At 32.8% G+C, this 72,089-nt stretch overlaps 3 protein-coding genes across 12 annotated transcripts in view; 2 read left to right on the top strand and 1 right to left on the bottom strand.

Moving 5' to 3' along the window:
• Nucleotides 1-3,336: 3,336 nt before the first annotated feature.
• On the top strand, nt 3,337-15,510 carry AFH14 (Formin Homology 14). 6 transcript variants are annotated; one of them, XM_090313784.1, is made up of 20 exons: nt 3,337-3,481; nt 3,877-3,996; nt 4,106-4,809; nt 4,907-5,128; nt 5,275-6,968; nt 7,336-7,462; nt 7,646-7,717; nt 7,834-7,932; nt 8,835-8,876; nt 8,959-9,039; nt 9,118-9,168; nt 9,253-9,334; nt 9,651-9,745; nt 10,762-10,833; nt 10,920-11,036; nt 11,993-12,061; nt 12,143-12,209; nt 14,411-14,664; nt 14,757-14,934; nt 15,227-15,510. In XM_090313784.1, the coding sequence occupies exons 2-18, from the start codon at nt 3,924-3,926 to the stop codon at nt 14,542-14,544; spliced, it is 3,801 nt and encodes a 1,266-aa protein (XP_090169910.1). In that variant the 5' UTR covers nt 3,337-3,481; nt 3,877-3,923; the 3' UTR covers nt 14,545-14,664; nt 14,757-14,934; nt 15,227-15,510. The 6 variants fall into 6 exon arrangements, with proteins under 6 accessions (XP_090169910.1, XP_090169911.1, XP_090169908.1 ...); XM_090313785.1 differs by having other exon boundaries at nt 15,230-15,510; XM_090313782.1 differs by lacking the exon at nt 15,227-15,510 and having other exon boundaries at nt 14,757-15,148.
• Nucleotides 15,511-18,449: 2,939 nt separating this feature from the next.
• Nucleotides 18,450-29,323, bottom strand: LOC120077768 (putative polyamine transporter At1g31830). Of its 2 annotated transcripts, XM_039031779.2 has the most exons (3): nt 28,647-29,171; nt 20,644-20,767; nt 18,450-20,157 (listed from the first exon to the last, which is right to left on the bottom strand). In XM_039031779.2, exons 2-3 carry the CDS (start codon nt 20,644-20,646, stop codon nt 18,700-18,702), a joined length of 1,461 nt encoding a protein of 486 aa, XP_038887707.1. In that variant the 5' UTR covers nt 20,647-20,767; nt 28,647-29,171; the 3' UTR covers nt 18,450-18,699. The 2 variants fall into 2 exon arrangements, with proteins under 2 accessions (XP_038887707.1, XP_038887706.1); XM_039031778.2 differs by lacking the exon at nt 20,644-20,767 and having other exon boundaries at nt 28,647-29,323.
• A 40,575-nt stretch (nt 29,324-69,898) lies between these two features.
• RECQL2 (RECQ helicase L2) overlaps nt 69,899-72,089 on the top strand; it is a 13,697-nt gene continuing 11,506 nt past the window's right edge. For 3 of the 4 annotated variants that reach the window (XM_039031892.2, XM_090313790.1, XM_090313789.1), the window contains exons 1-3: nt 69,899-70,262; nt 70,792-71,018; nt 71,550-71,696. In XM_039031892.2, the coding sequence (XP_038887820.2) occupies nt 70,199-70,262; nt 70,792-71,018; nt 71,550-71,696 (438 nt within the window). In that variant the 5' untranslated portion in view covers nt 69,899-70,198. The remainder of the gene's footprint in view (nt 70,263-70,791; nt 71,019-71,549; nt 71,697-72,089) is intronic. The other variant, XM_090313791.1, reaches the window with a different exon arrangement.

Consider the following 72,089-nt stretch of genomic DNA (forward strand, 5'->3'; position numbering starts at 1 on the left):
TTTTCTTATCTGGACAAGTGTACACATACGATTAATTATGTGCTTCTTCAGGTCCACACTATAACTGTATATGTGCACATTTATGATTGATTTGTGTACCTTCAGATTACACACTATAACTAATGCGTGTTCCTTGGAGATCACGTTTAGGATTGATTACTGATGTGTGCTCCTTCGGGATCACGTTTAGGACTGATGAATGATGTGTGTTCTCTTGAGATCACATTTATGACTGATATGTGACTCATTCGAGATCACCACATTTGGCATGATGTGGGTATACACCGATGCCTAGATAAATTAGGTAATACGTTACCTAGAGGGTCTGATAGCGGGTCACTTATTGGGTATTGTTATACTCATTCTTTCTTTCTTTACGTTTTTTCAGGCAATGACAAGAGTCAATCAGCGAGTGACAGATGAGACTCATGACAGAGCCATATGGGAACAAGAGAAATCGTTTCCACTCAATTTATATTTTTTTAGTCATTTAAACATTTGAAACTAGAATTTAATGTCAAACAAAAAATTTAATGTTTTGAATGGTCTATGTCAATTGTAAATCAGAAAAAAGGTATTCCAAAGTCTTCTTTTTGAAGATCCACGAAATTTTAGGTAGAAGAAAGCCAAGTGACTCAGAGGCAAGTTCGCAAGTAGAAACCTGTAAGAAACCTCTGAAAGGAGCCAATCCAGTTCCAGGGACGACCATGATAATAGGCACTTTACTATCTGCAGGAAGCTTGAAGTTGGATTACCTCACGAAAATGGGAGCCCAACTGTAGTCATGGCTTTTCTCCATGGGCACAGAATTTTGAAGAATGAAGAAAAATTATTAGATTCTCAAAGTCAGGAGATGATCTATAATATGAGCCGCAATCACTGAATATTATCTGAAACAAGTGAGAAAATTGATGAACTAGCTCTTAAGGAAATAAATCATCAGGAAACAGAAAAAATATAAACCAAAATAAGGTTCGAAATCACCCATTATTTGTTTCCCAAAACTAAAAAAATTCGCCCTACACAAATTTCCAAGTGGAAAGCTTCAGTTATTAGCATATTAACTCTATTTTTTTAAGGACAACTGCTATTCATCTAATATTGGAAAACTCTTTGAAAAATTATAGCTTATCGGAATTGTATCAGGTTCGTATTTGCACAAAAAGATGGAAGCAAGAAATAAATGACGCATACCTTCATCCAGGTTGAGCAAATTCCTTTATGAATACGTCCGGTTGGCATTTTGTCATAGACTAGAGCACAAGTAACATGAATTCTAGATGAAGCCATCCTGTTAAAGGCACAAAATATAGTGATATCGATGATTCAGCATAAAGAGAACGTTTAAGAGGAGAGAGAGGGAGAGGGAGATGAAAAGAGCAATATGTAGGTGATGGGAAGATGTAATGTGCAGTAATATGCATTGTCAATGACAATGTACGAGAAGTGATATTCTTTCCAACATCCTTTCACTGTACGTCTATCAGATCTTTATTCTAATTAACTCCCCCTAAAATCCTAAAAACGCATAGTCTCTCCCCCAAAAATGATAAGGGATGTATGAATACTCGAGAAGAGAGGAGCCGAGGTACTGCCTAAACAAGAATTCTTGAACAGCGAACAACCAGAGTTATTACCCATTGACATTTCAAAGATTTCAATCATAAATTCGATACATGACATCCAAAAGTTCAAGAAGCTTTCAACCAAGTTTAAAATGAAAAACTCGATACATTAAAAATTTTGTTTATTTTCTATTGCAACCTAAAAAGCTAAACTTCAATTCACCGTCATCCATTCTAAAATAATGTAACAACGAGGCTTTATAATTGTATTTATAAGTGTTTATACTACAAAGAGATGAAGATAATTATGCGTTTGTTTTGAAAACTTAAGGTGTTTAAGAAACTTTGGAGGCATTTCTTACTGCCTAACATTTCGAGTTTGTCATGTGACAGGAATACTTGGATTTTTTTGAATCATTATGGTTGGGTCAGAGATAGTGGGGTTATAATGGACGTCAAGTTCCATGTTGTTATGGAGCCCTTGAGAGTATCCCAATAAAAAAAACTTCAACGACGTTGAAACTCCAATTTCTTCTAGGAGCATTTTTCTTAGTTCTCGACTTAAGTTCGACCTCCCTCTCCTATTTCCCCTTCTACTTGACTGTCAAATCCTCCCTGGGTGACTCCTCACAATTAAGCAGTTTGTTTATCTTGTGATGCAGCATGGGTAAAGACTAAGAAAAAAAGGCAAGCTTAGACGGGCCTTGCAGGATCATGTAGATAAATATTGTTTGTGTTGACTTTAAATCTTTTTCTGGTCTTATAATTTTCTATTATTGAAGTTGTGGGTGATATAAGAGGGGATTCGGTTAACCTCCCAAGTTCTCACTTCTCCCATAGTCATTAAAAATCAGATATCCTAAATTGTATCAAATTTCTACGATGGATAGAGAAGCATTTTACTTCATTTAAGACAGTTATTGAAGAAACTCTCCAATTAACTTCATTGAAGAAGATTCAATCTTTCAGAGATATCAATCATTCCCATAACAAGGTGACTTATGGCCTAGCTTGTGGTTGATGAACGAGATTGGCATCCATTTCTGAATGAGGAACTTTCCTTTGTGGCTTATCTCTCTTGTTATTCAAGACAACGATGTTGTTATATCTTCCCAAGTGTTATTTTATGTTGTTATCATAAGAAAAGGTTTTATAAGTGTCATATTTACCAAGTTATGCCTAATTATTATTGTCCCATTGATTTTTCAATATATCAACGTAAATAACTCACCTGTCATAAAGTATGCGTTTTAACCAAAAATAAAAATAAAAAATAATTATAGGGTTGACTCAAAATTTGGTCGCAAATGAAATCTATCACGCTAGTTAAAACTTAAGTTTTTTCGCTTACATCACATTAACGTGAAATTACGAAAATAGACCAATGCACACATGGTTTAGGATCTCACTCTTACTACTTGTTCTCGCTCTCATGATGATTAAATGTCAACATTCTTTCCTCTAACTATATATACTCTCAAGAAGCGAGAGTAAAGAATAAAGAGTGAGAATGAGAGGAATGAACGCTGATTTTTAGTTATCACGAAGAGGAAACAAAAAAAAAGAAAAAGGAATGAGAGTGAGAAACAAGAGCAACCTACGTGTACAATAATCTATTTTGATCATAATTTCACATTGATATGACATAAATATAGGAGAAAAAACATATATAAGATTTTATTCGATCCTTCTAAGATAGGTATCTTTAAAAAAAAAAAAAAAAAAAAAAAAAAAAAAATCGATTTTGCGACAAAGAAATTGCTCGGATAATGAAGAGAGAGAAATTGAAGTCTACAAGAAGCTGGAGTTCGGGGCTGTGGCGGCGTGGGGTCCTCTCTACTTTCAAATTCTCAAAATTCCCCTATTCTCCCTCTTCAATCTCCGTTTTCCACCGCTCGCTCTCTCTTTACGCCCAGGTTTCACTCTCATTTCTCTCTAATTTCCTCTATTTTCTACTTCCGTTCTTCGATTTTCATTCCATTTTTGCGTTTCTTTCCACATAGCTATGTTCTCTGCTGCTTAATTTCCCTTCCCATTCATACCTATGTCCCTTCATAAACTGAAAATGATGTTATAGTTCGCCTCTTCTTGCAATGCTGTGTGGTTTCTTTCTTGTTTTGAAATTGAGAATCGAAGAGCATGTCATCTAGCTCCATCGAGTATGCAATCTGTATGTAGGATTAGATTCATACACTTTTTGAAGAAGAATCAAGAATTCGACTGAGGAATTGAAGAAAATTGTCTAATGGTTGATGATTTCGTGTGAAATTGGGAAAAAGTTTGATTCCGATTTCAGTTTCTCCTCTTGCAGCCTTTAGCTCTGTGGTGTGTGCTCACATGTAAATTCATTTCATCAAAATGTCCCTCCTTAGTAGATTCTTTTACCGAAGACCCCCAGATGGGTTGCTGGAATTTGTCGAACGAGTATATAGTAAGTGAAATTGCTGCTTTATTTATTTATTTACTTGTGCGATATAGCTCATTATGAACTTGGCTTAATAGTTCCTCATTCGGGTGTTGATTTTCATGAAATCGTGCAGTTTTTGATTCGTGTTTTTCAACTGAAGTATTGCCTGATGGTATGTACCAAATATATCTGCATGAAATCATAAACGAATTACATGAAGAATTCCCGGATTCTTCCTTTCTTGCATTTAATTTTCGTGAAGGGGAGAAAAGGAGCCAATTTGCAGAAATGTTGTGCGAGTATGATGTCACTGTGATGGATTATCCTCGACAATATGAAGGTTGCCCTCTTCTTCCACTGTCGTTGATACAGCATTTTCTCCGCATTTGTGAAAGTTGGCTTCTGCTTGGTAACCAACAAAATGTCATTCTTCTCCACTGTGAGAGGGGAGGTTGGCCTCTCTTAGCATTCCTTTTGGCTAGCTTTTTGATATTTAGAAAAATGCACAGTGGTGAGAGGAAAACTCTTGAAATTGTACATCGAGAAGCTCCAAAAGGGTTTTTGCAGCTCTTGTCACCATTAAATCCATTTCCATCTCAGCTCCGCTACTTGCAATATGTTGCAAGGAGAAATATAGTCTCGGAGTGGCCACCACCTGAGCGAGCACTCTCTTTAGATTGTGTAATTCTTCGTGGCATTCCAGCTTTTGATTCTCAGAATGGCTGCAGACCAGTCATTCGTATTTTTGGGAGGAATCTTTCTAGTAAGGGCGGGCTTTCCACGCAGATGCTTTTCTCCATGCCCAAGAAGAACAAGGCCCTCCGTCACTACCATCAGGTTAAAGTTTGACATGTTGATTTTCTACTTTGATTTTGTAGAGACCTCAAAGACTTTAGATATGCTAACTATGAAAAAATGGACGTTTTGACTGCAGGCAGACTGTGATGTGATTAAAATAGACGTGCAGTGTTTGGTTCAAGGAGATGTAGTGTTGGAGTGTTCACATTTGGAGTCGGAACCAGAAAGAGAAGTTATGATGTTTCGTATTATGTTCAATACAGCATTTATTCGATCAAACATACTGATGCTAACCTCTGAAAATTTGGACATTCTTTGGGATTCAAAGGAGCGTTATCCAAAAGGCTTTCGAGCTGAGGTGTGTATATTGATAGTCATTTGGAGAATCTCAATTCGAAGTTTATTGATTTTACCATCCATAAGAAATAAACTTTCCAAGAACTCTCATTTAATGATTTATTTTTCATCTTTTGCTGTCCATCTAATTAATTACCTCTAAATTAGGTTTTGTTTGGGGAGATGGAAAGCATTTCCCCTCCAAGGGCTCCAACCTCCATTTTGAATGGTGAAGAGAAAGGTGGATTACCAATTGAAGCTTTTTCCAGGGTTCAAGAACTTTTTAGTGGTGTCGAGTGGATTGATAGCAATGATGATGCTGCCTTGTGGGTACTTAAGAATCTTTCTGCCTTGAGTGACGTGAAAGAATTGTCAAGATTGCAAAATAAAACAAGTTCATACTCCTCACCAGTGGATTCTGAAGAGGAAAATAATACATCTAGCACTGCCGATAGTTCAGATGAAGTGTTTGATATTATTACAAAGCCTTTTGTTGATTCAACTTCTACCAACTTTACAATTCCGGCCATGGTACATTCTTCTGAATTATTGTCTGACAAGATTGGTGCTAAAGAAGTGAATATTTCATTAGAGTCTCCTCAATCTTCTGATGAATTTCAAGACAAGATATTTTCAAACAAAGAACCTCTACCCTCTTCATCACCTCCACTAACTTCTTTTGGCTCCCCACCCCTTCCTATTAGTTCTTCAATGTCATCACCACTGTTGCCTCCGTCTAATCTACCATATACCAATTCTAGTGGAGAACATGTCTCAAATAAAATGACACCCACTGTTAAAGTGATTCCTTCACCGCCGCCACCTCCACCTTTTTCTCTATCGCATAATGAGCCTCATGTAGAAACTTCCTGTAGTTCAGATTCGACCACTGTAACAATGCATGGGAGACCCCCTCCACCCCCTACACCTCCGCCTCAATATCCTACTAGCAACAATCCTGTTACAGCCTCGACTTATTCACTTTCGCATGTTCCTAAATCTTCTGGTGCTCCTCCACCCCCCCCACCACCTCCTCCTTTTGTTCCAAAATCTTCTAGTGCTCCTCCGCCTCCGCCTCCACCTCCACCTCCACCTCCAATTCCAAAACCTTCTGGTGCTCCCCCACCTCCACCTCCGCCTCCACCTGTAGTTGCAAAATCTTCTAGTGTTCCTTCCCCTCCACCTCCGCCTCCACCTCCAGTTTCAAAATCTTTTAGTGCACCTCCACCTCCACTTCTAAAATCATCTAGTGCTCCTCCGCCTCCACCTCCCCCTCCGCCTCTAAAATCTTCTAGTGCTCCTCCACCTCCACCTCCACCTCCACCTCCACCTCCGCTTCTAAAATCATCTTGTGCTCCTCCGCCTCCACCTCCCCCTCCGCCTCTAAAATCTTCTAGTGCTCCTCCACCTCCACCTCCACCTCCTGTTCCAAAACTTTTTGGTGCTCCTCCACCTCCACCTCCTCTTCCACAATCAAATCGCGGTGCACCAGTTCCACCTCCTCCACCACCAAAACCTCCCAGTGTTGAGCTGCCAAGTCATGGTGCTAAATCAACTAGACCTCCTCCACCTCCTCCACCAGCAAAGCCGTTCAATGCTCATCCTCCGACAAGTCATGGTCCTACACCAGTGCCACCCCCTCCCCCAGGATCAAGAGGATCAAATGTACCGCCACCACCTCCTCCTGCTGGAAGAGGCAAAGCTTCCCTAGGATCAACAACTCAAGGAAGAGGCCGAGTAGCTACAGGAGTTGTAAATGCTCCAAAAAAAACCACTTTAAAACCATTACACTGGGTAAAAGTTACTCGAGCGATGCAAGGAAGTTTATGGGCTGACTCACAAAAGCAGGAAAATCAATCAAGGTGCATTATGCATGAACCTTTTTGAGTTTTCTACCGATTGGATGATCCATGTTGATTTTTTAGATCATAGAGCCTTTACTTTAGCCAATAGCCAATTTACATTATTAATGAAATTCTCTTAATTTGATCCTTGCGAGCCATAAGAAAAGGTTTATCTATATGCTTTGATCCATCCATTTCCTAAAAGGACAAGTCTTCTTGTGGACTTTCTTTTCGGAACCTATTCTGGGTTCTCTTTTTTGCATTTGCTGGTTGCCTTTGTTCCACATTTTCTATCTTCACTCATATCATCTTGGCTGTCTCATTATTATTGAGTTGTATTGCATGGAATGTCCTATAATTCTCATTCCAAATGATGGTCTTATAGGGCCCCAGAAATAGACATCTCTGAACTTGAAAGTCTATTCTCAGCAGCCTCTGCTTCTGATGGAAGTGGCAGTAAAGGTGGAGGACGACGTGGTTCCAGCATCAACAAACCTGAAAAAGTGCAACTGGTTAGTCATCTTTCATTCTTTCTTTCTTCCTCAGCATCATTCTTCTATGTTTCATATTTCTCTCATGATTTGGATTAATTGACTTCAAGGAGGGGAGGTTGGCAAGGAGCATTTGGTAAATTTTCTTTCTTTATTTGGTTTTTTTGGTCAAATTTGTGATGTGGTTCTGTTTCATTTTGTCAGATTGACCTGCGGAGAGCATATAACTGTGAAATAATGCTCTCAAAAATAAAGATTCCCTTACCGGATATGATAGTAAGTGTTTTATTATTATTGTTATTATTTTATTTTTTGTTGTTATTAGAAGGATAGTGATTTTCTCCACTCCAGGACTACGATATTTCTCCACTAATTAAGTTTACATTTTGCAGAATTCAGTTCTTGCATTGGATTCTTCTGCTCTTGATATTGACCAGGTTGAAAATCTCATCAAGTTTTGTCCTACTAGGGAAGAGATGGAAACGTTGAAGGTGCTTCCCTCCCGGGTTCCTCTCTCACTGTACTTATTGTTACACATTGTCATTCCAAAACTTTGGGGACAGTATCAATGTTGAATATGGTGAACCTTAGCTGTTATAATATTTGTACGTAAAAATCAAAATTTTCTCGATCAGTTATCCAGTAATAGTCCATTAAACACGTGAAGGTTGCTTTTTTCCAAACCAATTCCCTTTTTCCCACTGTTAGGTTTTGCAGTTCCAACTAGTTATGAGTTTATTGGCTCTACTGATCATTAGTGGGACAAGGTTTAGAATTTTAATAAAAAAAGAGCTTTACATTTAGCGGCTAGAGCAAAGGAGCAACTATTTTTATTATCTGTTATTTTGTTTTCCCTTTTATGTTGTCGGAACCTTAGGCCCATTATTAGGGAGGTTTTGCCTGTCAGATGTTTAAGAAATTATTTTCTTATTTAATGTAAGTAATGTAGCTTTTTTCCCTTTCAAGGAGGATAATTTCTCCCCATATATATTTTTTTAAATCTTATACTAATAGTAGGAGATGGCATTTTATCATTATTGTCTCTTAGGTAACATGCAATTGTACTCATTTTTCTTGAGACGCGTTTGATTTTACAACATTTGGCATCCAAAAGCTCGTTGGATTGTAAATCATGACAACCAAACATTGGGGTTTACGAATTGCTAATTTGATCAATATGCAAAATAAATAGAATTGTTGCATCATGTCTGATTTTTGTACAACATTGGTATTAAATAAAGAGTTGTGGTAAAGTCAGTTTTGATATTTCTTTTATATATTGAGTAAACATGTTAAGAGCTTGCTGAATTACATGTCTAGTACGCTCTGATAGATCCTCAAAGCCATGTGCAATTTTAATTGTTTCCTTTTTCTTGCAAATGGTACATTACAGAGTTACACAGGTGACAGAGAAATGCTTGGAAAGTGTGAGCAGGTACTTCAATTGCTTCTATCTCCTTAATAGGTACAAGCCCCAATGAAATTTCTGAAGCACATGCTTCTTTGTTCCTTTTCAGTTTTTTCTCGAGCTAATGAAGGTCCCACGAATAGAGTCCAAATTACGAGTATTTGCTTTCAAAATCACCTTTTCTAGTCAGGTATAATATCAAAATGTTTCATGTAAAATTTTATGCTATTTACTTGTAGTGAACAGTTTTAGCTCTTATTTTGGTCAGGTGAATGATTTGAGATATCATTTGAACACAATAAATGATGCTACAAGAGAGGTACTCTTTCACATACTAATGTCTTCAAAGTGACCATATCAATTATTTCCGAGTCCATACTTATTTTTTGATTTTAATCAACAGGTCAAAGAATCTGCTAAGTTGCGTCAGATAATGCAAACAATTCTTACATTGGGAAATGCGTTAAACCAGGGTACCGCTCGAGGTAGATTTCTCATCCTTGTTGCCATCTTAGTCTATATAGTTTTGTTAAAATATGTTCTTGAAGATGTGATAGACAAGCTTGAAAGACTAACACGATGAATTATCTGTCTTCAAAGACTGTTGATTTCCTTCTAACTGGAGTAATCACATTTATAAATTTCTCCAATTATTTAATCGAGTAAACTGTTCAACTGTTTAGTCCAAGCTTGACAGCATGTGTTCAATTTGTGAAGTGAGGAGGCATCAGGCTTCAGGATTTGCTTACTGGTCGAATGCATGTGTTTTTTAAAAACTTTATATTTGTATTTTCATTGCAGGCTCTGCTATAGGTTTTAAGTTGGACAGCCTCCTTAAATTGTCTGACACTCGGGCAAGAAACAACAAAATGACTTTGATGCATTATTTATGTAAGGTAGGAATCTAGATAGATTGTCTGTACTTGCACTTCAATATAATTATATTGTTTCTTTTACCAAAATTCGTATCCAAGTTATTTCAGATGAGTGTGTTTTTACCTATTTGGTAGATAATGGGGTCATGTCAGCAACTGTATATGGTGTGCCCACATCTCTGTAGACTCTAGGATCATTATTACAGTTCGTCTATTTGTTGGGAGGGACGCGCTTCATTTTATTTTATTTTATTTTATTTTTTGGTCCATTCTTCTGGGATATTTTTAAGTCTTGAAGTCAGTACTAAAATTTGAAGATTAAGAACTTTGCACATTTGGCAAATAATTCATTACTGAGATCAGCAGCAACAAATACTGTGATAATGTATTTTTTCCTTGTACTTTTCTTTTCATATCCGTTTTTAATCTAGTTATTTCCTCAATTATATCAACCTCATTCGTGCTACAAATATTCCTTTTCCACAACATGGATATAGGTTATGATGCTTCTAGTGATTCAGAGGTATGTTAGGATTGGTTTTGACCCTTCCAATGTTTGTTCAAGTTCAACCCCTTGATGCATTTTAAGTGTTTCTGATGAAACTTTCAAAGAAAAGGTTGAAAACTAAGTAATATATGATGTTTATATTTTATTTACATACTCAAACGTTAATCTTAACTTTTGTGCAAATAATTGGGTAAAAATTGACTAGCTATGAAGGAACAACTCTGGATAGTGTAAGTGTGCAAGAAAGTGATCAAGCTCAATAACCAAATAATGCTGAAACGTATTGAATTAGGAAAGTGCTAGACAGGTTATGGTTGAGATACTTCGAGGAATTAGAACCTAGAAATCTCTCCATAACCTAGCTGAATTCAGAGTCCTCACAAAATATCCACCAAATGTCGTAGGCCCATTCCCTCTGTTTATGTTTATTATCTTGACCATCTCATAGTCTTAATTTCGTTGCTTTTTTTATTTCATCAGTTCAATTAACCCCCCCTCCCCCCCCACCAAAAAAAAAAAAAAAAAAAAGCTCATTGCAGAGAAAATGCCAGAGTTACTTGATTTTGACAAGGACCTTGTCCATTTAGAAGCTGCCTCTAAGGTATGTTATTGTGCTACAATTTTCATTTATGAGATGTACATTTGTTTGCTCCTTTTATCTAATGTAATTGAATTTTGTAAAACTAGATTCAATTGAAAGCATTAGCTGAGGAAATGCAAGCAGTGAGTAAAGGTCTTGAAAAGGTGGAGCAAGAGCTAACTGCTTCAGAAAACGACGGTGCTATCTCCGTTGGTTTCCAGAAGGTGTGAAATTTAATGTTAATTTATCATTTGGTTCTTTGCTAGGAATCTGGTTACTTTCTCTCAACACATATATTGATGAGTTTAATAAACTTGAAAGTTGAAATCATTTACTGCTCAAATTTGTAACTTCCTCATGAAATGATAGTGAGGATTCCAAATAGTCGAGATAGTCATATGAATTATAAGACATGCGCACGACACAATTCAACATATTAAAGTCTATATGCTAATGCTCTGATGTATACCTCCTGATGTTGATTTAAAAACCGTTACTCCATAGAAGTAAGAACTTATTGAACTTTTGATTGGGATTAATGTGATATGTTACGTATGATATGTACCTGTATCTTCATGCAGACACCATTTTCTACACATCCTTACCATGTATCAAGTTTCCGAATGTCATTATTCATGATAGGTATTTTAATAATTATGAAAATATAAGCAAAACAGGGGGAAAAAAGATTGATTCTCCATTATTTCAAAATGGGAAGCAATACCTGTATAGTTAGGATAGGCTTTTTAAGATTAGACAGTTCCAACCAATGTAATAGTAAAACTAGATTAACAGTGCAGCCAATCCTACTAACTGAACAAATTAAAATCATGACAAGGACGAAATTAATCCCCAGGCCTACATCAATATTGCTTCTTTTCCGGGTGCCAAAACCTCAGCATCATATTTAATCTGCACTAAGACCTTATCCTCCAACTATTTTTTCATGAACATATCTTCTCATCAAACTGCCCTCATAAGACAGCAGATGAATCTGCCTTAGATCCTAAACATTGACATAAACTTTAATTTCTCTAGATCAGCGTGTAGATCTTTTGTCATGAAAATAGTGTGGTTGTAGAAATTAGGAAATACTAGGTAATGTCCTTTATTTGATTTTTCTCCATATTAGTTTAATCATCTTTGGAAGTTTGTGTTTTTGATAAGTAACTCCTTTCAGGTGCTGAAGAATTTTCTTGATACGGCTGAAGCTGAAGTAAGGGCACTTATCTCCTTATATTCTGAAGTGGTAAGTCCTTCCCATTCAATAAAAATCTCATTCCGGAAAATGTTCTCCTTCCCCCTCCAAAGCTGACATTTTGTTATGCAGGGGAGAAACGCAGATTCACTATCCCAGTACTTTGGCGAGGATCCAGCTCGATGCCCCTTTGAGCAAGGTATTGTGAATTTTATATTTCAGATGCATAATCTTTTAAGCAAGTGGTAAAATGAGAAAAAGATTTCACATGGAAATTCAAGTGATTCATATTAGAAACCTAGCCAATGCACAACGGCTAAGATTTACAGCAGTAAAATTGGTTCAATTCAGCTTGAAAATCAACACCTCCTCTAATATATCAGTTGGAATAGAAGGGAAATCCATCCGAAACCAGAACTAATTGCAACTTAAAATAATCAATAACACCACTGGACCATCCAACCAAAGCTAGCTTCCTCATAATTACTGTCATACAACCTTAACCACAAGAGAAGAACTTAAGTTTAATCAGCAATAGTAATACACAATTTGAGTTTGTGTATATATGTGCTGGTCAGGTAAGTAACCACAAAAGTTTAGCCCTACGTACATGTGGGTGAAAAAATTGGCCGAGAGTAAAAGTTGTTTTAGTAGCAGTAATATAAGTTTTAAATTTTTTCTTTAGCTTTTCTAAAAATTGCCTACTATTTGGAAAAAGAACGTCTCTGCTGGATTGAAACTGCAGAGTACTAAAGAATGACCATAGCCTGTTATCTTAATCTCTTTGCAAGTCGTCACATAGACATAGGTACCCAGATGGCAGTCGCTGAGTCACCTGCCGATGATGGGGAAGTGCCATAGTATTTGGGAAATAAATAAGATTTATAGTGTATCAAGAAATGCTTCAAGATTTTATTCGATAGAAAGTCTAACCAAATACTAAGGCCGGTGGGTTATTTAAAGGGGATGGACAACTTAAGTTTGTCCCACAGTAAACCCATGGAAAGCCATCACTCAACCCATGCTCTTACTGTCTTGAAAACTAAAACTAAAATTCAGAAGAGTAAAAAGATTAAATAACCACATGGTTATGAAAAGTAATCGGATAGCCCCTACTTCGATTTAGGAAAAGTGGGTAGGGGGTCAGATATGAGGCAAATAGGAACAGGAGGAAATATCTCTTGAATTGCAAGGAGTGTTGTGACATGTCAACTCTCATCACTTTCGGTGGTATCAAACCATTTGTGGCATGCAAGTTAAAAAATAGTTGTAAAAACAGTTGATACGAGGACAATGAATAAACGTTTCTAGCTTGTGGAGCTTAAGAGATTTGATCACAGTGTCTTCATTATGAATCAAAGTTATTACATACATGAAAGAGATTCTCTATTTATAGAGAATTAGTAAACAAACCAAGTATTAAAAATTCCAAAAGGAAACTAAAGCATTAATGGTGGAATTGCTCAAGATTAACCCCTTATCCTACTACATCAATTCTCTAGTTTTTTTTTGAAAAAAAAAAAAAAAGGAAGAAAAAGTGCTTCAAATTGATGGGCTACTTCCTCGAGCGACTTTCCTTCTTTGCATGCAAATTTGTATCTTCATCTCCTCTTAGGGCTGTGTCAATCTCATTTTCTCGGTTTTGGGTTTCTTCCACCCCCGTTCTTGAATTTTATTCACATGATATTCGATTTGGCAAAGTAATTTTGCAAAGCACGTCTGAGGTCTTTCATCCCCTCATTGATTTCCTCCATCGTGTTTACAATCTGCAAGCATTAGCCCAAGGTCTTCGCTATACTCGAAACAGAAGTTTCTGGTCTTGGATGTTCTTCTAATGCTGTAGTACTCCATTCTTGGACAATTTTTGGAGCAATCTTCCTCTTATCCCTTTGGTAAATAAGCATGGTGTCACAGGGTCAAAATGTTGAGGTCCTGACATGTGGCCTGTTGGACAATGAGCATAACTCACGAAGCTCTTGTAATTGACATCGACTAGAGTTTTCAGTCTTCTATCAGCAGCCACTAACATTGGTCCATGCGATTGCTCATATAACAAATTGGATTGAGTGTGCATGTGTTTTTTTCTTTTTTTTTTTTTTTTGGTGGTATTCTCAGTTTGACTTAATTATCTTGGTAGTTTGAAAACTTGTATAGTTTGTATGGTTATGTTCCTTAAAATTTTATCAACAATTAGTTCCTATTCTTCATCACTTGCAACAATTAATTAGTGGCGACCTCAATTGTGGCCTCTTGAACGTGGGAACACAGCTCTAATATTTCTTGGATTGAGATTTTTGTTTTAATATTTCCTACATCATGGAAAATTTGCATTGAACATATGCATAATGAATTTGTTGGGTTTTTTTTTTTTTTTTTTTTTTTTTTTTTTTTTTTTTGCAGTGACTCAAATTTTGATAGTCTTTGTTAAGATGTTTAAGAAGTCACGAGAAGAAAATGAAAGGCAGGCTGATGCTGAAAAGAAAAAAATAGAGAAAGAAGCCATGAAAGAACGAAGTTCAGTTAAAGCAAAGTGAAACCATATTATGTTTTTGGTAGAAGGCATTGCCAGATCAGCCTCATTGATAAATTCGGTTGAACAGCTGAAGAGGTTTGAATGTGAACATGAGATTTATTATTCATGGACTTCCATCAAGGTAAGTTTCTGAATGTCTGTTTGAATGGCATAGTATGCATTCTCAAGATTTGGTATGCGAACTTAGATTTGTCTGTTTTATGCTTTTAACAGCTGAACATGAGGCAATTTTGTTCCCAGGTTGGCTCTTCGCCTTCCTGTGTTGCCATTTCTTTCATCAATATCATGCCTTGTAAATACAACGTGACGCAATTATGGACTCGGGGAGTGGTTGCCATTTGACAACAGAAGTTGGAGTTACTGTTGATCTTAACTTGACATTGTCATTATGGTAACAAAACTTCTCACACAGTAACATCTAGATATATTAGTTGTGTAGATGGTTAAGATATATCCTTTGTACAGGTAAATATCATTGCTAGATTCCATACTGTTGATATTGGACCATATTTTGGTAGTTTAATTGACTCAGGGTGGCTTTTGCTGCTCATTTATTGTAAAGAAATGGTTAGAATTTCTAGTTAAAATGATGTATCATTAGTTCATGTCGAAAAGTTCCTTTACATATTGCTCAACATCTTGAAGTCTGATGCTCTATTCCTTTCTTCCTCTGTTGACAACAGCAGCCTTTTTTAGAGGTGAAGGCACACTAAAGCTCAATACTCTTTTCACACTAAAGAGAGGTGAAGGCACACTAAAGCGCAATAGTCTTTTAGGATCCAAGAAGTACCATTTTTTTTTTTTTTTTGAAACAATATATAACCCATCGGAAAAAGTGTCATGTGAAACCAACCAAAAGTAATCGTTTTCTACTTTCATTTTTTATTCTGAAAAGTTATGTTTAAAAATTTAGGTTAAACTATCATTTTGGTTGAATTTGTTAAATTTTAACCCCTATTAGTCCCTATCTTAAAGCCTTAGCCTTTTGAAGTTAAAGTTTATCGAAATTGATTAAACAATAATGATAACTTTTATGCAAGATAATACTCTTATGTTTTCAGTAATTAGAAAAATGGAAGAAATGAACTATAAACTAGCAATAAGGTCAAAATTCGATACTATATTCAATATAACGACAAATTGGACCAATGAAAGTTCGTAGACCCAAGTTTATTCTTAATATCAAATCATTTGTTTATATTAGGGAGATATTTAAAAATAGAAAAATAAGGAAAGTTATTTATATAAAATAGTAAAATTGAATCTTTTTTTGATAGAGATTATTAAGTATTTATTAATAACATTAAGTGATAAATGTAGTGTTTATCAGTTTTTTTTTTTTTTTTTTTTTTTTTTACTATTTTTATAAATAGTTTGACATTTTTTTATCTATGAAAATCTTACTTTTTCTTACTTTATATAGTAGGGAAATAGTAAACTATTTTAATATCAGGTTTTCAAAAAAAGATCCCTAGACCGTTCTAGTAAATGTGCTTTGATTAAATATTTTTCCTATAAAATATGCATTGTCACAACAATATCTGGGATAAAAATTGGAAGATTATGAGATTGTTATACTCAATTTAGCTACATTGTACTATTAAGTGATTTGACAACCGGTAGCCAAAGTTAAATTTATCTAAATATTCTCAAATTTGTAGCTTCTTTTTCTTCTTCTTTTGGTTGTCAAGGATGACATTTTCGATCGGAATATAAATAATTGAGTGTGAAAGAGAATATCACATAATTATGTGTGCTTTCCATGGGGAGAAAACTCGAATTTTGTCCTTGATTGAGAATGATGATAAATTTAGGATCCCTTTTTGTTGACTTCAATCCATGGAGTCTCGTTCAATGCCAGCCATTTTCCAGCTGTCTTTCGAATTTCACCCATTCCCCTTTCTTTTGTCATGACGGAATTTCCATTCCTTACTTTATGGCCAAACTCCCGCATTTTAATTTTTTTTTCCAGGGGGGAAAACATTATTTTTAAGAAAATTTTCAAAAGTAAAAAAAAAATAATAATAATAAAGAAAAATATCAAAATTTAATTACAATTGTGATAGACATTGATAGAAGTCTATCAGCATCTATCGTTGATAGAAACTCATACAAATCTATCATTGTCTATTAGCATTTATCCGTGATAAAAACTAATACAAGTCTCTCTCTAATATTATCAGTGTAGAAACTAATTCAACTCTATCATTGATAGAGGTTGATAAGAATATATCGGTGTTTATAAGTGTTTTTTTTCTTTACTATTTTTATAAATAGTTTGATATTTTTCTATTTGGAAAAATTTCTCTTACTTTTGTATGAGGTATGAAGATTTAAATCTTGAATTTCAAAAAAAAGAATATATATTAATTATTATTGAACTATGTTCGTGTTAACAAAGATCCATGGTTCACTTGTTCTTCTAGTTAAATTTTCAAAGTTCTTCATTGGGTTATCTTTCATTTTCACCCCTAAATTCACACTTTTATTTCAAAAGATACCCTTAGAATTTTGAAATTTTTTTTTTTTAAAAAAAAAAAAAGATTCTTTTATCAATACTGATTTCACAATTGATATGAATTGGGTACATGTAATATTATTCACAATTATATATAAAAGGTAAGGTTGTTTTCAAATATTGAAAAATGAACCAAAATATTTACAACTAATAGCAAAGTATCACAATCTATCTATGATAAACCGCGATAAACAGCACAGATACACACATATATTAGTATATTGCAATATTTTGCTATTAATTGTAAATATTTTCAGCAGTTTTTTTATCTAAAATAATTTCCTAAAAGTTACCGTTTATTTCATCAAAATCTTTTAGACAATAGATTTTACACTTCAACAACCACATTGCATCAAATACCATCTTATCTTAATGAAAAACTCTTTAATGGTATTTTTTTCATAACAAATTTCAAAATTCAATAATAAAAATGAAAATTCAAAAATTTTGTATAATTTAAATCTTTTTTTCCTTCTCAAGAGAGAATTTTGATGTTAAAGCAGCTTTCGGATTTTTATTATTTCTAGCTTTTTAATTCACCCCACGAATTTTCAACACTTTTACAAGTCATTTGACGTTAACAAGGTCATTTGATGTTACTATTAATATAACCATATGAAATACCAATGTGATCCGGTAATTTTTTTTTTTGTCAATATGTAGAGGGAAAGAATCAAATCTCTGACCTCGAGATCGATAGTGCAAGTTTTATTTCAATTGAACTACCCTAACTACCACATCCATGGTCAATTTATTAGATGAAATTGATAGAATCATTAGGACAAAAATAAAACAAATAAAAAAAATATGGATCAAACAATTAAAAATGGCAAAATAAATCTCCAATTCTAGCTTCACTTTGAAATCCATAAATTTAATTATTATTATTTTTCCTTTTTTGGGACGTAGAATTCAGAAAATAAAATAATAATAATAATAATAATCTATAAAGATATCAAGCATCCTTTTAAACATTCAAGGTGAAGCTAACCTAAACCTAGCTCAAGACGTACATCTAAGCATCCTTAAACCTTCAAGATCAAGTCAACGTAAACATAGGTCAGACAAGTGAAAACATATATCAAGGACAAAATAAATTAAAACAAGGTAAATCCAACCTTAAATTTTAGTTTTGAAAGAATAAACAACTTGTAGTATTTGAGGGGATTAGGATAACTACAGAGCCAACGATCTAAATTCATCAATAATCACTTAGGGGTGTTTGACACAAGATTAGAGTGAAGTTGTTTAGTCGGAAGAGTTTTACGAGATGGGACGACATATTAGTGGAATATATATTTTTTAATGGGAATTTTAGTGGAACGTTTTAAGGACAGTGAATTGTGGAATTAGAACATTAACACATAAAGACATCTCAACAGGCAATGTTGCTAATTGATGCTTAATTTAATTTAAGGAACTGAGATTGCTTCTCTTTCGTTTTTCTATTTATCATCATTCTAAAACTAGGATGATAAATGTGATTACGCTACAACTTAAGCACATATCAAAACAGAAAGAACTTATAAGATCTTTGGTCTGCCATTGCATCAATTGATATCGGTCTCCAATGCATCGTTATCATCTCAGAATTGAGTCTTCCTCTTTCTTTGAAACCGAATGATCAGTGAATTCCTATTAATATACCAAGGTGTCTGACCGGTTTCGATTAGCAAAATGGAGATCAGGGAGGTCAGCACTAACAGAGAATTTGAGCCATCTCTTCTTTTCAACATACTTGAGACCAGGTTGCAACAATAAGCCAATTGCCACAGCAGCTAGACTCACAATCATCACTTTGACTGTTGAAAGGGCCAACACTATGCATATTAATATTGTTGGAGGAATACACATCAGGATTGATCCAGCGGTTCCCACAGGAATCTTGTAAGGCCGAGATGCAGCTGGATGTTTAATCCTTAGCTTGATAAAGGCTAAGAATTCCAGAATCATTCCAAAGCAGTACAAGAAGTTCTCTGCCGCTACAATTTCTTGAAAGCTCAACCAAGAAAGCAAAACAACACCTGAGGCTGAGAATAGTATCCCAATCAATGGTGTCCCATGACGAGACCGTTTGCTGAAGAACTCAGGCAACATACCACGTTCTGCCATTCCAAGAAGTTGGAAAGAATCACTGCTCATCTCAGCCACAAACATTCCCATATTTGACATGGCAGCAGCCCCTTGGATCCACCAACCCAACCAAGCCCCTCCAATAATTTTAGCAACATCAGAGAAGTAGCCATCAGTCCACAGTTCGCGATTAAGCACAATGGCTCCTGTCCCACTTAAAAGAGGCAAAAAGTAACTGAGAACAACCAAAATCAAGGCATAAAAAAGTGCTTTAGGGAGTGTTTTGTTTGGGTTTTCCACTTCCCCAGCCAATGTGCTAATAGAATCCCAATAATTCAAATTCCAGAATAGAGTGTTCAAATACAGATTCCAGTCAACATCCTTTAGGTTCACCACAAGCCATCTAGATGGCCGTAGCTTCGGAATAGACACAAGTCCCATAACTGCAAAAGGGAGGATTGAGAAAACACCAAGGATTACAGCAACCCAACCAACAATTGTTAATCCTCTATAATTCAAGTAAGTGAGGATCACTGTCAAAGCCAAGACTGCAGCAACTCTTGGAAGACCTCCACCAAGAGCTGGAATCTCCGACTTCAAGTAATCAAGAAACAAGACAGGATATAGAGCATTATCAATAACTCCACTCAGCCATTTCATCCAACCCTGTTGAAATCCCCAAAACGGACCCAAAGCAGAAGAAACCCAAACAACATAACCACCATTTTCAGGGAACATAGTCCCCATCTCAGCAGTAATTAATGCTTCAGGAATACTCCATATAAGTGGAAAAACCAAGAATCCAAGAAGAGCTAACAGAGGACCGGCTGCCCCAACACTATCCTCAACTCCAAATGGGCCCCCTGAAACCTCATAGAAGATGAGAAACACAAGTGGTAACACAGAAACTTTCTTTGCATTACTGATTGAAGGAGAAGGCGATTCGCCAACCGACACATACTCTGCACGATTTATCTCTCCCATTGCAACAGAAGCTTGTCTGGCTGGCGAAGTCCTCAATTTCTGCTCAACCCACAAAATAACATAATGACTAAGAAAGCTAAAACTCATATCTCACATTCAAACTCAAATACAGAAGAATCAAGGAAAGTAATATTCTCAGTCACTTAATTCCAGTTCTTAAATGCTTTCTGTTTCGTAAGCCAAGAAAGCCCGCAACCTAAATCTTACAATTTCAGCCATAGGAGGTAATTCCCTGTGATTAACGTCTCCAAATACGCATCAAACTCATGACTCATATTAATCAGAGACCACAGAACTAAATCTAGATGCCGTATTTACATTGCAAAAAAAAAAACAAGAACCCCAAATAAGATTAAGAAAACACGACAGAGAATTCCAAATGAAATTCCAAAATAAACAAACAGAACGAAAATTACAGAAAACCTAGAAATCGAGATACTAAAACAAACAAAGAAACGTAATCTTAGATCGACATGGGAAAGAAGAAGAGAACAAGAGGGAAATGAAGCAGAAGAGAGAACAAACCATCAAGGAAAACCGATCGCCGGAGAAGAGGGATGCATTACTGCAATATCGCCTCCGCCGTGGAACAAAACGGAGAAAACTACCGCCGATAAGCCCTCAAATCACTACGACGGTGTTTCAGAATCTAACAATTGAGAAGGAAAAGAAAATATAATAATAATATTGAAAGTTGTCAGAAATTCTAAAATTCAGTATTAGTATGTTTTAAAAATATAATAATAAAGTTCAAAAGGTGTTTATTTTATTCTCTTTGTTTTAAAAAGTCGTACGAGGCATTCTTGAAATTAGATAATATTTGTTATGCAGGTTTGCATTTGCAAGGTGTTCCACTTTTGAATATCGGTGTGCCACGTCTTTCAATCACTTTTTATATATATATATATATATATATACTACTTTTGTCTTTATAGATTTTGGGTCATATTTACCAATTCGTAATGAAAATTAGTATAATCATAATCGAATTTCATTGACAGATAAATCTTCGATTGCAAATGTAATTAGATTCGCTTTTGATCATATTTAACTCAAATTAAAAATTTTGTCAAATTTACTATTACTATGGTTACCTTTACTCTTGAGAATCAAATTATAATAGCAATAGTAACAATAAATGTAAATGTGTCAAAATTTATAATTTTTCTAAAACAATAATGATAATTATAATTATAATGGCAACGATAACGATATGTCGTAATTTTCTAACACAATTTAATTGATCACCGTCATTCTGATTACATTATTTGATTACATATTTTCAACCGGGAACTACTTGTCAATACGAATGTAGAACGTCGATAAACACTAACAAACGTAAATAATTTTTTATTTTTTAAAAAAGGTCCAACTTTCCAAATTACCTTTCATTTATTGAGATACGCCTTCCCTAAATGTGACCTTAGTTCATTTTATTTCCTATATTTTGAAAAAAAAATATATCATTTTGATCATTGTACTTTCAATATTAGGTTTTTTTATTGTTATATTTTCAATTTTTGTTCATTTTGATTTTTATACTTCTAAAAAATTTGTCTCTTCATCTTCATTTTAAGAGGATCAACGTGATTACTTTTTTAAAATATACAAAAATAAATTGGATTTGAAATTACAAATTTCAAAATGAAAATTTTAAACTTATAGGAATTAAAATAAATCAAAACAAAAAATACAGACGAAAATAAATATTTTAAAAATACAATACGCGTATTTATTATTATTTGGCATAATTTGTGGGCACCAATGTCCACTTAGTCCTATGTGTAGACGGAAAGTAGAAGAAAATTTGGGCTGGACCACTAAAAATCACACTTGGCCAATTTCCATATAAATCTCATTTTAGTTTGTCATTTTTAGAACATGTCTATTTTGATTGCGTATATCTGTTTTAAGATTTCAATTTTTAAAATGTTCATTTCAATCATTCAATTATTAAAACATAATTTAAATACATTTTGGTTCTTTGGATTACTTTTTCTATTTTAAGGATATTCTTGAAGGAAAACTATCCTAAAACTATAATAATTACTTATTACTATAGTAAATACTATTTTGTATTTCCCAATTAGCTACCATCAACACTATTTCAAAAAATCTCATTTGCTACAATATTTACTATTTGCTACGGTTTTATTATTTTACATTCGTCATTTTTTTTATTTATTGCTATAGTGTTTACTATTCCCTTCTCAAATTAAAATAGTTTACACATCAAACACATACTAATATAATTCAAACCAAGATAATTTATAACCCAAACACAAACTATCGTAACCCAATTATAATAACCTATGACTATAATAACTAACTCCTTATCTCAAACATCCCCTAAATATGTTTTGTCCAATGTTTGTCTTCAATTTATTTTGGTTGAGATCGTGCTTGTTTGGGATGTTCAAATGACCTAACAATCTGAACAACTTAGATTACCTAATCTAAAATTATAAAGGTTGGATTGGGTCAGTTTTGCTTTTGGGTTGGATTGAGGTGAATTTTTTATATTTTGGGTTGGATTGAGGTGAATTTTTTATATTTTTGTTGAGTTGGGTCGGGTCTAGGATTAGAATTTTTTTTTTAAAAAAAAAAAAGTTGGGTTGACCCAACCCAACCTGAATTACATATATATTAATAAAAAAAAAAATCAATATATTTTTTCTAAGATTGATAAATTTGTGAATTCTTTATGCTTTTCTTTAAAATGTTTGTTTTTGTATAAAGTTTGTAATAGATATTATAGCTATTTGGTATATAAGAATTGAGTTTTATGAGATTTTAATTATTAGATAGAATTAGGTTTTATGAGATTTTAATTATTAGATATGTGTTGTAAATAAAATGTAAGTATTTTCAATTAAGAAGAAAACAAATAATAATCCGACAACCTAACTCAACCCAACCCAAATTTTGAGGGTTGGGATGGGTTGGGTTGGATACTATATTAGGGTCATTTGGGTTGTCAACTTGACCAATCCAAATTTTCGGGTTGGTCCAAAAATATGTCCCAATCCAATCCAATCCAATCCAATTCAATTCAATTCAATTCAATTCAATTCATCAACACTCCTACAGCTTATATAAATGTACTAATACAAATACTTGAAACTACATTACTAGTTTGTTAAAATTAAATTAACGGTAAAAACTAAAAAGGTTATTTTAAAAAAAGTCTAAAGACATAAAAATTTTAAAAGATTTGGGGCCAACATGAATAAAACTAACAAAACTAAAATGCACATTTAAAATTTATCGAGCAAAGTAGAATAACACAAATAAGAATCTAAAGGCTAAAAACTTTTTTTCTTGTACCAAGAATTTCCAATCCCCTTTGTCAAAAATTAAGAGTTAGATCTATATTGAGTCAATTTTATTTGTTTTCGGAACAAAATGTAAGCAGGAGATTCAAACTTTTAACTTTTAGTCGAAATTATATATTAACTAGTTTTTTTTAGTACAAAATTTTAAAATATCGAGAATAGAGGATCAATAACTTCAACTTCAAGAGAGAGGGTATATACCAGTGACTATTGAGCTAAGTTCACTTACACGATGTGCGAATCTAACCATTATCGTATGAACATAAATGAAATGAAGAACACTTTGTCTATCTTAGACTACCTCTATCTTTATGTATTTATCCAATTATTTTATCACAGTTTATCACATGACAAATTCTTCTTACTTTTTCTAAAAAGTGTTTTAGTTTTATTTTTTTTATTTTATTTTTTTAAAATATGTGATTAGAGTGAAATACATCCAAGAATTACTCAACTTAAATAGCTACGAATTTATGCATGGTTGGCTATTGGTTAAAATTGTATTCTGTGTATTGTCTGAAGACTAATTTTTAATCCCATTAATGATACATAGCTCGTGATAATGGAAAAATATTTAAACATTTAAATCATTTTAGGTTGTATCAATTCAAAAATATGAACTAATTATTATATCAATTTAAACTCTATATTCTCGTAAATGTATCAATTTACACTATTCGTTGTGTTTTGTTTGACATCAATATCAATTAAACAATATATGTTATGAAATATTTTTTTTTACAAATTGAGTAATTATTAACTCGATTGATTTTACCAGACAGTTCAATAAACTTGATTGAATTTTTTGGACGCTAATTTGTTAGAAGTTGATATTTTTATGAGAGGGGTCCTTAATCTTGCAAAGTCGGTTAATATCGATAATTTTTGTAAGCTTTTTAGATATGAGAACAAAGCTACACACGAGCTTGCTTCTTTGACCTCCTTTTCTAGTTCCTCTTTAGTCTAAAAAGACACCTTTTCAGCATCTGTTCATCCCCTTATTTTTTAAAGAGTGTAGTTTGTTTGGGGTTGGTTTGTATTGTTTGTGTCGAAAAAAAAAAATTGATTGATTTTGCCGACTTGAACATAGCCAAGTGGAAATCCCTAAATTCATAAATATACCCTTTTTTTCTTATAGGTTAGTTGTTCAAATCCCTAAATTTATAGTTATTGTACTAAAAAAGCTTGATTTATTCCAAATCCACTTAGTTATTACATTCTTATGATATTAACGAAAATTTAGTCCAAATAAGAAAATATTGTTCATAAATTAATTTAAAGCATAATTTCTAAATTAGATAATAGAATTCAACTATAAATCTTGTTTTGTTTATAAACTTTTAAATTAATTCCATTTTTATTCCGGAACATTTCAAACTTATATTAAATTTGTTCTAGACTAGTGCCTCAACTATTAAAATGTTATTGATTTAATTTTTGAACTTTCTAAAAGTAATCATCTCAGTCTATTAAACTATAACAAATTAACGATATGTATACACACATTTGATTATTATGTCATATAAGTTAAAAGATGAGCATTAAACATATAAATTACATGAAAAAACAATGGCATAACAATGACCTAAATGGTTGTTTTTAAAAAAGTTTTGGAACTAAAATAAATAAACATGTGAAGGTTTATGAACCGAAACAAATCTTTTAAAAGTTGAAGGATCAAAATGGAACAAAGTCAAAAAATTAGGGCGAACGACCACTTTTAGAACATCAATCGCATATATACTATATAATAAAGATATTCTTTAAATATTTATTATATATTAAAGAAGATTTTCGTTTGATGTTTAGTTTTAAAGAAACAAAAATTAGAGAACAGAAGTTAAGAAATGATTCAAAAATGAAAATTTATCTATTTAGTTAGTTAGTTTAGTGTAAAAAAAGATGCATATAAAGAAATATTAGATATCCAAAATATTATTATTTAACATATATAATAATACTCCATTTTCTTATTTTTAATTTTTTTTTTTAAAAAAAAAAGTGAATAGAAAAACATTTATTTAGTGCAAATTCAATCCAACTTTATAACTTATCAATTTCACAATAAATAATAAAATCTTAGCCATGCCTAATTAATTACCTACGGAGCATGAAAGCAAAATTTCAACCAGAAAGTGGGGCCACAGATAATAAAGATATCTTCAATTTCTACGAGCACTCCCTTTTATTATGGTTCCGAGCTCCCCTTGCAAAAGGAAAGGTCCTAGTTTTTCTTTTTTGATAATATGGCTCCACAAACGTACGTAGTCTGACATTTTATTCACGTCAAAATGCAATACCGCATTTTATAAAGTACTACGATAGAGATGACCATTTGTATCTTAGTTCTAATGCAATGAGCATCTTTACAGCGATCTCTACTTTTCTTTCACTACGTACAATAAATTGTGGGAAAAATGAGGGAAACACAAGAAAAGTGAAGATCGTGATAGAGATGGTCATCACATTAGGGTTATAATAGCGATAGTCATCCCTAACACGATACATTATAAATTGCAGTAGTGCCCTATGACGTAAGCAGAAAATTAGATTTCATTTGTGGTGGCAGATCATTAATCACAAAGACGCTTGTGAATGAGTCATCCGTACAAAAAAAAATGAACTTTTTTAGTTTATGTACTTTCAAATATCTAATTTTAATCTCTATATTTTCAGAAAAATTTAAATTTAGTCCTTCGTTGCTGATTTTTTCAAAAAAAAAAAAAAGTTAGCTTTTAGCATTTTAACTCTGAACTTTGAAAACATGTTCACAAATTATATTTCTTTACAATAAAATTATTATTATTATTATTCATTTTGTCCAAAATTAACTTCGAGGAACTAAATTTAAATTTTTTTTTAAAGGGGTGTTTGGGTGCTAGGTTAAGTTATAAAGTCTCAAATTAATATGTTGGAATTAATAAGTCTGTGTTTGTAGTGCAAAATTGTGAAAATGGAGTTCTTCAATAAATATGCAAAAGAGAAGAGGGGACAATGAATGATGTGTTTGGAATGCATTTTCAAGTGCTTAATTTAAAAAAATAAGTCATTTTGAAAAAAATAGAATATTTGGCAACCACTCAAAATAGTTTTTAAAATTTATTTTCAACCATTTTTGTCAAAAGTATTTAAATAACAATGAGTTTTAAAAAAAACATTTTTTTTCAAGTCAGTTCAAATAGATCCGAAATTCCCAAAATAACATAACAATTGAAATTGTACAAATTTTAAAATATAGGCTCTAAAATAGTATTTAAACTTATTATTCATGGTTTCTTCGTTAGAATCAAGTAAAAATGGGAAGAAAAAAAAAACTCTTGCAAACTTTTGTACTATTAGAAGACGAACAAAAAATAGAAATAGAATGACAAAAAATAATACACATTTTAGATAAAAACTTCATATCGAATTTCCGGAAAAAGAAAAATATACGGTTTGTACGCTTGTTGGCGTCTTTTACTTATAAGTTTGAGATGTGTTCGGTAATCTCTTCCTTTAAGGGAGTACAAAACAAATATTAAAAATATATACACAAAAAAATTGAAAATAAAACGTTTTAAGTATTTTTTTTAAAAGTGAATTTGCAAATTTTTTTTTTCTAACCACAACATTTGAAGTAGGAGATTCAAAATTTTAACTCCGTGGTCAAACACATATGCTTTAACCAGTTAAAAAAATAATAATAACAAAGAAATTTGTTTTAAATAAAAAAAACTGCAAAAAAATAATTTTAAATATAATAAACCGTGAGAGTCTATTAATAATAGACACTGATAGATATCTAAATACTGATAAATGATAATTTAATAATAGTCTATTAATATTTATCAATGTCTATCACGAATAAACAGTGACATTTTACTATATTTATAAATATTTTGGTTCATTTTACTATATTTAAAAATAGTTACCATTCTTTTTAATAATTATAAATTCTAAAAATTACTTTAACCAAGTTAATTTTTTTTTTAAAAAAAAAAAATACTTTTTACAAGTTTATTAAAGCCTACTTCATGATTCCACTTGAATGCACTATTAAATGGGCTACTTTTTTTTTTTTTAATAATCATTTAAAGATATTTTTATTTTTTATTTTTTTATTGTTGTTTCTTTCTTCATGAGTCATTGACTCCAGTCTAGGCTTTCCATTCAAAGGTAGTTCTTGAAAATCTCTAGAGCTATCGAAATAAGCTTATTTTTTCTATTAACTACTCATGTTTGAATACTCACTTCATATTGAAACTCAATCTAAAGAAGAATAAAAAAAGAAATCTCTGGCTCAAATTCACACATAAAAATTACATTTAAATATTATTTCGATCCACTTACTTTCAATATAATTATATATTTATTTTAGTCCAAATATTTTTGAGATCATTTCATTTTTACTCGTATATTTTCAAAATGTTCATTTGATCCATACAATCATTTTTATCATTTCATTCTCATGTTTAGTGGACCAAAACAGTTACCTTTTTAAAAGTTTAAGGATAAAAATAAATTAAAATGAATCAAATTCAAAAGTATAGAAAAGAAAGTGAATAGTTGTTTTAAATAATAAAATTGTTGAAAATATTTTGAAATATAACAAAATGTGACTCTCTATCTATCATAGACCAAAATAGACTTCTATCCCTAACGATAAACTCTTATAGAGTGTATCATAAATAATTACATTTTGCTATATTTATAAATAATTTTTATTTTTCTTTACTGGAAAATAGCTGGAGGGAAGTAGTATTTACACTTATTATGTTATAACTTATTATCCCTTTTCAAATCATTGAAACTGAAAGCTTGAATAAAAAATTGACATCACGAAAACAATATTTTATTTAAAAAGATAAGATAAAAAAAAATTTTAAAAAAAAATTAAGGAACAAGAAAAAATAGATGGAACGTTTCTAAAGCATGAACTGCTTGATTATAGCTAGGTTAAGTTCGCGCTGAAAGAGAGATCGTTTCCGAAATCCAAATTCTAACCGTCAAAGAGATTTCTTCTTTCCAGCGGTGGATCAAGAAATTCAATTCAAAGAACCGCGATGAAGAAGAAGAAGAAGCATAATCACAGAAACAAAACAAACACAAACAGAACAAGAACAATAAGAATAGCATCAACAGAAACAACAATAAATCGAGTTTAATTTCTTTGATTTTCACTTCAAAATTACGATTCTCAGTAGCGATTATTACCTGGAGGTCAGAATTGCTAACCATCGGCGGCGGTTCAGTCTCTGCGCGGTGGAGCTCCTCCTTGGCGGCAGCGGTTGACTGAGGTTGAAATTCCTTCTGGTCGCCAAGCTCCGCCGCGTGCTCTGTTTTCCGATCGATCTGCAAAGAAGCCGCCGAAATCGGCGGTTGTTCTCCGTCTTTGTACATGAAATTGGATTGAAGAATTGAAATTATATAAGAGAGGAAGTTGTTGAAGCTTTAATTGATGATTGAACTTTCAAGTACAGACGGATAGGAAAAATTGGCCTGGTGAATTAATCAGAAATAATTCAAACATATAAATATAGAGAGGAGAGAGAAATTTTGAAATGAAGAAGGAAGAAGGAAGTGGGATTTTGAAAGTTTGTGGAGTAATGGCAATTAGTTTGCTTGAGTTTATAGGAATCCAAAAATGAAAAATATATGGCCAATTGGACGATACAACCAATTATGTTAAACACAGCTTTTTCTTTAAACTAAAATAATAATAATAATAAATAATAATTTCCTTAATTTACTCTATCCAAGAACGTTAACAAAGAATTAAGGAATTAATTAGCTAACATTTCAGAAATTTCTTAATATTCCATAACTATATTTTAACAACCTTTTCAGACATTTTTAAATTTTCTCTACTATATTTTAATTTCGTAATATTTACTATTTATTGAAATACCTCAAATATAATATATGGCGCTTCAAATATATATGACTGTTTAGAGTAGTTCTAGTTCTAGAAGCATCTTTATTATATAGTCTTCTATATTATTTTCACTAATAATATATTATTCTTCCTCTGTCCGTATATGTAACTAATATATTGTTGGTGAAACATGTAAAATTTTATATTAATTTTCTACTATTTTACGATTTTTTTTGTTTGTTTTCTTTGTTTTTTGATTCCGCAACACTCCTAATTATATAAGATATTTATTTTTTGAAATATCATTAATTACGTTATCTCTTATCAATAAATTGTTGATGTATAGTTCTTTTCTTATTATCGTCATTTTTTTAATTTTGATCTTTTTTTATTATTAATTTTGGTTTATATTTATTTGATGCAAGATATTTCAAATTAATGTCGTTTATTTTCTTTTATATTTTGATTTTAAAATTGATCACTTCTCTATTTAAGATCTTTAAGTATATGTCAAATATACTAATAATATATTGAAAAAAATGTAAATATACATTATATATATCATGGTTTATTTTATGGTGTATTTAAAATATACTAGAAAATGTAAATACACATCACATATATTGTTCTATATATAAGATGATATATTGTATAAATGATCTTGTTCATGCGCTAAGACTAATTTGTCACACCCCCTTCCGAGTTCATTCCCCAACCGAAAAGGAGATGTGAAGACAGTAGACACCACCTTTGTGATACATCTACTGTCCATCCTTAAACCAATTCATTGAATAACAAATATGTATAATACAATTAAATTTGAATGACAACTTCAAGAGTTTATACTAAAACATTATTGACCCTAACTAGCCCTAGTGACTTCTAATAATAACCAGACTCAGGATTTCGCTTCGGGAGAGTGGCAATTTCAGACCTTGAATAGCACTTCCAAAACGCCCCATTTTTCGCTACATGGGGGGAAAATAAAACATTGGAAAATGTGAGCTCAAAGCCCAGTGAGCGGTATACTTTTATAAGAAAATAAGTTTTGTTTTGAAAATTCATTTTTGAAACAAATTTCTCAATCAAGCATTCATAACACATAAAAATGTAACTCTCCCAGCCTGGTAACTGGCTCCTTCTAGCATGATCATGTATTTCCCAAGTATTCCCATTTATTCCCAAAACAATTCCAGTACCCACTTAGCTTGCCGAATGTGCACATGTCGACAATATCCCGTTAGTCATGCTTTGAGTTACGCTAACAATTTTTCAGGGTACAATCCCAACTTTCTGTCAATTCATGTTAACTAGCAAAGTCAAAAGTAAAACAATTATTCTAGCAAAATAACATAAACCAATCAACAATATAATCGATGAACAAAAACCAGGAAGACACATTTTCTAATCATGCTAGCTTTCCAAACTTTACATATATATGTATAATAGCATGTATACATAAAATTAACAAATCATATGAAAGTAGGAACCACTCACAGTCTCTTGTTATGATTTTTCCCTACTGTCTTCCCCGAACGGTTCTTGGTCCTATTTTCTCGAATTTTACTTATTTCAAATAAATCCTAAATTAGTCCACTTGTTCATGCGCTAATCAATTATACCCTTATTTATTTCTATAAAATTTAAATACATAAAATATACTGTGTTTTATTCTTCAAAACTTCTTGCTGGTTCTTGCTTTCATTCAAGAGAGCAACAATTTTCAATTTTTGTTTTAGAAACTTTATTTACTTGGTTTGGAATTGAGAAAAAAAAACCATTTCGAGAAAGTCATAACTATGAGAAAATATCTCTTACCAACTTTTGTGTGTGTGTATATATATATAAAAGTGAATGGTAAGGGAGTTGAAAAATAAATTGGGTCAAAATTTCGTGTAAAATAATAACTCGTTAGGTTATTCATGTAAAAAAATATAAAAATTTAAGCAACTATGTAATTAGACCTATTTATTCAGCATATATGTGTAAAATATATTTCTCAATATATTAATAATATTTTAAAAAAATATATTAGTAGAAAATTCATTTTCTATGAACTGCTAATTATTATCAAAGTATGAGTTCAATTATTGAGAACTGAATTTTTAAAAAGTGTTCTAACAGGAAAAAGACAAATATTCTTCAAGGAAATTACCTAAAAGTTTCTCTACCTAGATTAAAAATAATAATAATAATAATAATTTTATTCTTAGGTTGTTTTTAAATATAGAAAAATGAACCAAAATATTTATAAATATACCAAAATATCGTTGTTTATCAGTGAAAGACATTGATAGACACTGATAGAATACTATTATCTATCCTTGATAGATACTTATAAACAGTGATAGATATATACCGTGTCTATCACTGACATATAGTGATATTTTGCTATATTTGAAAATATCCCCCGTTTTTCCATTTAAAACGAACTTTCCTTCATTCTTTAAAAAGTTACCATATTACCTTTATCATTCGTAAATATTTTTAAATTATTACAATTTAAGTAAAAAAATCCCTTAAACTTTGAATGAAAATCGAAACCTAAAACAAGTATAGCGATAACTTGAAACGATATGGTGTTTAGATTTATTTAGATACATTCATTCCATTTTTCATAACATTTTAATAATTTTTTTTATTCAAAACGTAATTTTGAAATGTTTATGAAGGTAATAAATAACATTACCATTTTTTATATATATAGAATAAGAGTACTTTAAAAATAAATGACAAAAATTTATGAGTATTTTGGAAAGATGTATAAATAATGTTTCGCTTTTTGGAAAAATAAAAAGAAACTAACATTTAAAATAAACACAAGAGCCATGTGCCTAATTTATTATTAAAATCTCTTGAATTTAGTGGAAGGTGAATTGGTGTCCTCGAGCCAATTTTTGCCTTTATGTGTTCACTCTTCACATCCTTTGTTGAAAATTTGTTGAGAAATTTGACTTTTGTGTTAAATTTGTATAATTAAAGTTGACAATTCTAGCAAATCCAAATAAGTAGATTTATTTTCTATAATTAATATCACTTTTTTAATCTCAAATCTATAGTCACCTCTCAAGAGTCAAAAAGTTTGAACCCGTATCTACATTTTTAATTTTGAGAGATTAAAAAAAACACATTCCAAAATTGGAAAAATTAGGATCTCATAACGGTATAATAACTATTTAGTCTTTGAAAATTGTGTTGGTTATTTTTAAATCATCTTTTTATTTTTGAAAATAAACATTTGAATTTTTAACCAAATTTTAAAAAATAAAATAAGTATAAGTTATTAAAAACTACGATTTTGATCATCTGATAACCATTTCGACCCCGTTTGTTAACTATTTTATTTTCTGCTTTTATTTTTGAAAATTAAGCTTATGGACACTATTTTCACCTCCAAAATTTCTTCACTTGTTATCTACCTTTCACAAATGGTTTGAAAATCCAAGTTAAATTTTGAAAACTAAAAAAAGCAGCTTTCAAAAAGTTGTTTTGGTTTTTAGAATTTGGCTAAGAATTCAAAAGATACAAATATGTGGATAAAGTATGCTTAATTTAAAAACAAAAAACAAAAAAACAAAAAAATCAAATGATTATCAATATCTTCATTTTTAGTTTTTCATTTTTAAAAATGGTGTTTGTTTTCCTACAACTGTTTTATCGTAGATTTCAACATTCTTTACTAAACATCTGAATTGTTAGATAAATTACAACAACAAAATAATTACTTTTTTAAAACTACTTATTTTATTTTATTTTTTTTTTTTAAAACTTAACTTGGGTTTTTTAAACACTCCTAAAAGTAGTAAATAACAAATAGATAAATCAATATGTGAAAGTAACGTTTATAAGATTAATTTTTTATAACTAAAAGCTTAAAAACCATGGTCATCAAAGGGAGTATACTCTTTTAGTTTTAAAATTATGGTTTGAATTTTTAAAATACTCTTAAAATGTAGACAATAAAACAGACCAATAAATGAAATTAATGTTTCTAGACTTAATTTAAAAAGTTAAATAGTTATCTAACGAAGCTAAAAAAGTACGAATCAATCAATTGTACATCTACAATAAAAGTTAGATAATTATAGTTTTTAGGATTTGAACTTTGTTTCAAAATTTGGTTCTTATAATTTAGTTAGATCACCTCACAGGTAGTATATACTTGACACATCCTTTTTTCGAAATAAGTTTAAAGAGTTATGAACGATTGGATATAAGAAAATAATTAGTGTTTTTTTTTTACAGTATATGAAGTAATTAATAATTAACTTTGAGGTTGATACTAATACGACAAACACTGCGACAATTGAGCGAGACTCTTTTTTTCCCCTTTTTAAATAAGGAAAAGTGAATTAGATGTATAGTTTGAACAAGCTAGTTCTTTTTTAATTCACAATTTTCTATATCAATGACATGATATTTTAACCAATTAAATGATGTCAGGTGAATTGTTGTTATTATTATTATTATTATTATATTGGATTGGATTATGTTCTGTTTTAGTTTATACTTTCAATTGTTAAGTTTTAATTATTGAATTTTTAATAAATCTTGTTGACCGTTAATTTTTATTAAAATTGGTTAAATATCAATAATAATTTTCATGTAAGAATATATAATTTGTAAACATATTTTCATAATTTATAGAAGAGATTATCCTAAAGACACTTTTTTTGAAAAAAAAAAAAAAAAAAAAAGAATAAACAAGAGACTAATTACATGGTTTAATTTAAGATCTATTAGGATTACATCAACTACAATGGAATCATTCCGACAATTAAAAAAAAAGAGCTTATTTTGAAATTCTAAATCTTGGCCGACGAGTTTGTTTAATTTAATTAATTAATTAATTCGTATTATTCTTTTGACTAACGAGTAAATCTAAGGAATGAGATAATAATTAAAAATTATTTAAAATAAAAATCCCACGATCCCTGGCACGTGCTGCACATTCCACTTGTTGAAAATTCAAAATATATTTTTTAGGTTTAAATTTTATTTTGGTCCATAAACTTTCAATAATATTCTATTTTGGTCCATAAACTTTTAAAAATGCTATATTAGTCTCTAAAACTTTGAATATTGTTTTATTTTGTTCCTTGACTTTTAAAAGTGCTTATTTTGATCTCTATTATTAAGATTTTGCTAACGTTTTAAACAAAATGATAAGGTGACTTGCTAACGTTCTAACCAAATAAGTTAGCTAAAAAATCTAAAGTTTCAATTTTGAATAAGGTGACAAAGCAAGAGAATTTAAAAGGTATTTTTAGTTCAAAATTATAGTCGTTCAGGATTTTGGCGTGTTGATTGTTGATATTTTACTTTATTTTCATTTTGTTTAATACATCCATAGCTCGATCATCAAAAAATACAAGTTTTCTCATATTTCTTTTGAAGAGCTAACATAATTTAATAGTATGGACTAAAATGAATACTTTTTAAAAGATTGGGAACTAAAATAAATACTTTTAAAATTTTATGGACTAAAATGGAACAAGATTTAAAGTTGGAGGTCTAAAATAAGATTTAAAACTATTTTTTATTGAAAAGAAACGTAGCTTTTAATTCGCAAAAACGTAAAAATAAATAAAGAAAGAATTAGACGCCGTTTTTGACTACCAACCGACGACGGAGATTCTTCGACCCTTCACTTTCCACCGCACGATTGCTCTGCATGGCATCTTCCGAATGTTTTGAATGTGCCCAAAATTGGTGAATAGAAAAATATTGCCTAAAATGAGTGGACCAATGACGATTTCGTTTTCAATTTTATATTTGTGTATTTTAGATTTAACTTATAATAGCTTTGTGTACTATATATATATATATATTGCCAATAATCAATTATATATATGTGTGTGTTTTTTTATTTATTGGCACTTCGTTATTTATAGGATATTATGTCATATACACAACGAGAAATTCAAACTACTTTAAATATAGATAGAAATATTTTAATTATTGAATTAAGTTTGGGTCGGCATTTAAAGAAGTTCCTTTTAAGTGATATATCCTACATTGTACATTAAAAATTTATTGGTTTGGTAAGATTTATACAATAAGATGTTGGCCACATTTAGAGGTTCCTTTCAATGAATAAATAAATAAAATGTGTATGTATACTATATCCTAAAAATGGAGAATTAAATTATATTAAAAAGTACTCTTAAATTTGGGATAAATATAAGTTTCAATTGTACCTCTAAATGGTGGAAGTTTCGCTTAAACCTTTGAACTTAAGAATTAGTTTTTTTTTTTTTTAAATAATAATAAAATAAAAACTCTTTTAATTTTTGAAATTTGTAAATACTTTTTTATATGAATAAAGATAAAAACCACGACGTGGTATGTAGAAATTATAAAAATGATCTATTGTACTCATTCCTAAGGGGAATTGGTTGAGATCTATGGTGGACTTTAAACTAATTAGTCTATACAATACAATTTATAAGATTGTGGCCAAACCTATAGCAAACTAGTTGAAGGGGGTGTTGGAACATACCATGTGCAGTGGAAGTGACTATGATCCATAACCACTCTAATTCATTAATTTTGGCAGAAATGAAAGCATGTTTCAACAGAAATAAATGGGTTTCATGACATACATTTGTAAAACTTCTTCAAAGCTTGAATCCAGCTACAAATCTCCCATGAATCTTATTGTAGACCACCTCAAGATCTTTCTTATTATCCTCTTGGTGCTCTAGATTGAGTTGTGGGACTCAAAATAAGCCTGAATTAAGGGAGTTCAGAGACAAACTCACTGCTACAACCCAAATGAAGAACACCTTTCTTCTCTCGAATTTTTCAGAAAAATTGATTGGTTGCCTTACTTCAAAACATTTCAATCTCTTCAATATATTGCAGACACGTGCAAATAGATTTGCTGCATAAGATGCAGCTCATGCTTGGAGTTAATGAAGACTTAAGAAGATGGGTTGTTAGTGAGCTACTTGGATGAAGACAATGGAGAAGATCAATCTTCCATTATGTGTTTTTCATCTCTTTATCAAATATTGATTTCATAAATCAATTCTTTTAATAAAATTGAAAATATTATTAATTTTACAAAATTAATTTTCTTAATAAAATTAATAAATAAACAATTTAAATAATTATAATTAATTTAATATCAAATATTAAATTAATTTTTACACAATTTCATCTTCAAATATTATTTCTCCAATTTCGCTTAATTCTAACTTGAACACTTCAAGTTAACTTATCACGCTACTCTACAACTAATCCATTTATGAGCTAGTAGGGGGACCTCGCGGACCTGTAGATCATGGGCTCCAACGATCCAAGATTAATCGGCTAACTCATTAGATCGATCTAACCCCCATTCGTTAACTAATGGGTGATTCCACTAAAGCCCATAGTTGAACCCTCCTCACTGTAGATATATTATGTCCACTTGATATAATCATGATTAGTAAGTTAACCCTTCACAGGTTGTTCGTAATAACGGCTAGGTCGAATCTCTGTTTTACCCTCAAAATTACCTCTTGTTTCTTAAGTCCCATTGATCCCCTAATGAACAATTGATTTGTGATCCAATCAAAAATTCGAATCCCTCTCAGGCTAATGAGAGGGTGAGCCCTCTTGTTCAAGACCCAAATTCAACACTTAAAGGAACAAGCTCTCTACTAACCCTAATTGGGTAAGAGTGAATTCCGTCTTACACCCTATGTCCCCAGCTATTCATCTGATCTTATCCTCAAAATGGGAGGCTTATTGAGCAGAGGCAGTTGGTTTACTCTCATCGTTTGCAGATCAAAGTATAATCCCAAACAAAGAGAAGTTCATAGTTAGCTCAGAATTAAGGTTAAGTTTCCTAAGTCATCGTTTTGAAATAATCAATCTTAAACAGTAAACAACGTTATAAAGTAAGAGTGACTAGTTTTGTAGTCCAAACTTGCACAAAACTCATTTGCATAGGACATCCCCGCTCCTCATGTCCCAACATGCACGAATTAGGATCACTTCGTATGTAGCACTTTACAACTCTTTGTAACAACTATAGAGTAGGCCACATCCAATAATGTTACCAGAATAAGGCACCCAACCTTATTCATATACTATAAATCATTTTGACTATTTTACTCGAACCTGATCCACTTGTATGTCTCCATATAAGGTTCAAGTACTCATGTAATAGTCAAAGGACTTTGGTTTATTGGATTTATAAAAAACAAAATATTCGATAACAACTTACTAAATTTTCAAAATGAGTTATACTGTTTAGAAACCACGAGTTTTAAGACATAAAACCCAACAAACTTCTACTTGGACTAAAACTCCAGTGGTAACTTATATATCCGATATATTAGACTGAGTTTCTGAGTTTTATAGAGAAATACAATAAACTGGGGCATCCTTATTTTTCTTTAGTATTAATGTAATTTCAGTAATTTTGTTCGTGGAGGACATTTTTGGAATTTTGGAGTTCAAGTGTAAGTGCGGGAATTTAATTTTTGACCTTACAAAATTATTCAATTTAGAAATTAATGGCATGAATTAATTTCACTTTTTGGGAAAGAAAGAAAGTTAATAAAATATAGTGGAATAAGGAAAGGAATAAAATAAAGTTTATTTAATTTCCTTTTTAAGTTTTAAGTTTATTATTATCATTTTTATATAAAAAACAAATTTTTTTTCATCTTCTTCTTCCTCACCGTGCGCCCCTCCCCCCCTAGAAGAAAGCCGTAGCCGCCGCACCTTTTTTCTTCCAACAGCCACTCGATGCACCCAACCCTGTTTGGTTGAGGCCGAGCCGCACGTCCAGCCCACCGCCCGAGCCTCGCCGTCGATCTCCGTCGCTGCCAGCCACGTTGTCAGTCGTCAGTCATCCTACGCCGCGCGTCGCTCGTTCCAACAGTCGTGTCGTTGCTCGGGTAGGTGAGCCAGCCTCACCATTTTTATGGAGGCTCGCGCCGCTCGCCTTGCTAAAGCTATCCACCGCTACCAATGGGATTGATGATCGATCCGACCAGACCACCGTCGAGTCATCACTTACCTCCGGCCAGTCATCAGATTCTCGATTTTTGTCACTTTTTTTTTTTGTCAGTTCTTCGATTTTGGGTTGGTATTTTAGGACGATTGGAGCCGCTATCCTGGCCATTGCAGACCAATTCTGAAATTTGGTTTTATTTGGGTGAGTAATATGATTTTGGGAACTTCAAAGGTTGATATAAGTTGGGTGTTTTGGATTTGGGCCTAAAAGATTTAAAATCGACGTATTTTTCCATTGAATTTAAATTATTGTGTTTTCTGTTAGGGACCTTAATTCAAGGCATTGGTTGGAGATTGATTGCTTGATTTAATTTTAGAATTTTGACTCGAGGTAAGTAATCTTATTATTGGAACCGCCTTGTGCCGATAAATGTATGATTTATGTTGGGGATTGTAAGACTAGTTACTAGGATAATTCTGACTGTTTTGAGATATAATGGACCATTTAGCAAAGATATATGAGCATGTGATAATATGTTTGAAGCATGTTAATGTATGAGCATGATTTAGAATTTTATGAGATATATTAAAAGGACGATTGAGCATGACCCTAAATTATGAGTTAAGCGACACTACTACGGGAATGTCTTAAAGTTGATGAAAGTTGGAGCATTTTGTGGATGTGCTTATTTATGTGATTTATTATGAAAGTGTGTAAGCTATATGATGCATTATGAAATTTCAAATGTTTGATTGTTTACATGAGTTAGTGCATGAAAGTGATGTACTAGAGTGGACCCATTAATACTAGATTCATTACGTATGTTGAGGTTAATTAACATCATCAAGACCTTGATTAGGAGATTTTAGAGGATTCATGATTATGCGAACGTTATATGTAATATGAAGTTAGATGCAATCTCTTTTCCTTTCCACACTATGTGACTGCATGAAAGTGATGCACGTCCAAGGGCGCTAGTACATGAAAGAGACGTACTAGGATTGATGTGTATGAAAGTGATACATACCTAGAGGGTATTGGGGTGTACGTAAGAGGTGCACACTCGGTGGGTTATGTGTATACAAAAGAGGTGTATACATAACCATATGTACGAAAGAGGTACGCATCCCTACATTTATAGAGAGGATCTGGGGTGTACGAAAGAGGTACATACTCAGTGGGTTATGTGTATACGAAAGAGATGTATACATAACCAGGTGTACAAAAGAGGTGCATACTCAGTGGGTTAGGTGTATACTTAACCAGGTGTACGAAAGAGGTACACATTCAGTGAGTTATGTGTATACGTAACCATGTGTACGAAAGAGGTACGCATTAAGTGGGTTATGTGTATACGAAAGAGGTGTATGCATAACCATGTGTATGTAAGAGATTGTGTTTCCTTCGGGATTCACCAGAGGTTGTGGGTCCTACAGGACTTATGTGTATACGTAACCATGTGTACGAAAGAGGTACGCATTAAGTGGGTTATGTGTATACGAAAGAGATGTATGCATAACCATGTGTATGTAAGAGATTGTGTTTCCTTTGGGATTCACCAGAGGTTGTGGGTCCTACAGGACTTACTAGAAGTAGTGGGCATACCTAACTACAGTAGGATAGAAATAAGTTTTTCATGTATGTATATGTTCCATGAGGACTAGAGTAGTTTATATGTTTCACTAGAGATAGGCATCTAGAGGACATAGATGCCTAGCTTGACCCCAGTAGTGGGGTTACTTACTGAGTATTTTATACTCACCCTTTCTTATGTTTATGTTTTAGGTAAGAGTAGGGACGCGTCGACGAATGACAAGCGGAATTCGTGATTGAGCCACTGGGACCAGTTTTAAGCTTCCGCTTATTAGATTTAAACTTATTTTCATGTTTTTCTTAGCTTTCAGTGTTAATGTTTAAAACTTATTATTAAGAATCGCTTCTAGATTTATTTATTATCATTCATTATTTATGAGTACCCTACCATTATTTTTAATATGTGAAATTAAATGTAAAGTCTTTTAAATTTACCTTATTTAATTAGCATTTATTTCACCATAACAAAGTGTCATTTTAAGTTCCATGCATACATGTATTTAGTAACTGCCTAACTTAAGTCCTAGGGGGTCGGGTCGTTATACCTATGGTTTATCATTCGGTATCTCATACCCGATATTTCTTCCACTTGTTCAAGGTTATTAACCTGATATTTCTAGTCTTATTAGGTGATTCTCAAACACTTTAGCCGAGAGAATCATTGTAAACATATTAGTGTACAATAGGCTTCTTATTAAACTATACGCGGAATGCATCCAATTCTCAATAATGACCAGAAAGTACACTTTCCTCCCACTACATTGAGATACTCTCAACTCTTTGATTAAGATGCGTCTTATCTGTCTTAACAACTCCTGTTAACAGTCAGATCTAGAAATCTTTTAAACTTACTATACTTTGATCTTAACCGTTTTAAATAACTGAATATTAGCAAATGACTTTAAATTTGATTTTAACAGAAGTTGCTATGAGATAGAACAAACATATTTTCTGAGGATGAACATTTCATTCAAAACAAAAATATGTACAATCTATTCATTACATGATTTACAAAAGCAAGTAATATCATCATCAGCAACAACTTAATCCCACTGGTCAAGCCGAGTAAACGGTCCTCAGGAACTAGTTAGCCTGTTTACCTTTCTCTGCTATCTTCTCAGCGAGATATTTAGGGCAATTTCTCTTCCAGTACCCTTCTTCGTTGCAGAAACATTTCCCTTTCTTTGCAGCAGTTTTCTTGCTTTTCTTGCCAGCAGGCTTCTTCTTCCATTTCCCTTTGTATTTCTTCGTTGGAATACTCTGACTCTACGAAGAGGAGGCAACATCAGGCTTAAAGGACGTTCATCTCTTCTCAGCAGAAGCAACATTTACTTATGGTTCCAGACCCTTAGTTCTTAACATAGTCTGGAAATCCTGCAACTCATTCAACAGAGTTGTCAAGTTGTATTCAATTTTATTCATCAATGCATTCGTACAGAATTGCAGAAAACTCTTCGGAAGAGATTCTAGAATAAAACCAACTTGACTTCTCGCGTCCATCATAGCACCGTTTACTTTTGCCACGTTAAAATGGACCATCCTGTCCAGGACATGTTCACGAACTGAGGTCCCTTCTCTCATGTGGCTGTTATAAACGTATTTGATAGTATCATACCTCAGGGTGAAGGACGGTTATCCAAACATCCCTCTCAGAGATTCCATAATCTCTTTGGCAGTACTCATATTCTCGTGTTTTTTTTTGCCAAAACGTCAGATAAGCTGACGAGAATATAAGCACGAACTTTATCATTCGCCCTGATCCATCGATCAAACGCTTCCCGAACAGTTTGATTGGAATTAGAGCTAGGAATGAGAGGACATTTCTCTATTAAGACAAATAAAAAATCTTCTATCATAAGTATCGTGTTCAAATTTGATTTCCATGTTACATAGTTATCCCCGATCAGTTTGTCCGATGCCAACAATTGTATAATTGAATTCGTCATTCTGAAATTATAAACAAATTCTATAGGTGAATTGTTTTTAAATCCAATCAAGTTTTAGCAAAGTGATAATGTACCCATAATCATTATTTTTTCAACGATACTTAAGTGATTTAGAACAAATACTACCGAGGGGCAGTCAAGAATTCATTAACAAAAGCAAGAAAATTCTTGAATAAATACTATCTACAAAATAACTCATATTCCGATAGTCATTTAGTTATCGTTTTCGGTCAAGATCTTTACTAACACTTTGTAAGTCTTGTAAGTGTAGACCCGTCATTTTCAGATCTTACAGAACGGTATGAGTATGCCTTCGAAATAGAAGACAAATTCCCAAGACGGAACTATAAGACCCTATTCATTTTACTGAAGCCTGGGTTGTTCCGAACCTATGTTACAACCCTCCGTGGGGATTGTCGTGGTTAACGACTAGTTAGTGCCGCATAAAAATAACAGCAGGTGCAACATAGGAATCTCATGGTTCAGACAATAAACACAACGACCACGAACCCAATCGAGTCACACTCGATTCACGAAGTGAGTGAGGACACCACCACAATGGTTACCTTGGTATTCTCTGTGTGAGAATCCAGGAGTTGTGGACTCTATATGATCTTGGCTTGAGGAAGAGACTGGAGCACAACGATCGTATAGACGATCGAGCAAATAGGAGATATGAAGTTGTCTATCGTATAAACAATGTGCCCGATCGTATAGTAAATGTCAGCCTATCATATAGACTTAGCCACATGATTGTTTAGCTACGATCAGCTGATGAACTATCATATAGTCAATGCTTCACAACCATTTAGTTTCTCTGAGCTATCGCTTAGTGAAACACTTTCACTTGATAGCTTGTCTGTGTGAAACTTTCCAAATGAAGTAACTCTCTAAAATTAGGAAAACATTTTTTCTTTTATCTCACGGTTACTATAAAACCACCAATAACCTCCCACTCAATCGGTTATTAGAGAAAAATAAATTAATTATCATATAATTAATATATTATAAATAAATATGATAACCAACTTACCATATTATATTTATAACCTATAATTTTAATATTTGATCTCATGAAACATACAAATCATAGTTCTTTTTCTATTTTATGGTACTTAATGTAAATCATATTTACATTAATCCTCCACTTGATATATATCATACATCACACCAATTATATCATATATAATTGAATTTCCTCTTGTTAATTTGAACACTTCAAACTAACCCTAAGAACTGATTCTCAACTTGAATCCATTAAGCTACCAAGGAGACTTTATGGACCTGTATCTTGAAGCTCCAACGGTATGTGAATAACTAACTAAACTCTTTAGTCATGGGATCCACCATCCGTTAACTGTCGGGCACTTAACTAAAGACTGACAGCTGCACTCTCTTCACTACAAATATATTTCTTTGTCTATATCAACCAATCAACAGTGCAATAACCCTTCAAAGATTGCTCGTAAGTATAGTTAGTCCAATTTACCGTTTTGCCCATGTAGTTACATCTAACTCCTTAAGTACCACTGATTCCTCTAATTAACAATAAGTCATAGTCCTATCATGACTGAGTTATATATCTTCCAAAGAGAGAATGTGGCCACTATGTTCAAGACCTAGAATCAGTCCTCAAGGAAGCAATCTATCTATTTACCCCTACTTCGGGGAAGGAGTGAATTTCGTCTTGTGTAACTGAGTTCCCAGCTCCCCAATCAGACAATCCCCAAAAAGATAGGCTTGTTGAGTTGGCAATCTGGCAATTCTCACCCATACTAATCAAAAGATAGCCCTCAAAAGCATAAGTTCCCAAAACACTCAGGATTAAGGTCATGTCACCTATGGTCGTTATAGTGATATGTAAGTCTCAAGTATCAACGACGTTATATAAAGAGATGAATCATCTCGTAGTCGGTCTTATACAAACTCTTTGTATAGGACACCCCCACTTGCATGTCTCCACATGAATGGTCAGGATCAGACCATCTATAGTAGTTCACAACACTTGTAAATCTCTACAAAGCGGACCGTATCCGTAGTGTCACTAGAATAAGGTATCCCTCCTTAGTCTGTATATTACAGATCTTTTAGGTTATTACTTAAGACATGATCCACTTGTATATCTCATATACATGCTTAAGTTTACATAAAATAACCACAAGTCTTTGTTTATTGGATATGAATAAATGCAAATAAAATAACTCTTATTTTATTAATAACAATAAGTACAAAGTTTACAAACTACAAGACTCCGGGAGAAATAGAACACCAATCCCAACAGACATGACCTTAATCCTGAGTGTTTTGGGAACTCTTGCCTATGAAGGCGGTCATTTGATTAGCATGGGTGAGAGTGGTTAGCTTGTCAACTTAACAAGTCTACCTTTTTGGGGATTCGTCTGATTGGGGAGCTGGGAACTCAGTTACACAAGACGAAATTCACTTCTTCCCCGAAGCAGGGGTAAGAGATAAATTGCTTGCTTAAGGGATGATTCCGAGTTTTGAACATAGTGGCCACCCTCTCTTTAGAAGAGAAGACTCAGTCATAGTAGGACTACGAATTATTGTTCATTAGAGGAATCAATGGTATTTAAGGAATTAGATTTAACTACAGGGGGCAACACGGTAAATTGGCCAAGGTGTACTTATGAGCGATTTGTGAAGGGTTATCACACTGTTGATTGGTTATATGGACACATAAATATATCTGTAGTGAGAAGATTGCAACTGTCGGTCTTTAGTAGAATGCCCTATAGTCAACGGATGGTGAATCTCGTGACTAAAGATTTTAGTCAGCTATTCACGTACCGCTGGAGCTTCAAGCTATAGGTCCATGAGGTCCCCTTGGTAGCTCAATGGATTCAAGTTGAGTACCAGATTTTGGGTTAGTTTGAAGTGTTCAAATTAACAAGAGGAAATTCAATTGAATGTGATATAATTGGTGTGATGTATTAGATACATTAATGGGAGGAATTAATATAAATATGACTTATATTAAGTACCATAAAATAGAAAATGAACTATGATTTATATGATGAAATATTAAAACCAAAGGTTATAAATATAATATGATAAGTTGGTTGTCATATTTATTTGTAATATATTAATTATATGATAATTAATTTTTTTCTCTTATAATCGATTTGAGTGGGAGATTATTGGAAGTTTTATAGTAACCGTGAGATAAAAGGAAAATTATTTTCCAAAATTAGAGGTTGATTCACTCGAAAAATTCTCACGAAAAAAGGCTATCAAGTAAAAATAGTTTTTACTAAGCAATAGCCGTTGAGAGCATACACGATCCCTTAGAGTTGACTATACGATAGTTGCTACACGATCGAGTGGCAAAGTCCATGTGATAGGCTTGCGTTTTCTAAATGATCGAGTACATCTTCTATACGATAGACAATGTTCTTATCTCCCTCTTACTCAATCGCATACCTCATTTCTTTCTCAATCCAAGATCATACAGAGCCCACAACTCTTGAATTCTCACACCGAGAATACCAAGGCAACACTTGTGGTGCTGTGCTTACTCAGTTTGTGGATCAAGTTGGACTCGATTGGGTTCGAGGAGCATTCAGACGATCGTTGTGTTTGTGTTCGTGTTGTTGGTTGTTCCAGTCGTTGCATTCGAGTGTTGCTGTTGGAAGCATTAGAGAACGATCGAGGGATGCTTGTAGAATGGTTCTTCAAAGGTACGCATACTTTATCCCTTGAATCTCTTATAACATGTTGTAATTTCTGATTATGCATAACTTGTTAGTTTCTGTTTAGACTATAATTGGTTGTGTTCAATCTGAATGGAATTTGGAACAATCCCTTCTGCTGCTCATGGAGATTTCTATTTGTGATTTCCTTCAGGATCACCATAAAGGATATCCGTTGGTCGCTCTTCATGCCTCGGTGTTTGAAGAGAATAAATGTGGTTTGTGCTTATATATGATGCTGGAAAGTGGAATGAAGATTTTATTCAAGCTAACTTTACCATTGGCGATGCTGATGAAGGGAATTTTTATTGTTAACAAAACTTATTTCTTAGGATTTAAAAATACTTTATCGAGTTTCCTAAGCTATTCCAATGGGAATGCTAATAGGATTTTGTGGTGAGCCTTGTGGAAGATTAAAGCATTTCATAAAGCTAAAATTTGTTGTTGAGAATTATTCAAGATCTTATCCATACTAAAGTTAACCTTGCTAAGAAATGGATTCAAATTAACATCACGTGTGTTTTATGCAAGAGCCATATGGAAACCGCAACTCATCTCATCTGACAGTGTACACTAACTAAAGGTTTATGGTATACGTTTACTAACATTAATATTAGCTCGATTGGTGTTGGTAGATTTCCTTGGCACAATCTTGACTACTAGAGTTAGATGTTTGAACGAGGTTAATATCAAGATTGGGATAAAGTGGTGACCATTGAATGACATATTTGAGATGTGAGGAATAAGTTACAGTTCCAAAACCAAATTGTCGGTACAAAGACCATCAACTCTTCAATTGAAAAGTACCTAATGAAGGAGATGGTTATGCACATTGGTCTTAGAGGCAAAGACATTAGGAAACCCTTCCACATGATCAATTTGGCATTGGTCGAGTGGTTTCCCTCCAATGTGAATGTTTGGAAACTAAATACTGATGTGGCTTGGAGTTAAGACAGTAAGAAGGATGACCTTGGGTGGGTGCTCTAGGATCACCTGGGTCGACTTTACCTTGTTGGCTTGAAGTTAATTGTTCATCATGGTGATGTAAAGGTTATCGAGGAGAGGGCAATTTGTCAGGTATTAAGCATCTGACAAACAATAATATTTCGAATGCAGTTGTTAAGTCTGACCGCTTAAAGGTTGTTAGGTTACTAAATATTGTTGATGCCGATCTTGAAGGAAATCGAACACGAGGATTTTCATAAGCAGCGGAAAGATCATTCCAAATTACAATCATATATGAATTTAAAATTACAGTCGCAAACAAAACATACGGTTATGCATTAATTAAAGAAATTACAGGATGATAAACAAAAGATCAAGGACAAATGCTACACACTTTTATAGACTCATCGCCAAACTCCTTGATCACGAACGCTCGAACACAGAAACACCCGAACGCTCGTCAACATGACTACTACACTACACGAACACCTGCACTCGAACTCAGCGATCTCCTAGGTCACGAACACCCCGAACAACAGAACGGCCTCCACAGAACTTCTACAGTGTCGAGTTGAGTATGACACCACCAAGAAGGTTACTTTGGTATTGGTTTGAGGCAGTGTGGGAATCTAGAGGGTATGACACCACCAGTGTAGGAATCTAGAAGGTATGGCTCTGTGTGGACTTGGTTTGAGGCAGAAGACAAAGGAAACAACAATCGTGTCAACGATTGAGCAAGTGGGAGATGGTAGAACCTATTGTATAGGTCGATGCCTAATCGTTTAGCAAAAGTTATGCTATTGTTTAGCTCATTGCTTAGCTAAGTGTCTGTCGCCTACAAACATTACACGATCGTTTAGCTTTCCAAGTTGTCACTTATAAATCCTATTTACTTGACAACTTTCGTAAGATTATTTTCAAGAGAGAAAAATCTCAAATTCAACACATTTTCAACCTTCTAAAATTAGAAAAACATTTTTCATTTTATTTCATGGTTACCATGAATCCACCGATAACCTCCCACTCAATTAGTTATTAGAGAACAAGAGTTAATTATCCAATAATTAATATTATAATAAATATAAATGATAATTAACTTATCATACTATATTTATAACCTATAGTTTTAATATTTCATCTCATACATCATACTGATCATATCATATATAATCAAATTACCTCTTGTCAATTTGAACTTTTCAAATCAACACCAAGAACTGATCTTCAACTGAATCCATTGATCTACCAAGGGGACCTTATGGACTTGTAGCTCAAAGCTCCAATGGTACATGAATAACTGACTAAACTCTTTAGTCACGGGATCCACCATCCGTTAACTTACATGCACTCCACTAAGACTGACAGTTGAACTCTCTTTACCACAAATATATTATATGTCCATCTTAACCAATCAACAGTGCGACAACTCTTCACATATCACTTGTAAGTATAGCTCGGCCAATAACCATGCCCCTGTAGTTACGTCTAACTCCTTAAGTACTACTGATCCCTTTAATGAACATAAGTCATAATCCTACTATGACCAAGTCCTCTCTTCCAAAGTGAAGTTGTGGTCACTATGTTTAAGCCTCGGAATTAGCATTTAAGGGAGCAATCTCTCTACTTATCTTTGCTTTGGGAAAAGAGTGAATTCCATCTTGTGTAATGAGTTCCCAGCTTCCAGATCAGACAAGTCCTAAAAAAGGTAGGCATGTTGAGTCGGCAATCTGGCCACCCTCACTATACTAATCAAAGGACCGCCCTCAAAGGCAGGAGTTCCCAAAACATTCAGGATTGAGGTTGTGTCACCTATGGTCGTTTAGGTGTGATGTAAATCTCTAATATCAATGGCGTTATTTAAAGAGTCTAGTCATCTCATGGTTCGGTCTTATACAAACTCTTTGTATAGGACACCCCGCTCGCATGTCTCCACATGAATGGTCAGGATCTACCATCTGTAGTAGTTTACAACACTTGTAAACCTCTACAAAGTGGGCCATATCCGTAGTGTCACAAGGATCAGGTATCCCACCTTAATCCTTATACTACATACCTATTTAGGTTATCACTTAAGTCATGATCCACTTATATATCACATATACATGCTTAAGTTTACATAAGATAACCATGGAACTTTGTTTATTGGATATGAGTAAATATCAGAATGAAATAATAATTATTTTATTCATCAAACAATGTGTATCATTACAAACAACGAGACTCCAGGAGAATTAGGACACCAATCCCAATAGATCTATCTAAAGTCTTATTTTTATTATTTTTTTTAAATTGACGAGACCCAAGTTAAGAGTGAAGGGGTGAGGGTCATGTCTTTCTCCCATGTTCACCGTGGTCAAATTGGGCTTGCGCACTGTCTTGCAATGAAAGCATTAGCGAAGCTGAGTCATGCATACTACTTTCTCTTTTTCCTGCATGGTTTAATTTGATTGTGTCTAGTGATGTGATTCTAAGGTGTTTTATGTTGCTTCATAAAAATTAAAAAAAGAGAGAGAGAATAAAACAAAACCTTCTAATCAATTTTAATTTCAAATGCACTTTTAAAGAAAATGTAAAATTACTATTTGATACTTGTTCAATAACTAATGTCTAACTTTAATTTATATACTTTTAATAAATATTAAATTTAACTCTTCTTATTTTCTTTTTTATAATATATATATATATATATATATATATATATATATATATAATTTTAGATTGTTATTGGAACGTGAAGTTTGAAGCCTTTGATATAACATCGATATACTTTTCTTAACATCACATAAAAAGTACAAAGTGTTCATGTTGGAAAAGATATAGATTCCTAACTAGAGGTGTTAAAAAAAATCGAAGATCCGAAAAAACCGAGCAACCTAACCCAATCCAGCTGGTTTGGGTTGGTTAAAAAAAAAGTTTGGTTTGTTTGTTTGTTTATTTGTTTTTTGTTTTTTTTAATGAACCCGAATAGGTTGGTTTGGTTTTCAGGTTCGTAGGAAAACCGTTCGATTCAAACCAAACCGACCCAGGAAGAATACGATCGCCTACCAAATGCTAGACGATCGCTTAGCTCTGTTACACGAATGCTGAGTAACAAAATGTCATACGATCGCCTACCCAATGCTATATGATCGCCTACCAAATGCTACACGATCGCTGAGTAAAAAAATGTTATATGATTATCTACCCAATGTTATACGATTGCCTACCAAATGCTACACGATCGCTGAGCTCGGCTACACGATCGCTTAGCTCTGCTACACGATCACTGAGTAACAAAATATTATACGATCGCTGAGCTCGGCTACACGATCGTTGAGTAACACTTTTATATTTGATTTGACAAATTATTATGAGTAACACATTAATATTAGGATTGTGTTTGGAATATATTTTCAAGTATTTAATTTAAAAAATGAGTCACTTTGAAAAAAAAAATAGAGTTTTTGACAACCACGCAAAATAGCTTTTGAAATGTCTTTTAGTTTTTTTTTTTCTTTAATCAGAATTGTTTAGATAAAAATGAGCTTTTTAAAAATATATTTTTTTTCTCAAGTCAATTTAAACAGGCACTTCAAAATCCATTTTCAATGGTTGTCAAGTGTCTCGACCTTACTATAAGGGCGCATATCATCGAGAACGATGATTGAGAATAAGTGAGGGAGAATGTGTCGACCCAGAAATAGTGTCATCGAGGACGATGACAATGTTAAGTGAGAGAGAATGTCTCAACCCTGCTATGACATAGTGGCTTGAGACTCTCACGAAGTGGACAAGATAAGAAACAAGCACGATGACATTTAAAAGGGTGTCATCCATCAGGCTAAAGAAAGGGTAGGAGAAGTAAAGTGTCATGATGCGATCGAGGAGGACAATGCATCGTCCAACACACAAAGAAGGGTGAGCAAACATGTCAGGTTGAACATCAAATAAGAAGAAAAGTACCAGTGTCATTGGTGGTGTCAGTGACAAGCTTAGCGAGGGCCTAATGGGGTATTAGGCCATGACTTTGAAAGTCAGGGTCTCGTTGTGAGTTTGGAAGAGCGGCTCTAGAATTAGATGCACATTGAGGAAATATGCAAGCACATTTAATTTCATGTCAATCGAAGTTCAAATGAAAGCTCTACGCTGGTGAGTGATCGTTGACCATAATCCATATACATGGGTGGTAAATAGGAAAATGTTCAGAATGCACTATAGGGTGAGACATGGTGTTGGCTTTCCACCACCCCTGGACCTTGGTGCCTAAGTGAGCTATCACATGACACACAAGTGTGTCTCCTGGGCCTTGGTGCCTAAGTGAGCTACCACATGAAACACAAGTGTGTCATGGCATTGACGAGTGTTGCAAGATGAGTGTTTCAGACAACTTCCTGTAAGGAGGAGTAACTCAAGGACAGTGTCAGGTGGCACGAATGTGCCAACATTGTACCTTCTCAGGAAGAATGGAAGTTGGTATATATGCTTGGGTTTCGGCACGGTATCCTCAAACGACACGGTATGGTCGCAAGTGTCATCATTTCTTGATGATGTTCGTATTGATGATTGTCCCGTTGGTCTCGGTAGATGTGAATGACCTGAGAGTCGGTTCTTGATAAACGTGTCCATATGCTAAATATATCTTTATGTCATTCTAAGGTTTGGGATGACATCGTTGAATACTGGTGGGTACCCAATGAATGTTGAAAGTTAGTCTTGACTCGGCTAGAGGCAAGACTTATCCTGGTTGGCAAGTTAAGCTAATTTATGAGTCAAGATGAAGTAGAAAGTTTATAGTGAGCTTGATAAAGTAGTACTGAACCCGTAATGGGGCCAAGACTCATTCCGGTAAGGCCCGACTCGATATGAGGAATGGAATGACCAAGTGGTCGAGAATTGAGGTAAATGAGAGACGTTGGAATGTACAAAGGGGTGATGTACATTGCCGAGATAAGCTAAGTTATAAGCATCAAGTTGAGAACATACAGTTAAGACAATGTCACTGACGAGCTAAATAATGCTTACAGATATGATTAGTCGAATGGATGTTCGATGTGAGTTGTGAGACAAAGATTACGTAAGCTCGGCTGAGGATGAAAGAACCTCGCCTAAAGGTCTGATAGAGTAAGATGACTCGAGAAAAGAATGTATTGGCTAGGATTAGCCTCTAGGCTGGCCATACTCGAGGAAAAGATCATGGCGTCACACAGTTGAAGAAGTATGACCGTGACACCAAACACTCTATTTTTTTCTCTAAAATTACTTATTTTTAGAATTAAACATTTAAAAGTGTATTCTAAACACACCTTTTGTTTCTTTTGTGCCTTTTCATCTAATCGTATTTATTCTGTTTTGGAAAAGGATGTTTTTTTAAATAACACTTTCCCTTCGTGACCGTCCTATTATTTAAGAGAATGAGTGTGTGATTTGTTATGTGATTTAGGAAGCTTTGTTTGATGAGAATATTAAGGAACTCCAAATTAATAAAGTCATTGATTTATTTCCTACATTTAATATTCAAAAGAATTAAACTTTAAAAGCAGGAGAAATAGTCGTTAAATAACTTAGTTAAGAATATAGATGTTCTAGAAGAAATCCTAGATATTATTATTCATAAGGATATTAAAGCAAATGAGGATAATAATGAGATCTCAGTAAATTATGGAATCATATAAGTTGACAACATTTTTTCATACAATGTTACTCATGATATTATTTATGAAAGTGAGTATGAAAAATATCGACATAGAAATGATTGACTTATGTAGAAAGAAACAATTCAATATAAATAAACTTAATTTTCAAATCATAATGACCAATAATTCAGACATCAAAGAATGTCAAACATGTGGGATATAAGTAGAGTATTTGTAAAACAAATAGAGTGAAATCACAAGATTTGAAGCAAGACAGATCCTACAATAATTCTCGCAATATGCTGGTACTAATTATGAGAAAAAATATTCTCTAATGGTCGATATACAATACCGTGAGATATTCAATTTATCTTATTGTGTATGAAGAGTTTAATATACATCTTATGGGTGCAGTCACACCACATTTATATGAATCTCTTAATAATGATATTTATTTATGAAAATTCTTAAAGAAATAAATGTACCGTAATCTTATAATTTAAATATTAGAGAATCACATATATATCATAGAGATTCTTATAAAATATTCCTGACGAATATGACATAATCATCTTATTCAATATTTATTGGTATGAGGGTAAAAAATAACCCTATTTATCCATATCCCTTTATAAAGAAATCACAACCTGAGATTTACTATATGTTGATAATTTAAGCAGAAACTCCTAAAGAAATTTCAAAGATAATAGAATTTCTTAAGAAATAAATTGAGAGGATAAATTTTGTCTTAGCTTGCAAATAAAGCATAGAGCAAATGGAATTACATCAATTTATACATAAAAGATCTTTTGTGGACTATGTACATCATTGAATACTCTTATGGTGGTTCATTCATTCGATATGAAAAAAATATATCATTTGATCTAAACAAGATGACGAAGAATGTTAGGTCCTAAAGAACCATAAATTTTGAGAAAGAAGTGCACTTATATAGCTTGATCAATTTATACACTGCACTTTGTAGTATTTTTCAATAATTTTGTTATGTAATATGATATTCTTCCAAAAGGAGGATATCAAAGTAGTTAAGCATATTGTACGTTTTATTTGAGAATTAGTTTACATCGATTTATTTTATTCTAATAAATCTAATTATGATCTAGTTGGTTGTGAAGATGCATGTTAGTTATCTAACCCATACAAGCTAGATCTTAAGCAGGTTACTTAGTATATGGAGAAGATTATTATATCATGACGATCGGTGACACAGACCATAACGACTACTTCCTCAAATAATGCTAAAGGCTTGCAATTCATGAGGCTAGTCGTGAATGTATATGACTAAGATCAATGACTCAACACATTCGTAGAACATGTGGTTCGTCTTCTAGTAAAAATCTTCCAACGATATTATACGAAGATAACACAACATGTATATCCCAAATCAAATGGGGATATATTAAAGGAGATAGATCAAAACATATTTCACCCAATCCTTTATACACTCATGATCTTGAAGAAAATGGTGACATCAGTGTACAACAAAATTGTTTGAAGGATACCCTAGTTGACTTATTTACAAAATCATTACCAATAGCAACCTTTGAGAAATTAATGCACAATATTGGAATGTGATGACTCATAGATCTCAAGTGATGTTTCCATGAGGCAGTATAAATATATTATATTATTTTTAAGAGTATTGGATTATATGAAATATGTACTATTTTTCCTTTACTAGAATTTTTTTTTTCCAATGGGTTTTTCCTAGTAAGGTTTTAACGAGGCATATTTCATATATATAATGGGCATCTAAGGGGGAGTATTATAAATATTATGATAATAGATGCTCATTAGATGCTCATGCTTAGTGTCCATTGACCATGTGTCATGCCCTCGTTTCCTAAAGTGTTGTCTATGTGTCTCAACATTACACATTATTAGTGTTTATGTAATTCACCTCCTACTTATCAAATTGTCAAATTGCCTATAAATAGTGATATTTTGTGGATTTTGGAATACACTCATTGAGCAAAATCCAAAAAGATTGGAAAAAGTGGAGAAATCCATTATTTTTATTTTATTTACTATTGTTATTTATTTATTTCATATATTTACATATTATGTTTAATTTATTTTATTATTATATTATATTATATTTATTTCATTAGTATTATATTTTATTAGTATGTATATTTTTGTTGTGTTGGTCAAGTTCACACCAATTTCCAACATTATTAAGAAGAAAAAAGTGAAAGATGATTCAATTCACATTTCACAAGTCAATGTACATATAATTCCATTTCAATAATCTACAGAACAATGAATAATGAAAAATACTTTAATAATTGCTAAATTATACATATATAATTCATTATCTTGTGTGTGCATATATAAAGAAAGGTCATGTGTCATCAAGTAAAAAGTTTGAAAAGTCTCATCTCTATTCCTCTCTCCTTCCTTTTCCTTTTTCTTTTTTCTTTTTTAAATATCATTTTTAGTTCCTATATAAGAGTTTGTTCTATTTTAGTCTTCATACTTTACGATATCTAATTTTAGTCCTTCTACTTTCAATAAATTTTAAATTTAATCCTTATTATTGATTTATTATGAATTTTTTAATTCATCTATTGTGAATTTTTCATTACTTTTTATTTTTATTAATATTTGTATTATAAATTTTGAAAACATATTCACGTATTGTGTTTTTTTCATGAAGATTATTATTATTATTTAATCAATTTCGATAGACTAAATTTAAGATTTACTTAAAAGTACAGAGACTAAAAATGGGCATTTAAAAGCACATAAATTAAAATTGAATAAATCTCAAAGTATAAGGATTAAATTATTATTTTAATATATGTTCTCTATTTTATATGTCTTGAATCAGGAAAATTAAAAATAGAAAAAAAAATATGAGCCAAAGGTGATGTATAGGTTTGTTTAAAGTGAGAGATTCAAACCTCGATTTCATAATCAAGATATTAATGCTATGACAAAAAAAAAAAAAAAAGTGAATGTGTGTAGTCATGTAGATTTTCAAAAGTATTGATAAAATAAAGAACATTTATTATAAAGAACAATTAGCATAATTTAGCGAGAGTTACAAATACAGTTCAATGAAAAAGGTTTTGCAAATATAGTAAAATTTATATATTACTTTCGAAGTCTATCCGTGATAGACTATATCACTAGTAGAATTTATTAATGATAGACCATATAACTAATAGAAGTTTATGAACGATAGAATTTATCACAATAGAATTTGTTATATTTACAATTTTTTAAAGATGACGTCATATACTAAAAGTGCTATTTGATATAATTCTCCATCATTTTATTGATAATAAAGAAAGAAGTCATTTATGTATTTTTTTTTTTTTTTTGTATATATTAAACTATGGCTTGACAAATGAATAATTATTTTAGAATATTTTTTCAACCAATAATCAATGTGTCTTGACTATCGAGTCCTTGACTATTTTATTTATAAAACTGACTCTTTGTATTATTTGTTTATTGGATTTGTTCTACAATAATTGTGTTTAATAAGTACAAGCGTGTGTTGTGTTCTTCTTGTCACGCTTGAAATTAATTGTAAGTTGGTCCCTACAAGGGGACAAAACATACAAATGAAATCAAGAGGAAGCTCGATTTTTGGATGATGTCTTTTTCTTTTCAAAAGTGAGTTTTCTTTATTAGATAGCGAAATTCGGTTTAGCGGTAAATTTGTAATTAAACCAAATTATCTCTCAAGACAAGACCAAGAATTGTGTTATACATCGGTGTAATGTAGGCCTTACACATTCTGACGCTTAAGTTACTATCATTTTTTTGGGAAACTTGGTAGGAAATAATATTGTGTTTATATATATTGAAGGAAAAAATATCTTTTTGGTTCATGAGTTTTGAATATATGTGCATTTAGGTGCCATTTGGCCCACTCTACAGAGTTATCACATTTATCGAGCAACTTTTTTTTCCTCTTAATCTACTGTTCACATTTATCGAATAAATTCTTCTTACACAACTCTACACCTCAAACACAAACTTACTAGTTACTCGATAAATGTAAAAGGTAGAGATGGAGGAAGAAAAGATTGAGTTCTTTGATAAATGTGAAAAGTAGAAAAAGATGAAATTACTTGATAAATGTGCAAATTTCAATAGTCTATTTTGAACTCGGGTAGTTCACTATATTGTAAGTAGTTGGTGGGTTAAACGGCCTCTTAATCTCTAATTTTTCAAATTGGTTGTCATTTGCTAAAAGGACCATTGTTATTTTTTTTTTAAAAAAATGATAGTGGCTAATCTGACGAAATGCCTTGGAAAGAGATATATATTTTATTTTTTTTCCCTTTCCCCTCGTCTTTCTCCCTAATCTCTTGTTTTCTCTCCTCTCTCTCATGTTTGCTCTCCTCCATCTAAGGTGAGGGAAGAGAATGATAGGGAGAGTGAGGGGAGAGAGAAAAAAGAAAAAGTTTTAAAAGTAATTGTTTTAAAAGTTATCTTGCCATGTCAATCACTTATCAATTTATTTTATCTAAATTCAATGATTATTTTAGTATAGGTACCTTTTTAAACCTATTCTTAAAAAACACATTTGGCATGATTTTGCCATGTCAACCACTCCCAACTTACTTCTAGGTCACTAAAGCTTAAACTACCTATTCACCTTGCCTTTCAAAGGATTTGGGTCAACCCTTTAAGTTGTGGGTTGTTCAATGGGCTTGGGCCTCATTTGTTCTGCTTTCTCTAACAAGGTTATTATTACAATTATTATTATTGTTAAAACAACAACAATAATAGGTGAGTGCATGCGTGACACATAATCTTTTAGGAGGTGTTTAGGGGCCTAACATGAGATGAGATGAGATGAGCTCATATATCATCTCAATGTTTGGGGGCTCATTATCATATCTCACTGATATCCACAAGAAGCCATGTCGACTTCAACAATGATCCTTCACGCATATTGTATGTTACCATTTCATTTTTCCTTCGAAATCCACACACACGCATTTCGCCTTTCTCTCACATTTCTCTCAACCATCCATTTGAAACCCTAGCTCCTTCCTCTCACTTCCTCATATATGTTCTCTCAAAATATCTTAGTCTGGATTTTCATCTTCGTTCTTCAGATATATTGTTTTTTTTCACAGATTTGTTGCTTTCTTCACAAATCTGTGTTTTTCCTTCTCTTCCTTGCCACTTCAATCTTGGCCTCAACCATGTCTTTTGTCGTTTTGACGATCCTCCGTTCACCTATTAAGTACCCATTAGACAATTAGTTTTTTGTCCTTGGTGTTGCTTCATTGTTAATTGTTAAATGCATGGTAGGGGTTGGTTCAAGAAAATACAGCTTGGTGGAGGAGAACATTGTCCACTTCAGGTTCATTTTTTAAACCCTAGATCGGCCAATGATGTGTAATGTTATATGAATTTTTCTCTTGAAAATTTCAGTTTCATGCATTGTTTTCATTTTCCATGCCATGCTTAATTTTTCTGAACATACAACCTTTTGATTATTTGTTCTATTTCATTATTTTTCCAATGCCCAATTTTCAATTTATGCCTTGTTCTGACTTTTCATGTCATGTTTGATTTTCATGAACTTCTAATCCGTTGGTTCTTTGTTCTGTTTCATTCGAAGTCGAACACCTTGATAAATTTTTAATTTATGTCTTGTTCTGACTTTCCATATCATGTTTGATTTTTTTAGAACTTGTAATCCATCGATTCTTTGTTCTGTTTCATTCTAAGTCCAATGCCTAATTTCTAATTTATGCATCGTTTTGACTTTTGGTGTCAAGTTTGATTTTAATGAACTTCTAATCCGCTGATTCTATGTTCTGTTTCATTCTAAGTCGAATGCCCTTTATAAATTTTAAACTTATGCCTTGTTTTGACTTTTCATGCCATGTTTGATTTGTTTGAACTTGTAATTGATTCTTTGTTCTGTTTCATTCAAAGTCGAATACTGTGTGTTGTTTTAATTCTAATGCTTTGGTAAATTTTCATTAAACTATCACTTAATCTAACTTTTCACTCTATGTTTGGTTTTTTCTAAACTTGCAATCCTTTGTTTCGTTGTTAAGTTTCATTCCAAATTCATTGTCATGTTTAACCTTGAGTTTCAATTGTGTTTGGCCTAATAAATATGCTCGTTTTTAATATTTTGCATTATTAGTTATTTTGTTTATTAAACTACCTACCCACTTTATTTATTCTGATTGTTCGCTGATTTTTCTCCACTTGCTTATTTCCACTATTGACTCAACTACTTCATTAATGATTCAATCAATTTATTAATTGGATTTTAGTTAATTTACTCATGATATAAATTTAAAATTCTAAGGCTGGTCACACTCTCATTTATGTATTCTGATTTCTTGGGGTTGTTATTAATGTTCAACGACAACCCCTCTCCCTTCACTTATCCTGTTTAACAACATTGGTCCACTATCCTATCCATTACCTGAGTCCCCATTGTCCAAGAAGTATTATGTCAATCGGGTGAATTGTTTAACTTTAGTTTCTCCTTCTCTCCTTTCCAACTTTTGGTTCTTTTAGTTTTCTACTATGAAGTTCCTAACTTTTAGTTGTTTGATGAGTAATAGGGTGCCCATTGTGTTTTGATACGACAACCCGTGGATTCTCCATCCATATCGTATTGGATACAAGTAACATAGGTACTTTCCTTTCCGGACGAGTTCTCTTCCTACGTTTTAAACATTTCTAGATTTTTTTCTAACTCCTTTCCGTTGTTTAAGGAAATCAGAACGATGATTTCCGTGAGCAACAGAAGCAAGACTATTCCAAATTACAATCATGAATCAACAAATTGATTACAGTCGATTTCAATACAAACAGTTATGCAAATATACAGAGAAATTACAGCATGAACATCAAATGTACAGAAGGCAAAACTGTACTAACAAAGGTAGAAGCGTCTCCACGCTTCGATGCGCACTCTGATCCATCACAGCAACCACGAGTGCCCGATCTACACGACCACAACACCGCATAAACACAGCACGAACTCTTTACGCTTGTCCTCAATGATCTCCTCGGTCACTATCTATTCCGCAACAGCAAATAGCCTCTGTAGCACCATGAACGGCCTCCGGAAAACCTCGACGGTGTCGAGTTGAGTCTGACACGATCAACAAGGCAACCTTGGTATTCTCGTTGTGAGAATCCAGAGGGTGGGCTCTGTTCGGACTTAGTGTGAGGTAGACGAACGGAGGAAAGATAGATCGTGTACACGACTAGGCAAGTGGGAGAAATCGGAGACCTATCATATAGGTCGATGCCCAATCGTTTAGATAAAGCTATGTGATCGTCTAGCAAAAGCTATGTGATCGTTTAGCTCGGTCCATTCTACACGATCGTTTAGCTTGGACCAACGATCGTCTAGCAAAGCTATGCGATCGTTTAGTAGACACTGCACAATCGTTTAGTTAGCACCTGCACGATCGTTTACCTAGCCCAGTCGTCGTTTAGTAAATCTGTATTTACTTGACAACTTCCGTGAGTTTCTTTTCATCGAAGAGAAAACTCAAATTCTTTTCAAGCTTTTGTAAAAACCTCTTTTTCAAAATAGGAAACTGATTTCCTTTTAAAACCTCACGGTTACCATGATCAATAACCACCCACTACATTTGTTATTTAAAAGAAAAAGTATTAATTATCTAATAATCAATATTATTATAAATATAAATGATAACTAACTTATCATACTATATTTATAACCTATAGTTTTAATATTTCATCTCATGAAACATATAAACTATAGTTCTTTTTCTATTCCATGGTACTTAATGTAAATCTCATTCACATCAATTCCCCCACTAAATGTGTATCTCATACATCATACCGAATATATCATATATAATCAAAATACCTCTTGTCAATTTGAACATTTCAAATAAACACCAAGAAATTGATCCTTCAACATGATCCAAGCTACCAAGGGGACCTCATGGACTTGTAGATCCGAAGCTCCAACGGTACGTGAATAACTGACTAAACTCTTTAGTCACGGGATCTACAATCCATTAATTGCCGGACACTCCATAAAGACCGACAGTTGAACTCTTCTCACTACAGATATATTATATGTCTATCTTAACCAATGAACAGTGCGAAAACCCTTCACATATCGCTCATAAGTACAATTGGGCTAATAACTGTTATGCTCTTGTAGTTATATCTGTCTTCTTAAGTACCACTGATCTCTCTAATGAACATAAGTCATAGTTGAGTCTTATCCTCCAAAGAGGAGCTGTGGCTACTATGTTCAAGCCCCGAAATCAGCCCTTAAGGGAGCAATCTGTCTACTTATCCCTACTTTGGGAAAGGAGTGGATTCCATATTATGGATTGAGTTTCCAGCTCCCAGATCAGACAAGTCCCTAAAAAGGTAGGCATGTTGAGTTAGCAATCTGGCCACTCTCACCCATACTAATCAAAGAACCGCCCTTAAAGGCAGGATTTCACAAAACACTCAGGATTGAGGTCGTGTCACCTATGGTTGTTTAGGTGAGATGCAAGTCTCTCGTATCAACGACATTATATACAGAGTCTAGTCATCTCATGGTCCAGGTCTTATACAAACTCTTTGTATAAGACACTCCTGCTCCACATCTCCAAATGAATGGTCAGGATCAACCATCTGTAGTAGTTTACAACACTTGCAAACCTCTACAAAGCGGGTCGTATCCGTAGTGTCACCAGGATCAGGTATCCCACCTTAATCCTTATAATACAGACCGATTTAGATTATCACTTAAGGCATGACCCACTTGTATATCACATATACATGCTTAAGTTCACATAAAATAACCAATGAACTTTGTTTATTGGATATGAGTAAATTCCAGAATTAAATAACACTTATTTTATTCATTTAACAATGTGCATCTTTATAAAACAACGAGACTCCGGGAGAATTAGAACACCAATCCCAATAGTTTTGTTTTGCAGTTCAAACTAATATAGAAGATTAAATTAGTTTGAGGTTTGTGTGTTACTGTTTCTTTGTATTCCCCTACATCCCATTTCAGTTATATATATATATATATATATTTGTGCTTTCTCCTTCTACCATGGATATACCATTTTTAGTCCATGTTTTAGTTTGCACCGTACTCATAAGAATTTTTAACAGTAAATTTTTTAGATGTACTCATAGGTATAATTTTTAATACATAGCCATATAATAATTTTTAACATAACTTTTTAAAACATACTAATATATGTTGATGTATTTGAAATTATTTGAAGGTATTTTTTATGTTAAACATAAATTTTTAACATAATTTTTAATATATTCATTCAAGATTTTGTTGAACATAAATTTGTGGCTAATTACAGAATAATGTTTTTTTTTTAATTATGTAATGTAATTAAACTAATTGGAAAACTTGAATAAGGTAGGATTAGACTTATGATCCATTAACTAGTTTCTTGTATCAATGATAGCATAGTTAATTGTTCATTTTTCGTACTATTTAAGAATATGGGAAAAAACGAAGTTTTATGTGGTCTTCGTTGAACAGTCACGTTCCACATTATGAGGTTGGACATAACATTCCTCTAATGAGTGAGAAAAATGTAGGGCAATTAAATAATATAAAACCTTTAATACTAGGGTTTATCGTTGGAATGGTCGTCATGTATATAGGAATAAGTACACTAAAGCTGAAGTGATGCGCATGTTGTGCACACTACTAGATGTATCTTTCGAGAATCTTAAAATTGAAATTAGCTTTTGTGGTTTCAGGAACAGTTTGACTTATTTCCTATCCTTAATATGGAAAACGAAGAACACCATCATCTTAATCATTACCACCTCCCAACATCAATTGTTACTAGCTTTAACCTATTACTAAATGACCATCGTAGAATAAAGAACCAATCATCGTACATTCGAAATCAGATTGGATAGCTAAACTTATTTCGACTTGTTTATGAGAATGACATATGTTGTCGAGAAAGCACACAGATGGATAGAAGGACATTCGTGATTCTTTATAATATGCTTAGGACGACCGATCGTCTACTGTCTACTCAACGTGTTGACGTTGAGGACATGATGGTAATGTTCCTCCACATATGGGAGCACGACGTTAAGAACTGAGTAGTTTGACAACAATTTGCACGATTTGGTGAAACTGTTGTAAGGCATTTCAAGTCGGTCTTCACTGCAGTGCTACAACTTCATGAGGTACAACTGGAAAAAAAAAAATAAAATTAGAGTCTATCACAAACGAATGTGTTGACTCTAGGTTCAAATGGTTCAAGGTATTATAATGACTTTATATTCGTTCATGGTCAAATACTAGGTATTTGTTTTTTAAGGAAAACATTTTTTTTTACTTGTTTACGATGTATGAACTCAAACAGATTTGTCTGGGTGAATTGGATGACACATATATTAAGGTGAATGTAAGTACATTGATCGACCCCAATATTGTACCAGAAAGGGTGAGATAGCCACAAACGTGCTTGTAGTTTGTTCTCCCAATGGAAAGTTCATATTTGTGATGCCAGGGTGGGAAGAGTCCATAGCTGATTATAGAGTGCTTAGGGATGCAATTTCTCGACCAACTGGATTGAAGGTCCTAAAAGGTATAGGCTTTCGTGATTACATTTGTTGTATTCAAGCAAATAGCTTGTCAATTAACTATTTGTATATCGTGTCTAGGTTATTACTATTTATGTGATGTTGGATATCCCAATGTCGAGGGATTCTTGGCACTATATAGGGAAAAACGTTATCACCTTTTAGAATAACGTGGTGCTGGAAATGCACTGACTAATTCCAAGAATTTTTCAACATGAATCACTCATTTGCTAGAAACTTCATAGAAATAGCATTTGGTGTACTTCAGGGTCGGTGGACAATACTTCGTGGGAAGTCATTATACCTAGTAAAGGTCCAATGTCGAATAATAACGGTATGTTGCTTGCTTCAAAGCCTTTTCACTAGGGAAATGGGCCTAACTACATTGTTCGACGCACTAGAGGATTCAAACCCTGCATCTTCTCAACTCGATGATGAAAATATACAATTTATTGATACGTCTGATGAATGGACCAACTTTAGGCATGACTTGGCGACCCGAATGTTCAATGCATGGAATGAAAAAAAAAATAGTTGTTCAACTTGCTTTACTTTGAATTCAAACTTTCTTTTGGATTTTAGCTCGTGTTTTTTTTTTTTAAGCTCACACAATATGCTACCTTCAATTATATGGCAGTGTGTTTATTGGTTGGTATGAATTATGAAATCTGACTTTCGTACATCATACTCATGAATTTGTTTATCTATATGTTCTCAAATTTTAATTCAGTTAGATGTACACATGCATGTAGCTTAATGGCAGGACATGAGAGAATAAAGAAACACACTTGGTCGAAAGTTGTGAAGGAACCTGTGAAGGCCTTGAGCAGAAACTTGGGGATCGGTCCCAATTTTATTTTCACATAACACCAAATTTTTAGTAAACAAAATATGCATGATCAAGATTTATAACATGCATAAAAGAAATTAGGGTTTGAGAAGCCTTACCCTTGAAGAACAAATACATTGTGTATTCCCTCCCAATGGATCATAAACATTTCAAATCAAGGACTGTAAAAAAAGACACCATCAATTGGAGCCTCATGTATTCTCTTTTGGGATGAGAATCTCTAAGGAGTTGAGTGGGCTCTTAATTTTGGGTAGAGGAAGAGTAGAATTTGAGAGGAATTTTCTCAAATAAGTTTTTTGTGAAAATTACATAGAGTTTTAGGAGAGAAAATTTTGAGAGAGTTTACAACACCTAGAGTGCCTCATCCACAAGTCTTCTGTGAAGATAATTATCTCCCATCCAACTGTCCATTATCACGTTCTCTTAGAAAGAATTAAGGGGAGGGAATGTGTGTATTTAATATAAATTCCATCTATACTAAATTTAATTATATGAATCCAATTCACATAATTAATATTTGAATCATATTTCCTTTCAAGTAAACTTTATATTTTAATGTATCAAATACATTATATTAATTATATCATATTAAATTAAATTAAATTAATTATATGTGATATAATTAATTTGAACAATTCAAATTAACCAAAAATTGATTCTCATAAATCCCTGTTGAGCTATAGAGGGGACCTCATGGACCTATAGATTGAAGCTCCAACGGTACTTAAATAATTAATTAAATTTCTTTAATTAAATTATTCAACATCCATTAACTGTCGGGCACTCCACTAAAGACTGATAGCTGCACTCTTCGCACTACAGATTTATTTCTATATCCATTGGATATAACCAGTCAACAGTGCGATGACCCTTCATAAATTGCTCGTAAGTACAACTAAGCCAAAATTACCATTTTTCCCCTACAGTTATAACTAACTCCTTAAGTACCACTGATTCCTCTAATAAACAATAAGTCATAGTAAACTATGTCAAACCTCTCTCGTGCCAGGAGAGAGTGTCGCCACATTGTTCAAACCCCAGAATCAGCCGTCAAGGGAGCAATTTATCTACTTACCCTGACGTCAGGAAGGAGTGAATTTTATCTTGTGTAGCTGTGTTCTCAATTCCCTAATCAGACGAATCCCCAAAATAGTAGGCTTATTAAGTCGGTGATCTGGCCACTCTTGCCCATACAATTCAAAGTACAACTCACTCATGATTCAGGTCATGTCACCTATTGTCATCCTAATGAAATGTAAATCTTAATTATGAATGGCGTTACATAATAAGATTAGTCATTTTGTGGTCCGGTCTTATACAAACTCATCTGTATAGAATACTCCCACTCACATGTCTTCACATGAATTATCAGGATCATACCATTTGTAGCACTTTACAACAATTAGAACATCTATAAAGCGAGTCGTATTCGTAGTGACACCAGGACAAGGTATCCAACCTTATCCATCTACTGCAGACCATTTAGGTTATCTCTTAAACATGATCCACCTGTATGTCTCTATACACATGTTTAAGCTAAGATGATAACCTTGGATGTTAGTTTATTGGTTTGTGAGTTTAATGCTACCAGATATCAAATAAAATATCTTATATTTTATTAAGTAAATAAAATGTTTGTATAATAAAATGACAAACTACAAGACCTTACAAGATTTAGGGCATCAACCTCAACAGGTTGAAGATACGAAGTTGGTCGAGTCATTACTGCAACTGGTCAAAAGTGGGTAGTGAGCTGACAATGGAATTTTCAAGTCTAGCCATGTACAACAATTCTATGTTACAGGAGAGAGTTCCTAAATGTGACATTGAGGTATCAAAAATATAGTGCAATGTTAGATTCTTAAAGTGCCAATATACATCGATTGATGAGATGCTAAGTAACGCATGCAACAATTTTGGGTGGAATGAGGAGTTCACGTGTATGGACGTAGAGAATGATGTGTTTGATTTATGGGTTCAGGTAAGATAACATATTATAATATATTATCACAATCGATATATGTTTTTTAATATATTATATATCCATTTTTAGTCTCATCCCAATGCTAAGGGTACGAGGCATAAACCATTCCCTCCCTATGATGAACTTTTCATCGTTTTTGGGAGGGATAGGGCTACTGGTGAAAATTGTTAAACCCCTATCGATCAAGCATTTGAAACATATGAGTATTTGGAATCACATAATAATGAGCAACCTAAAAATGGGTTGTCTGAGAAGATACCAAAGGTCGACAGTATGGGTGAGGTTTTCTCAAAGGCACCTACCAGTAGGCATGTCAGACCGAGTAGAGCGGTTCGAGAGGCAGCAAACAAAAGAGGAATATCGTGCAATTTGACGTGTTTGACTTGGTACAAAGAGCAATGGACACCAATGAACAAAAATGGACAAACTAATATCATGGAAGAAAGATAAATATGAACTGGAATTCAGATGCCGAAAGGAAGTCATCAAACAGATCGACCAGGTTGAAGGTTTAGAGGAAAATGATCGGTTGGCCCTTATAGATATGGTGGTGAGTGATATTCAGAAAACATATTGTTTTCTAACCATTTCCCCTAATTCGAGAAGAAGTTATTGCCTCATTATATGTTAGGGAAGACCATCTGATTTAAAATCATATTATGGATGTTTATTATTTTATTTATTATTTTTTAAAGTGGATTTGGACATGTGCTGGCCCACATCATATATGTATTTTTTGTGCACATGTAGACGAACCATAGAATGTAGCCCATTAATAAGCTACTATTTACTTTTATATCAAGCATGTAATATGGCTATCGATAGGGCCATCATTTTATGAATACATCTTGATACTTTATTCCAGTGATATTTAACTAAAAAATTCTTTTCATCAAGTTAATCCAAACAATTTTGTCTAACTTAACAAACCAACTAATAAGAAATTAAAATTTTAAAATGATTGTTTTTATTTCAAAAGAATGTTAGGAATAAATGATCCAACATTAAACCGCAGACCATATTTCAAGATAATCAACGATACATGTGTTTTAATAAAAATGAAAACAAATTACAATCCATATTTTATTCAAACAAAAGATGTATAGATTTATTGAATAGAAAAGTTTCTAAACGAAGGTAGTCATCACAAAAGCTATTTATTTAGATTTGAAAAACTGCACCATATAACTCTGATATGTGAACTCAACTCTGCACCACAAATACAAATACATGAACTCAGAGTAAAACAACTCTACACCCAAACACAAACATATGAACTCCACATACATCATATCTCAACTCGGTGCCTCTCCCTATATGAAAATATATATTTTTAGTGGAATAATGGTATAGAGGACCCTTTTATAGGAATCCAAATAAAAAGAAGCATCGACTTTTAAAATAAGTGATTTTTAACCTTCTATTTATGTTATCATTGTATGAAATTACCACTTTAATCCTTTTTCCTTCCCCTTCTTCCTTTTGCAACATTATTTCCTTCTTTTTCTTTTTATTCCTCCCCTCCCCCTTTATTTCTACTTTTCTTTCCCCCTTTTCGTCTATTTTTTCATTTCTTTCTTTCCCCCCTTTAATTTGCGTTATTATCGTCTTCTTCTTTCATTTTTTTTAAATATTTTTTGCGTGGTCATCATCTTCTTCTTCTATCATTTTTTTCTGCATTCGTTGTCGTTGTCCTTCTTCTTCTTTGTTCTTCAACATTTTTTTCTCTTCCTTCTTCGTTATGCAGTTTATTTTCTTGAATAAAAAAATTACAGTTGTGTCTGATGAGAAACAAGTGAAAGAGCGAGAATCGAGAAGCTCGAGGAATAAGCAAGAGGAAGAATATGAGCAAATATAAAAAAATCAAAGAAAAAAATTATTGTTGTAACTGATGAGGAATAAAAAAAAAAACCTGAAAAGCTAGAGTGATAAGCGAGAGGTGGGAGCGGGAAGTAAAAGATGGGATCGAGAAACGAGAGGAATGATCTGAACAAAGGAAAAAATAGAAGAAAAAAGTTGCAATTGTGTCTGAAGAACATGAAGGAGTGAGAAGCGAAAGGAAGAAATGAGAATTTGTTTAAGTGCCAGAGCCTTGCATGCAAAGGACAAAATGACCATTTCTCACGTGGTTGAGTAAGTAAAAGGCCATTTTCCAACCAAATTTGAAATCTGGGCCAAATTTCATTTGGGCCTCTAAAAAGAGACAACCCAAAGTTGATGTATTTGCCAACAAATGTTTGAATATGTCTTAAATTATTGCACTCAATATTTTAAATTAATATAGACACCGATAGATGTCTTTTAAGTGTCTATTACAAATAGACTAATTTTTCTTTATTTGAAAATAACCTTAATTATAACATATATTAGATATAAAATTAAAATTTTAAACACAATTAATCAACTCAAATCGTTCAACTAGTTAATGTTGTTCAAATTTCTCAGTGTCGTGTCGTTGAATGTAAAAGAGAAAGAAAAAAGAAAGAAATTCGAGACATTGTAAAATTGGATCAATAATATGTCAAACTATAGTGTTTTTTCATCTACGATATATTAAAAGTGTTATACACGTAGATCTAGAGTAGGCCGCCTTAGAGCTGGAATCGAGGTGTTCAAATGATCCAACAACTCGAACAACTTGGACTACCCAACCCAAATTATAAGAATTTGGTTAGGTTATTTTAATTTTGGGTTGGATTGAATTGAATTTTTTATTTTTTTCAGGTTGGATCAGGTTCGGGTTAAACTTTTAAAAATTCTTCTAATATAATAAAAAAGTATATATTATAACTCATATATATTTTTATGATTTTTTTATTATTAATATGTGTTGTACACAACTTTAAGTATTTTAAGTTAATAAAAAATGTAATAATAAAAAAAGAAAAAAACAAATAACCTGACAACCCAACCCGAATTTTAAGGATTGAGTTGGAGACCTTATTTGGGTCATTTCGGTAGTCAACCCGACCAACTTAAATTTTTGAGTTGGTCCAAAAAATATCTCCAACCCAATTCATGTACACCTCTAGCTGTCAACTTTGTTCGAGCTCATCTATAAGAGATCTCGACTTACAATGGTGTGATGTCTACTCGAGTACATTATGATATCTAAATTAATATGTAAAGCTCGATGAAAGTGCTTAGATCGGCCAAGCACACAAAATATTGTCCACCCCTTAAGTTGTGGATGAGATTATTTATAAAGTCCAAACATAACATAGTGGTGTCATGATAGGTGTAGTCTTCGAAGTTGGAGGGTTTTAACCGGTGAACACAACTCGATTATATTACCTTTTACTGAAGTAGAACAAGCTCAGCCTTGATGCCTCGACTTCCCATTTTCAAGATGCGTGGACTCATCAAGACCCGCATATGGGCTTAGACCTTACATTGACCAACAAATTTGATATATGATAAATTGACATTTTCAAATTTAACTAATAACATATAAAAATATATAACTAATGTGAATGAAAATATTAATGATAAGAGGTTTCGATTTTCTAATGAATTTTATTTTACTATTTGTTTTAGAAGTATCAATATCAATATTACTGATTCTTCATCCATGTCTCTGCCAACTTGAAACTAGACTGCTACATTTTATTTGACATTGATATTTTAATGTTATTTTTTTTAAAAAAAATATTTATGTTATTTCAAGGGCGCAACATTATTCTTATCCTTAATTTCATAAATGGTGCAAAACTATCATTACAATATAAATTTATTAAAAATTTGGATTTAAAGACTTGGAAAAATAAGTCTAATCATAGAACAAATCACCTCATTACAAATTTTTAGTCTAAAAATTAATTTCAGGATTTTTTTTGGAAGAGTCTAATTTATTTATAAATATATAATTTTTTTTATTATACTTAAAAATATTTTCAACAGTTTTATCATTTAAAATAATTATCCATAGTTTTTACGAATATCCTAAAACTACGTTATTAAAAAATAAAATTTGAAACATTTTTAGTTTGAAATAAAATTTTGAAACTCATAATAAAAAAATTAGAGAAATTTTCATACATAGGAAAAATACAAAACTATTTATATAAATAGTAAAAAATAAAAAAAAAACTGATAGACACCGATAAGGTTTCTTCTATCAACATCTACCAGTAATAACTTAAATCAGTTTCTATCACTGATAGTATTGGTTCTAAACTTGTATCAATTTCTATCAGTCATAGACATTGAGAGACTTTTATCAGCGTCTATAGACTTATATAAGTTTCTATTACTGATAGACTTCTATCATTGTCCGTTTGTGATAACAATGTCTATTATAACTATAATTAAATTTTATTATTTAGGTAAATATTTTTCCTTATTTTTCTACTTTTGAAAAAAAAAACTTACTATATTTTAAAAAAATAAACTACTAGAAAATGAAAAAAAAAAAAAAAAACTTAGGACTTAAAAAAAAAACTTAGATGAGGCGGTAGGGCAGGCAAATACCGGCGACGCGATCGGCGGAAACTCTGCAAATTCTTCTCAGTTCAGAACTCAAAACCTTGTCAATTTCATAAACGTCGGTTCATTTTCAGGTGTATTGGGAGTCAATGACTGTTGCTGTCCCGACCTTCATTTCCATCATCCACACCTCTGAGCTGCTCACATTACTCTGACTCTAGAGTTTCTGTTTTGATTACCTTTGTTCGAAAGCCGGATTCTAATTTGCGATCTAGAGATGAACACTGAAGAGGTTTTAGAGGAGCTTCTCAACGTAGAAGTGCAGATAAACGAAGTCCAAGGTGCTTTGTAGTCATCGTCTGCTCTCCTTTCTGCGTTCCTTTATTCTTTATAATGTATGCCTAAAGGTCCATTGTTTTCATTGCCACTTCTGTGTTTAACTCGTGCTAACTTCTTGCGTAAGGAGTTAAAAGTTTGCATGTAATTTAACTCGTGGAGAAAATCTTTGCATGTACTATGGAAGTCCTCCACGGAACTGAAAATTTGTGTTGTTTCGGTTGAATCAATTTATTCCTTCCATGTCAGTGGTTAATTCGCATTGTATGTCTCGTAGCAGTTAAAATCTCCCACACTGTCGAAGCTGGTGTGGTATAGACTTTATTGGTGATCGAGTCGTTATGACCTTCAACAGTCTATTTATGAAGATTTATGAATCTGTTTATAAATTGCGTGCCTTATGTTTTGATGATATCTCAGTATAGAACTTATGGTTTTTAACATTGATTGATTTTAATGTTAACACAATCGATTATGTAATTTAGTTGTTTTGGGTTGTCCTCACGTTTCGCCTCATGCCTAATATTTCTGCAGCTGAAATAAATGTACTTCTGGAACGCCAAGACAACTTGTACCAAAGAAAATCCGAGCTGCAGTCTTTGTTAGAACTCTGCAAAGAAACAGAAGATTCTGTCAGCCAGGGTACAGGCACTTCAACGAATTCAGAAAATTGGTCTGGTTTATTTAAATGGGATTCTGAAGCGGATGACTTTAAGTTGAACATCTTTGGCATATCCTCATATCGTGCAAACCAGCGAGAGGTATAGTTTCGTTTCGTTTTGTTTTTCTCATAGATAGTTTATATCTTTGATTCTGTTGTTTATTAACTGGAAATGGTCAAGGATAAAAAGTGAACAGAGAGCAAGCCATCTCGTTGTTAAATGCAGGTTTACTTTGGTGAAGTATGTACTATAGTTTCACTGGAATATAAATAGAGTTGCCTTAATTTACCTTCATAGGTCTAAAGGAAAAAAGCGAAATCACCTGTAGCCTTACTGAATATATGAATCAATATGAGTAACTACCTCCAAGTCTCTGATAGACTATCACGATGACCACTTACATGGTATACTTAACCAATAGACCAATGATGATTGCAAGTGAGCTGACATATACCCATTTGATTCTTCTTATTTAGAAGAACACCTTGATTTTTCCACTATTATTAAAGTCTATGAATATTTACCAGTAATCAACTCAGGACAATATGTTTGGATTGTTGAAGTTGTCTTTGTGATGCTGTAGTTTTCCATTCTTTGTGAGTGGATTTACTAATGCTTGCGTAATAGTAGATTGTTAATGCTGTCATGAGTGGGCGAGATGTTTTGGTGATTATGGCTGCTGGAGGTGGGAAGAGTCTTTGTTACCAGCTACCAGCTCTTCTATATGATGGCCTTGCTCTGGTTGTCAGTCCTTTACTTTCTTTGATTCAGGATCAGGTACCTCAAAGTTATATTTTTCATGTTTTCATGTTATGTTCTGTAAGTAGAGGTGTCAATTACAATAAAATGGAACTTAAAGATTGACCAATCTGGTACACTGACTAGGTTCTGTCAGTTTGGCTAATGTTGTGTTCTGTTTGTAGAGGTGTAAATTTGTTAGGTATCCGGTCAGACCTGCACTTAGAAATGTACCTGACAAATGATAAAACAAGGATAGACCTCCCTGGTTATATGAGTTCCAGAAATACACCAGTAAGTACAAGAAATCAGAGATTAAATCTAAAAAGAAAGATAGGTAGACAGGAATGCAGAAAAGAGAAAGACGAGGGCTGGATTCGAGATCGCCTCTCTCTCCAAAAGCTTCCACAAGCTCCAAAATAAACCTGACCT

Source organism: Benincasa hispida, chromosome 5 (assembly GCF_027475165.1).
Source record: "Benincasa hispida cultivar pf3 chromosome 5, pf3_genome.v1.1, whole genome shotgun sequence".
Classification (NCBI taxonomy): Eukaryota; Viridiplantae; Streptophyta; class Magnoliopsida; order Cucurbitales; family Cucurbitaceae; genus Benincasa; species Benincasa hispida.

Excerpts from the sequence above, each read along its gene's own strand:
- LOC120077768 (XM_039031778.2), bottom strand. The coding sequence starts at position 28,832 with ATGTACAAAGACGGAGAACAACCGCCGATTTCGGCGGCTTCTTTGCAG. Across the intron at positions 20,158-28,646 it reads TTAGCAATTCTGACCTCCAG|AAATTGAGGACTTCGCCAGC; the intron begins GTAATAATCGCT and ends TGGGTTGAGCAG.
- AFH14 (XM_090313784.1), top strand. The coding sequence starts at position 3,924 with ATGTCCCTCCTTAGTAGATTCTTTTACCGAAGACCCCCAGATGGGTTG. Across the intron at positions 3,997-4,105 it reads ATTTGTCGAACGAGTATATA|TTTTTGATTCGTGTTTTTCA; the intron begins GTAAGTGAAATT and ends GAAATCGTGCAG. Across the intron at positions 5,129-5,274 it reads CAAAAGGCTTTCGAGCTGAG|GTTTTGTTTGGGGAGATGGA; the intron begins GTGTGTATATTG and ends CCTCTAAATTAG.